This window comes from Triticum urartu, chromosome 5 (genome assembly GCF_003073215.2).
Source record: "Triticum urartu cultivar G1812 chromosome 5, Tu2.1, whole genome shotgun sequence".
Classification (NCBI taxonomy): domain Eukaryota; kingdom Viridiplantae; phylum Streptophyta; class Magnoliopsida; order Poales; family Poaceae; genus Triticum; species Triticum urartu.
In genome coordinates, this window is record NC_053026.1 from 33,331,656 (window position 1) to 33,398,688 (window position 67,033).

The window sequence follows — 67,033 nt, forward strand, 5'->3', positions numbered from 1 at the left end:
CAGGCGGAGAGGGCAAATGCTGAAGTGTTAAGAGGCCTGAGAACGAAGACTTTTGACAGGCTGCACAAGAGCGGAAGGCGCTGGATTGATGAGTTGCCGGCGGTTCTTTGGTCGATCAAGACGACGCCAAATCGAGCCACCGGCCAGACCCCCTTTGCCCTAGTATATGGGGCAGAAGCAATTCTCCCCATGGAACTCATATACGGGTCACCTCGAGTGCTCGCTTATGACGAGCTTGAGCAAGAGCAGTTGCAGCAAGATGACACAACGCTCCTTGAGGAAGATAGTCTTCGGGCAGCTCTGAGAGCAGCGCGCTACCAGCAAGCCTTGCGCCGCTACCATAGCCGCAAGGTTCATGCCCGAAGCTTTGAGGAAGGCGACCTTGTTCTTCAGCGTGTTCAATCGGCTAAGAATTGCAACAAGTTGATGCCGAAGTGGGAAGGCGCTTATCGGATAATACGAGTCACCAGGCCCGGCGCAGTCCTCCTGGAGACCGAAGATGATCTCCCAATGAGCAACTCCTGGAACATCGAGCATCTTCGCAAGTTTTACCCATAAGGCGCGGCTTGCCGGGCTCCCCGGCAAGCTACCTTTTGTACAAGCTTTGTTGGCAAGGCATGTAACCCTTTGTACAAAGCATGGTGCAGATCCTGAGCATAAATAAACGAAGCGCTGGCGCCTTAAGTTATAGCATGCATGCTAGGTTAAGTCTCTCCCTCGGTTAGGGTTGATTGTGCTTAGCGGTGACTAACCCCTAGCCTAGAGGTCGAGTGTGCGTCTTTCTGTTCTCTTTGGTTCGCAGGGCTCGCGGACACTTCTGCTGAGCCGCTTGGGAAAAAGAGAACTTGAAGATACAAGGATCCAACCACGGCAAGCCAAGGTTGCCGGGGGCTGCGGATTCAGATAAGTCTTTCATCCCCCTGTTATGCGCTTCCATATAGAACTGGGATATGTGAAACCTCATTTGTGTTCTTAAAACCACCATGCTCCCCCTTTCCTGTACCCAAGAGCTACCTCCTAGGTCAGAATCTGGTAGTAGTCGTTGTGGCGAGGAGATGAACGAGGGGCCTAACTCTACTTTGCCCTGCCTCCGCCAAGAGCGCAAGAATGGTCGACTGAAGTGGGGGAACGGCAAGGCCTGTTGCCGGGCGACCATGTTTATCTTAGAAATAACACGGATTCATCCTTGGCATGGGCCTCGCTCACGCACAAAGAACCCGGCAAGCACCCTTTTCATTAAAAATATCCCATACAGGTACAGTTCATACGGAATTAAGAACATGAGCAAGGGGATTATAGGTCTTAAAATTAACAAGTGCCCGTAGGCTTACAAACTGAAAAGAAATAAGGTGCCGTAATCCTTTTCTTCTCCCTCTCCACAAAAGGTGGAACAAGGCAGCAGGAGGGCCAAAAGAGCGCCTAGGCAAGGTACGAGGAGCAGAAGGCACCAAGAGAACATCTTGGTGCCACGAAAGGAGCTGGAAGACGAGGCAGCGGGCCGGCAATACGCGATGAAGGCATCGGTGCCCGCGTACTCCGATTTGACGGACGCCACCCGCCTTCTTTGCCTTCCCCGGCCCTCCTACGCCAGCCGCCCAAGGAGATGACGGGGAGCACCCCGATGGAGAGCTTGGCAAGGATGGCCCTCAGCAGCGCGCGTGGCCGAGGGAGGGGCGGCGCGGTCAGTCAAAGTCGGAGTCGGCATCCTGCCGCTCGACTCCCTCTTCGCCGCTGTCGCTGTCCTCCTCGCCACTCCCACTTGAGGAGGAATCTTCATCATCGGAGGAGCTCTCCACGCAGCACTTCAGGCGAGTGCCAAGATCTCCAAAGACCTTGACGGCGAGCAGGCCGCCCTCCATTAACTTGACGTAGAGGACGAGCCCCACCGTCAGGCTATGGATGCGAGCAAATGTCTTCCATCCGCGACGGATATACATAACATGAGGAGCAGGGAAGTCGACGTCGACCCGCGTGCCGCTGGTCCCACAGCCCCTCATGTGCAATCTGAGGGTCTGGGGCGGATCGAGCTCCATCTCCTAAGCGAAGGGGGTGGGGAGACGGAGATGACGACGCGGTGGCCGGCGCAGCCTGATGAAGAACTCGCGGGGCTAGTCCCCGACGTGACCCTTCGTCGCGGGAGGCACCGCTGGCGGAGGCACGGCCATCGCGCCGCCTCGTCCCCCTCTCCCCCGACCGCTGCGGCGACCTCGGCCACGCCCCCTCCCCTTCCTCTTGTGGCCGGCTCCGCCGCCGCGGGCTCATGGGAAGGGGGGACGCGCTGATGAGCGGCAACCCTCGCCACCACCGATGAAGGCCCAGCACCTCTTCTCCCATGGCAGGTGGAAGAAAGGAGCGAAGATGAAGGAGGATGGATACTGAAGGAATGTGGGACGACGCCCCCCCCCCCCCCCCCCCCCCCCCCGTCCCCCTCCTTATAAAGCGGCGGGGTCGAGGCTCGGCTGCCCCACTCTGCCAATCCAGCCATCAGGGGCGCAGGGAATCAGGACTGACCCGCTGCCCCAATCAGCGACGGCCCGGTTTCCCGCCTCCACCGCCTTCCACTTGCATGGAGGGCGCGTGGCGAGCGAACAGGACCAAAGGGACGGGTGAGGCGACCGTTCCCTGCCCCGTGACCACGGGGCGTGGGCGCCTTGAAGACTACGACCAGAGTCCACCCAGTAAATGAGCCGCGCCTCGATGCCTCCCTCTTTTTATGGGAAAGGCGCGAGCCGCCTCTTTACCACGATGTGACGCATGCATGTGGAAACCGCCACACGCATGACCCCCACATCACGCATGACCCTCCACATCACGCGCAGGTCGTGGGGAAGCGTAGCGGACGAAGAGTTACTGCGGTAAAAATCCCGCCCCGACTGCCCGCGCAGCGTTTTGGGCCTGGCCCAACAGCATGTCGCGCTTATGTGTGGCCCAGGACCGGGGGCTCCTGTCGGTGTACAAAAGTAGGGGCGCTCCTTTTTACCCCTTTACTTGTGCACGGACAGTCGGAACCGCGCCCGCAACCACACTAAGCTGGGCAGGGGAGGGAAGCCGGAGAGAAGCCAAAGGCACAAGACGATCAGAGGCAACGCCAAGACCAGAAAACATAAAGAGCAAAGGGGGCAAGGTGGACTCCCCCGGCAAGACCCTTGCCGAGGCGGTCTCCACGGCCCCGGCAAGAGCCTTGCCGGGGCAACTTGCCCAAACACCAACAGAGCGAGCCACCCTCGAGCCCACAGGTTCCAACACAACTGGCTACATTGGGACCAGGGCTCGGGAGGCGCCTCCGTGGTGGCATGCAGATCTTCATCAAGATCATAAATACACAAGATCAGATGAGGATCAGAAGACGACGACCCTCGGCGAGATCGTCGGCAAGGAAACCCACAAGACGCTTGCCGGGGACGACCGCGACGCCACGGCAAGGCCCTTGCCGAGGGCGTCAGCGGGGCCACTGTCAGGCACACACCAACCAAGACTCCGCCACCGTTCACATGCAGCTGCCAGCCCAACCAGCTGGGCAGGCACCTACGTGGCAACATGCAGCTTCCAGGCCAAATCAGCAAGCACCTACGTGGTGGCACCCAGATCTTCGTGAAGACCCTACCATCACGCCACCTCAGCTGCCTGCCCGCCTACATGGCACTGCATGCATCGCTAGCCAGGGCGCGTGTCAAAGCGAGGAGGAGCGGCGATGGACGGGACGGGCCTTGTTCCCGTCCCCGATAAACATAATGGACACCTAACTAGTGCATTTAATGCGCCTTGTCCCATAATACCGAGCGATAAGCTCGCGCACTATACCCCTTTCCACCTCCTGTGTGCCACTGTGGCAACCCGTTTTGGACTATAAAAGGAGGCCCGAGGCCTACTGGAGGGGGATTCAGCTTTTTGGAACTACACAGCCACCATAGCTAGTTGGAGAGCTCAAGAACACTCATTACATCCACCAAAGCAGGACTAGGGTTTTACGTGTCCTCGCGGCCCGAACCTGGGTAAACGATCTGTGTGCTTGCTCCTAAGCCTTCTCTTCTCACAACCCCGCGCCCGCCGACCGTAGAAGGGGTCCCAGTGATCCCATAGGTGTTGTTCGCACTGACACAAGTTGACAGAAATCCTGTGTTCACAAATGCTCTGTTTCCCATGTGCATTCCTATCCTATTCTGGTGTTTTCCTATCCCAAGTTTTTAGAATCATGCAAGCCAAATGAGCCCTTACAGAATTACTTCAGTTACAGGTAGGTGTTGAAGAAAACTTTGTGTGGTTTGTCCTGCTCCTGCCGCGATGTCGTCCACCTCACCTGAGCTGCTCCATCGACAGAAGCATCCACCAAACCAGACATCATGACTCCTGACCGTCTTTCGCTGCCTCAGATCTCCTTCCCTGCCGCCGGCACCCACCGCAATGGCATCACCATCATCGACTCAGCAGATGAACCTGAGGAGTACACGGGTCAACAAGAGAGGTCGCACTCTTTTGTTTTTGCTTATGTTATGCATTGCTTAGTATTACCTGCTACTTTATTGTCCTGTTCACCTCTTAGACTCCAAGTCAGGTCCAAATTGATGTTCAAACTTGAGTTCTAAATTAGTTGTGGGGCACATATCGAGGCAACAATGAATAGTATCTCTGTCTAATATCTGGTTCACCTAGGGTTTGCCTATGTTGTTCATCTTGGGTGGGAAACAAATAGTAAAGAAATCATCATCTATTTTTTTATTAAATTAAAGCAATCATCAGCCTGCTATCATTATTTTCGGATCCATCCACTAGTTTTTACCATCACTCTAGATTTCTGCATGCTCTCCTTACATAATCTCACTATATTTTTTTGTATGTATGTCAGATATTGTACACAGTCATGCTAAACATGTAGAGAAAAAGAGAAGAGTTTTGCGCGGCAAAACAATGTCATGCAGACATTGCTCCATGGTGGGTTCAATGGCAAACCCTCCCCCCTCTCCAGATTGTAATCCAGAGGAAGATATCTGTTCTGAGGCAGATTCAGACGTAGCTGACCACTCCTATTTATCCCCCAAGGTGTTTGCTCTAACTTGGCATGACGATGTTAGTCATATCATGCATATGTTGCCTTGCAGTGCCTACTTTCGACATCATATATGTCATCTGCTTAGTTTAGACATATTCTGTAATGCCACCTGTTTAGTTTCAATATCATATATGAGAATTATGCAGTCTCATGTCTTTTAGCCTCCCATAATATATGTGAAATGTGCAATGCCATCCTGTTTAACCAGGCATCGTATATTTGAATGATATCTTGCCCATCCTTTTCTTCATTACATTTCCATTTTGTCGACAATGTTTGTACATTAAACTACTCTTCCTGTGAATCAGCCATTTGAGCGGGTGATGGAAAAATCTAGAGTGAAAACAAGGCCTTCATAGCAGACAATGCTACATGTCGAAGCAGATCTCTTGTTGGGTCCTGATAGCTCCTCAGAGATGGATTCAGAGACAGATGAGAAGTCCTATTCCCCCACCGAGGTGTATGCTCTTACTTGGCACGGTTATACTACTCATATCATGCATATGGTGTCTTGCATTGCATTGTTTAGACATCATATACACAATATTCAACACCATGTTCTTAGTTCAGACATCATATATGCGAATGCCCTCTACTTAGCATATAAATCACATATGTGAATTAAATCATGCGATCCTGATTACTTAGATAACATGTATGTTAATAATGTCATGCGATCCTGTTTAGTTAGTCATCATATCTTTGAATTATGTTATGCTATGCTATCCAGTTTAGATAGACATCATGTATGTGAAATTATGTCATGCTATCCGTTTAAGTTAAACAATATACATGTCAACTATTTCATGCCCTCTTTTTTCCACACTATCTATTGCATCTGTCTCTCATACAATGTCAGTACATTTTCAACTATGTTTCCTGTTATCAGCCATTTGAATTAGAGTGGGTGATGGCAGTATCTAGCGGAGTAAAAACACGGTCTTCAAATAAAACAGTGCTACCTCTTGGTGGAGATAGCACCCCGGTTGTACATGCACGAGAACCATCCCTACCACACATAACCCAGACTCTCGCAGATTTTACCCCTACTGTGATGGATAGAGAACCGGCTTCACCCAATCTAACCCCAACCCTAGCAGATAGTAACGCAGTTCCTGTTGACACAGCACCATCTCCACCACAGAGCTCCCAAACAAGAGTAGTTAGTGAGGCAGCTCCAGTGCCCAAAGCGCCAGTACTACCACGGTGAACCCCCACCTCCACTAGTTAGTACACCTGTTCCTGTGGAGGAAGCACAACCAGCCATTCATAGTTTAGCATCTATCGCATTTGATGTTGTTAAATCCTATGTGTGTATCTTACCATCATGGAAATATTATAATAAAGATGAAGGAAAATGCCAGTTGCAGGTGTTTGTCCAAGAGTTATGTGTAAGTAATGTTATTCATGGCAATTACTTTGCTTTGTCCCATACATTCTACCTCCATGATGGTTATAATACAGCAAATTTTTCCCATATTTCTCTATAGAGAAGGACCAATTTGGAAACTCAGGATGAGGTAACCTATGCTAATACCTCTGCTATCTTCAAGAATGCTTGGTGGCAGTATCGGAATTACCTAAAGAAAACGTACTTCACTGGCAAAGAAACTCATCAAATTCCCTTACGTTCTCCTCAGACACATTTACTAGACGATGACTAGGAATGCCTTGTTCTTTATTGGTCCCAAACCAAGAATGTGGTAAGTTCTATGAGCTCATTTTATTTTAAGTACTATATGCTTGCGTCTTACTGTACTTTGTTCATGTAGAACAAGTGCTTAAACGTGAAGAACAACTGTTCTCATTTAAGATTCCATTGCTATCGTGCATACTGCTTTACTCTTGTATCACTGTATTTACTCATACAAACTTATTTTTAAATTGAACGATCCAATGGAAAATCCAATGGCACAACAGGTAAGTTTACGCATGTTTCTTTAATAGGTTTGCTCTTATAAATAGCTTTGTTGATTTCAATTCCAATTGTGTACACAGTTGACTTCTCATATCATGCACATTACTAGCATCACAACAGGGCCAATAGTGTTGTTGTACATGTAGACCCATGGTACCCATCTGAAATCTTGTTGTGTCGTGTAGTTTCCCATGCTTTTTATTCTTTCAGTGCTGCTTTCTCTTGAACTGGTATGATTTCAATCATGTCTCTATTTTGATTTGGCAAGACAATGCAGTGACCATAGGACATAGATACATGTTTGTTTGATGCTTTTATAATGTATTACTTGGCAATAGAAGACTTGGTAGTTTAATCTTGTCCACCTTTTACTAATGAACTGGTTCACCGAAATGAGTTTCATATACTAGTACGTGCTAAACATCTTATGTGTCTGCTTGTTTCTTCTTTTAGAATGCTGACAGAATATTGGGGAATGGTGCCTTATTAAGCAACGGTAAAGGAAGTAATGCAGATAAGGTTCAGGATAGTCAGACATCCTTGTTGGTCTCCAAAAAAGCTGATAAAACAGCTAAGGAAAACTATCTTGAAGACAGTGAGACAACCCCAAAGTCCTGTCTTGGTTTAGTGTTCGAGTTACTGGCCACTACCGCTGGCACAAGCTATTCAAACTCACTGTCTGAATCTGTTCGGTTTCTTGAGTCTCAACTACAAGTTGAAAGACATCGATCAGTTGTGTTGCAACAAGAAGCGGAAGGACTGCGGAAGTCCCTGGAGCATTCAGATGCAAACTTTCTGGTGCAACAGCAAGCATTGGAGGATTTTAACGCCAAACAGGACAAAGCTAATAAGCTTGATAAGCTTATTGCCAGCATGGTGGATACCCGGGATAATGTTTCTTGAGATCTTCTGAAGTTGTTTCAGTTATGGACTTGTTTTGTTGTCGCATTTATTTGCACTAGTGGCCAATTTTGGCGGCCAGTGTATGTAATATGCTGCTTTGTTCCCTATATTTGCACTGGTGGCGAACTTTGATGCCCAGTGGATGTAATATGCGTAATAATTGTAATAGGCTAGCATTAGTTGCTTGCTTATTTATTTCCTTATTGTATTGTTTAGTTGTTTGTTTGTAGTCATTGCAGTTCTTTTTTCACGTTTTTCTAGTGGCCACATTAACCTATTTTTGGTAACTAGGTCACAATAATCATGGCAACACACGGACTGTTGTAACCATGGGCCTCCTGCGGGATGTAGAATCCATGGGCCTTCTACGGGCCGTTCGATTCATGGGCCTTCTACGGGCCATATGATCCATGGGCCTTCTACGGGTTGTATGATCTATGGGCCTTCTACGGGCTGTAGGATCCATGGGCCTTCTACGAGCCGTAGGATCCATGGGCCTTCTATGGGCCATAGGATCCACGGGCCTTCTATGAGGCGTATAATCTTTTCGCCAAACATGGGCCTTACTATCCGTGGACCATAACGGGCCATTAATAGGCTGTATTTGATAACGCTATGAAAACAGCCCAACGTGTTAACGGGCCACAAACGGGCCAAATGTAACCACGGGCTGAATTTGGCCCACAAACGGAACATGCGAGTAACGGACCGTAACTAACCGAATTCTAGAAATGAGCCCAAGAATAAATGGGCCCTTAGAAAGCCGAAAGTTAACACGGGCTAGAAACGGCCGACGGAATAATGGGTCGTTAATGGGTATAAAGCGATACACTGTTCATTATGGGCCAGTTTCATCTTGGGCCTTTAATGGGCCCAGAGTTACAAAGGGCCTCATATGGGCCGAAAGACATCATGGGCCATACATGGGCTGGAAGTTACAACGGGCTGGAATCATATTGGACGGCCCAGATGAGGCTACTGGGCTTAATTCTGATAGGCCATAATGGGTCGGGAGTTAGCGGGTCGTAAATGGGCTATATATGAACAGGCCGTTAACAGGCTTTCTGTGGGCCGGCCCGTTACCTTTTGACCAAGTCAAACGGGCCAGCCTTTTTACCAGAATGGGCCTCTGTTGGGTCGTGCCCCGTGTCGACATATCATAGGCGCCTCCTGTCCAATGAGTGGATGACATCTATCCCAACGGTGAGCCAACACGTGTTTCCACTGGCCAATGAGAATTTTACACGTGGAAAATCCCCATTGGTTTGGGCTATTAACAGGTTATCGGATCCAAAACCAGACCCATAGCTTAATGGTGACCCGTTACGGTGGATGCCACATGTTGGTCACCATTGACGAAAACACTTCCATGACGCTCCATTTATCGTCATGGAAGTGGACACTTCCGTGATGATAATTTTGGTAATGTCATGGAACACTTCTACGATAGCACAGGTATGACTATCTTGATTCTGTCATAAAATCGTCATGGATGTACATGCATGACAGAAAACGTGACCTACTGTGACAAACACGTATCATCACGGAAGTGTATTTTTTTGTAGTGACATGACACTTCACCATATTTGGGCCTAAGGGAATGCATTGTGGAGTAGCAATTAGATGGTGGGTTGCGAGAGTGACAGAAGCTTAAATCACAGTTTATGCGCTATTTCATAAGGGAACGATTGGATCCAAAAGTTTAATGTTATGGTTAGAATTTATTCTTAATACTTTTCTCATAGTTGCGGATGCTTGCGGGAGGGTTAATCATAAGTAGGAGGTTTGTTCAAGTAAGAACAGCACCTAAGCACCGGTCCACCCACATATCAAAGTAGCGAACACAAATCAAACCAAGATAATGAAAATGACTAGATGAAATTCCTGTGTACCCTAAAGAATGCTTTGATTATCATAAGAGACCGTTTTGGCATGTCCTTTGCCTCAAAAGGATTGGGCTACCTTACTGCACTTTTCTTACTATTACCGTTACTTGCTCGTTATAAATTATCTTGCTATCAAACTACTCCGCTACTTACAAATTCAGCACTTGCAGACATTACCTTACTGAAAACTACTTGTCATTTCCTTCTGCTCCTCGTTGGGTTCGACACTCTTACTTGTCGAAAAGAGCTACAATTGATCCCCTATACTTGTGGGTCATCACAAGCCCCTAGATCTTGGTACAAATGCATAACGAAGTTTCTTCTTGAGAAAGGCTTTGAAATCGGGAAAATTGATTCAACCTTATTCACTAAGAGAGTTAAGGGTGAACTATTTATATGCCAAATATAAGTTGATGATATCATATTTGGATCTAGTTCCCTCTCTTTAGTGAAAAGTTTGGAAGGTTGATGTCGGAGAAGTATGAGATGTCCATGATGTGTTAACTCAAATTCTTCCTTGGTTTGCAAATCAAGCAAACTAAATATGGTACCTTTGTTTCTCAAGCAAAGTATACCAAGGACTTATTCAAGAAGTTCAACATGCAAGAGAGTAAAGGTATGAAAACTCCCATGCCTACTACCGGACATCTTGACTTGACAAAGGATGGCAAACACGTTGATCAAAAGGTTTATCGATCCATGATTGGTTCATGGTTATATTTATGTGCCTCCCATCCCGGCATTATGATAACTGTGTGCATGTTACCAAGTCTAAGTGCATCAAGTGCCCCCTTAGTAGTTTTGGAGTATTGAAGACAAATAGGTTAAGGGACTAATGTGTTTCTGAGTGTTCATAGGTGTTATAGTCCCTGAAGATTTGGTTTAACACATGGAAGATGGCCCCTAAAAATGTATTTCTTCAACTAAAGAAATTGATGATGAAATTGGTACGACCTTCGACGAAATTGATGTGAAGACTTTTCAACCTTGATGACTTTTGTTTTCACAGTTTCATTCTTCTTATTTGGATCATAGGAAAAACCATACTATTAAAGGGGTTCTAGGTGAAACATATTTCACATTTCCAAAGTGATGCTCAAACATGCTCAAAACCTATAGACACACACCGCTTCGAGTGAAGCCTTTAGAAATCTCCGAGTCAGCTGACGCATTTGTCGAGTTGCAATGATGAAGTTCATCTGGTCATTCGTGTATTCATAGGGATCAATATGAATGTCCACAGTTCCGCTATTGGTCATTGAATGAAAGGGAGTTTCATTCATGTCTATGTTTTACCGAACCTACATGGTCACGGGGTTAAGGGAATCACAATCTGTTGAGTGTTAGTGAAGTAAGAGTTATGAGAAAATATTCAAGAAATAGTTTTGAGAGAAACCGAAGGCATTTCGGGGTTATGAAGAGTTTCGGAGAATACCGAGAAATGATATATAGCTTGTCATTGTTCTCCAAAATCTCTCAACTAAAACAACAACTAACTTTTATATTTTTATTCCGGCAAAGTACTTCTAGTTTTATTCTCGCAAAGTAGTTTTACTCTTGTTCTCACTAGTGCAGAACCTGGCATTATCACTGGTTCGTAAGGCCCTCTAGTGTCAGTTCTGTAACTGGCACTAAAGGGTGGGGAATAAAGGTCCCCCTCTTTAGTACCGGTTCAACATGAACCGCCACTAAAGGGCCACCACGTGGCACGAGCCAGCACCGGGGGCGGGGAGACCTTTAGTACCGGCTTGTAACACCAACCGGTACTAAAAGGTTTGGGGGTTTTGGTTTTATTATTTATTTTTTCTTTCATTTTGTGTTTTCCATTTAATTTAGAGATTGTTTTTACATTATAATGAGTTATTAAATCACTAGGTGAAAGAACCGCGGATTAGTTTTAAGTGGATGGATCCTAAGTGATCAAGTAATATGGGACTAATCCGCGGTTCTTTCATAAATGATATAATAACTCATCATCATATTAATATAAAAACTCTTGCACCATATCATCACCAACAACACTAGCTAATAATCATCATAGTCATTACCACTATTTAATCATCATAGTCGTTACCGCTATCTAATCACCACCAACACTAGATTAAAGAAGAAACATTCACTTGTACCAGAAGCAAAGATATCATCGAGTTCAACATGGTCATGAGATTATAAGCATTCATAAGACCCCAAAAGCAAATCACTTTGAGATTAAGTTCAAGACGAAGAACACGGACATGAGAGGAGAAGTACTAAGAGCAGGAACTAGCTAATCACTCCTGCTGCTCTCCCTTAGGTAAAATAGCATAGAACATTTGTACCTCTCCTGATTCATCATATTGGAGCATGCAGATGAACCTGTCTCCTAATCGTGGGATGCGCTTCTGATTGCTTCCTGCTAGTACTTCTCTGCAATCCTTTACAATTTTGCTCCAGTCTTTCACTATTAAGCATTCCTCGGTTTTAGAAATCCTGAATGCACTCATGTGCGATGTAGGATGTCTTGGCTGTAAGCTAACCATTGACATGCGACATTTAGTCTTGATCCACTGAGGCACAACTATCATCGGGAGTCCCTGTTGAAGAACATCGTATAGTAACATACTTAGCAATGAAGTTTAGCTTTAGAATAATGTATGCAAAAGATGCACTGAGGATGAATAGTAAAAATCTTATCATCCTTCCTAAATATATGTGACCGTAGTTCAATACGAACACTATTGGTCGCACGTTTTGAGTGCTAAGATTTGAAATTCTAGGAAAATAATTTCTCTTAATAGCATCAATATCCTCAAGCCATGAAACATAATGTCTTATCTCCTCGTAGTTTAGTTCAGCCCCGGGACAATGGACAGTCCTGTCTACCAAGCGCCGGACATGTTTGCTTGAATGGAAATAAGCTGTCAATAGAAATTAGTTGTCAACTATTTTTGAATAAACAATATCGAAGACATAAATATGGTTGAGAAACTCACATAGTGGTAGAACTGGAGGTGTCTACACATCGACCCAGATGTCGATATTACCTTCAATATCATCTTCTGGACGAATATCAAAGGTGATAACCATATCAGGCTCAAATGCATAAGCCTTGCATAGTGCTTGCCAAGTTTTGCATCCAAAATATGTGTAGGTGTCTGCATTGTATAATTTTGCGTCGAAAGTATAACCATGCTCGGTCTTCAAGTAAACCCTCTTTAGCTCCATAGTTTTCATAGGACTGAAACATATCTTATCCAAGACAAAAATTCTTGCATGGCAGGGGATATGCTAGTAGAATAGTAAAATTTTAAAATTATAAGTTGAAGCAAATGAAGCATAAGTCATGCTTAATTATGAAAAAGACTTGTCATTGTGACTTACTGTATCCACTTCGAAGGTCTCATCGAGCTTGATGCTGAAGCGCCTACCATCAACTAGGAAATTTCTGTCGCACAGGCCGCACTCGTCTTTGCAGTATTCGCACATACCGAAATCCTTTTCATCGTCAGACATTTCCTATGTTCATAGTTGAAACATTAATTGATAAACACTTGCTAGTTCTATTAATTCAACTAATTCAACTATGCACTTACTAAAAATAAACTAGTTCTAATAATTTTCTTACTAAAAATAAACTAGCTAGTTCTATATAGTAAAATTTTAATTAGATCATCAAATCTCATATACCTAAATTTTCTTACTAAAAATAAACTAGTTCTGTTGATTCAACTAGTTCAACTAAGCACTTACTATAAATAAAAATAATTAATTTTCTTACTAATTCAACTAAGCACTTACTAATTCAATTAAGCACTTATTAATTTTGTTACTAATTCAACTAAGCACTTACTAATTCATCTAACATTAATATATCTAATTCATCTATAAATAAAAGTATAAAAAACTAACTCATCTAATTAACATTAATTAATATCTACCTAATTCATCTAATTCATCTAACATTTGACATTTATATCTAACTTTTCTATCTAATTCATCTAACATTTGACATTAATCTAACATTCTTATCTAGGTAATTCATCTAATTCGATCATCTAATTAACAATTTGACATGCATTAATCTAATTCATTTAGCTAGCTAAAACTTTGACATTAATCTAAAAAACAGAAAACGAAAAATAAGTAAAAAAATGTGTGTGTGTGTGTGGATGCACGCGTGTACGTGTGCGTGTGTGTGTGTACGAGCGGGGGCTCGATCGGGGCGCGACCATGGCGTGCGTAGGGGGCTTACACCGCGGGGCGACCGCGGCGGCGACGGGGCGGTGGCGTACGGGGCGGCGGCACGAGACGCGGCGACGGGGACGGCGACGACGGGCCGGGGTGTCGACGGGGATGGGGGCGGCGATGACGGGGATGGCAACGGCACATGGCGGGGGCGGCGATGGGCGACGGCGCAGGACGGGGGCAGCGTATGGGGCGGTCGCGATGTCGAAATAGATTGGAGAAGTGGGAGATGAAATGGAATTTTCGTAAGTGCTATATATATAGGAGGGGCCTTTAGTACCGGTTGGTGGCACCAACCAGTACTAAAGGTCAAATTTGACCAGGCCAAATGGTGGGAAGCGACCCCCTTTAGTACTAGGTCGTGGCTGCAACCAGTACTAAAGACCCCCCCCCCCTTAGTACCGGTTGGAACCACAAACCGGTACTAAAGGGGGTGCGGTGCCACCCCTCGGTGCACAAAATTTAGTCCCACCTCGCCGAGCGAAGGGCAGCCGCACTAGTTTATAAACCCAGCCGCGGCTGCTCCTTCGAGCTCCTCTCTAAAGCAGACTTCTAGGCCTACATGTGTTGCGCTGCCCTGTTGGGCCTACTGGGCTTGCGAGCCTGCATCCTGGCCCAACTATAGGTTGGGTTTCTAGTCGTATTCAGGCCGTGCTGGCCCAGTAGGTGGCATTTTTTTCTTTTTTTCTATTTATTTTTTTTTTGTTTCTACTTAGAACTAAATACTTATAGTTTTTTAGTGATTTCTTTTTTCTTTTAGGTCACAAAAATTATAAACTTTCTGTTAGTGCCATTAGTTTTAAAATTTGAATAGTTTAAATTTAAATTATTTGAAATTTGTGTGAATCGCTAGTTTGTGAATAACTTAACTTTAAAAATAGATTTTTCTGTGATTCTTTTTTCTTATTTTTAATATTAGTGTGTTTTATCATTATATTCAATTTGGTAATACTTAGGTTATTTAAAAAAATGAAATGCCTTTGTAACAGATGAGTTTTTGTCCGAAACCCTCATACTTCGAAAGAGATCGTCCATTTTGTACATGAAGTGCATCTAGTTTTTGTCGTAACCCTCTCTACTTTTTTGCACATGCTATGTGGGTGAAATGATGATACCATGTCAACTTTCAACCTTTTCAGAGTTCATTTGTAATGCTTTTCAATTTCAGGGCCATTTAGCTCAAAAAAATTAGTAAATGCATGAAAAATAGCAAATGAAGTCAGAAAGGGTTGAAAATTAATGACGTGGCTTTGAATGATGCATACTGAACGCACAAAAAGTCTGGAGTTGTAATAGGTTTAAAAAATGAAATGCCTTTGTTACGGATGAGTTTTCGTTCGAAACCTTGATACTTCGAAAGAGATGGTCCATTTTGTACACGAAGTGCATTCAGTTTTTGCCGTAACCCTCTCAACTATTTCGCACATGCTATGTGGGTGAAATGATGATGCCATGCCAACTTTCAACCTTTTCAGAGTTCATTTGTAGTGCTTTTCAATTTCAGGGTCATTTAGCTCTAAAATATTCACTAAATGAGCTGAAAAATAGCAGATGAAGTCAGAAAGGTACACGTTTGTCCGAAGCACGAAAGTACACGTTACAAATGCCAAAACACATAAGCACCCTAACTATTACAAAGATTCCCTACGGTTTGTTCAAAGTGGGACTTTCTAGATATACAAGTCCGAAAACACACTACAGAAGAAAGTGATGACAGTGAAGCCGATCACATCCCAGAGTGGGATCTTTGTGTGTGAAACTTTTTCTTCATGTGTGTGTCCCTTTGCGCCGTAACCATGGACAATATTCATCATTTAACTGGATGCTCGGGTCAATATTCACTCTGAATGGAGCAATTTCATCAAACTTCTCATAATCTTCTGACATGTCTGTCTTGTCATCCACTCCCACGATGTTTCTTTTCCATGAAAGAACTATGTGGCACTTTGACTCATTGTATGATGTATTTGCATCCTTATCTTTTCTTTTTCTGGTCTTGGTAGACATGTCCTTCACATAGAAAACCTGCGCCACATCATTGGCTAGGACGAATGGTTTGTCTGCGTACGCAAGATTGTTCAGATCCACTTTTGTCATTCCGTACTGCGGGTCTTCCGTTACCCCGCCTCGTGTCATATTGACCCATTTGCATGGAAATAAAGGGACCTTGAAACCACATCCATAGTCAAGTTCTCATATGTCCTCTATGTAACCATAATATGTGTCCTTTCCCCTCTTTGTTGCTGCATCAAAGCGGACACCACTGTTTTGGTTGGTGCTCTTCCTATCTTGGGCGATTGTGTAAAATGTATTCCCATTTATCTCGTACCCTTTGAAAGTCACTATATACGAAGATGGTAACTGAGACAGCAAGTACAGGTCATCTTCAACAGCGGCATCATGCATGGCACATGTTTGCAACCAACTGATGAAAGTCCCCGTTTGTTCACGTGTAATCTAGTTGTCAGACTGCTCTGGGTGTTTGGAGCATAGAAAATTCTTGTGTTCCTCCATATACAGAGCCATCAAGGAAGAATTTTGTAGAACTGTGTAGTGTGGTTGAGTGAGAGAATGCCCGTCCATACATATTATTTGATCCGCTCCTAGCGTGCCTTTTCCACCCAGACTGCCCTTATGCCGCGATTCAGGAACACCAATTGGCTTAAGGTCAGTAATAAAGTCAATACAAAACTCAATGACCTCCTCATTTAAATGGCCCTTGGAGATGCTTCCTTCTGGCCTAGCACGGTTATGAGCATATTTCTTTAAGACTCCCATGAACCTCTCAAAGGGGACATATTGTGTAGAAATACAGGACCCAGAACGTTAATCTCTTCGCATAGGTGAACTAGGACGTGCGTCATGATGTTGAAGAAGGATGGTGAGAACACCAACTCGAAACTGGCAAGACATTGCACCAAATCATTCTCTAACCTTGGTATGATTTCTGGATCGATTACCTTCTGAGAGATTGCATAGAGGAATGCACATAGCTTCACAATGGCTAATCAAACATTTTTTGGTAGAAGCCCCCTCAATGCAACCGGAAGTAGTTGCATCATAATCACGTGGCAGTCATGAGACTTTAGGTTCTGGAACTTTTTCTCTACCATATTTATTATTCCCTTTATATTCGACGAGAAGCCAGACGGTACCTTCATACTGAGCAGGCATTCAAAGAAGATTTCCTTCTCTTCCTTGGTAAGAGCGTAGCTGGCATGACCCTGATGTATGCCGTCTTTTCCGTGAATACGTTGTTGGTCCTCCCGTGCCTCCGGTGTATCTTTTGTATTCTCATACACGCCCAAGAAGGCAAGCAGGGTCACGCAAAGATTCTTCATCATGTGCATCACGTCGATTGCGGAGCGGACCTCTAGGTCTTTCCAATAGGGCAGGTCCCAAAATATAGATTTCTTCTTCCACATGGGTGCGCGTCCGTCAGCGTCATTCAGAACAGGTTGTCCGCCCGGACACTTTCCAAAGATTACCTTCAAATCCTTGACCATATCATGTACATCAGCACCAGTACGGTGGTGAGGCTTCGTCCGGTGATCTGCCTCACCTTTGAAATGCTTGCCTTTCTTTCTTACGGGATGCCTGCTCGGAAGAAATCAACGATGTCCCAGGTACACATTCCTCTTACAATTATTCAAACATATATTGTCGGTATCATCCAAACAGTGCGTGCATGCGTGGTATCCCTTGTTTGTTTGTCCTGAAAGATTACTGAGAGCAGGACAATCATTGATGGTCACAAACAGCAATGCCTGTAGGTCAAATTCTTCCTGATCGAGCTCATCCCATGCAGGTACACCTTTTCCATTCCACAGTTTTAAGAGTCTTCAACTAATGGCCTTAGGTACACATCAATGTCGTTGTCGGGTGGTGTGACGCCCGGATAATTAGGCTACAGTGAACCTCTGCTAATGATGCCACGTCACCTTGATTACTGTTGGTAATCTCGCGTTAGTTCGAAAACGGTTCGAATTCAAATTCAAAATCAAGCAAACAATAAAAGTTTTCAAATATTAAAACTAAAATGTTCGGAGTGAGCTAAATAATCCATATTAAATCTTGGTGAAGAAACCCCGCTTTTATAAAATCTTTAAATACTCTAAAGTGAATAAAAGTGTAGCGAAATAATTATTGAAATGCCTGTTATAATTAATAAAAATGTTAAACTATTCTATTTAGGGTCTAAACTTTATATGGTAGTGGGTTTAGTGGTAGTACTAATTTCGAGGTCATTTTGGTACTTTACAGAAAAAAGAGGAACAAAATATAACAGAAAAGAAATAAGTAAAAAAAACAAAAAAATAGAAAGAACTCCCGCTCGGCCCAACTGGGCCATGGCCCAGCCAGGCCGACCCAACTCCCTCCCCCGGCCCAACCACGCCTACAACCCACCCCACTCCCCCGGTGACCTTGATCGGTCCACCCACTCCCCCCCATCCCCACGTCTCCCTCATCCTCCCACTCCGCCGCCACACACACGCACGCACACACACTTGGTGGAGCGGGCACCCGAGCCGCCGCACCCCTGAGGCCGCCGCCCGCCGGCGCCGGGAACCGCCACCCCCGGCCTCCTCCTCGCGGCTCCCAACCTCCTGCACCGCATCCCCATCCTCCTCCCCACCGGACTGCGCCCGCCTCACCGACGCCGGACGCCATCGTCTGCTAGCTCCTCTTCGACCACGAGCACGAGCTCGGGACCCCGTCGTCGCCGGACTAACGCCGCCCGTCGCCGGATCTCCCTCGTCGGACTTCCCCCGACCTCTGTCGAGCCCACTGCCACAGTCCCAACTCCCCATCGTGAGCTCCCGTCCTTCCCTTCTCTGTCGCCGGCGCCGTTTCCCCCCCACCCCGCAGCGCCCGCGTGCCGGAGCTCACGCTCCGGGCCGCCCTCGCTGCACGCGCACCACCTCGGTGCCCCTGGACGCGCCCACGGCCGTGCCCCTCTTGTCCGCCCCCCGCGCTCGGCTCCAACCCGGCCTTAGTGGCCCGCGCCGACCACGCCCGCACCTGCCCGTCCGCTGCAGCCGCTGGCTACTGCTGCCTTGCTTGCTCTGCGCCGTCGCCTCGCCTCGACCTCGCCACGGCCCCGCGAGGCCTGCGCCCGTAGCCACCGCGCTCACCACCTCCACCTCCGTGCCCGTGCCATGGCGCTGCTTGGCCGCCCCGCCGCCTGCTGTGGTGCTGGTGCCCCAGCCCTGCTCGGGTCGCCGCCCGCGCAGCCCCGTGGCTCTGCTCCGCTCCATCCCCGTTAACCCGCGCCCGATAAGCCCCCCTGGGCCTATGACGAACGGGGCCCACGCCCAAAATGATTAAAAAAATAATAATAATAATAAAAAGAATTAAAAATAAATAAATAATAATTTAATTAATTAAGTTAATTAATCATGTTTAATTAACCTAATTAACTAGTTAGCTTAATTAAACCCTAATTAGTTTAAACAGTCAATGACGAACGGGACCCACCTGTCAGGTTGACCAAGTCAATTGCTGACGTCATGATGACGTCAGCAAACACTATTCTGGATAATGTTGAATTAAATTAATTAATTAAATCTTAAAAATGATTTAATTCTTTTAAGAATTAATATAAAGTAAACCGTAGCCCGGATGGAAAAACTTTATACATGAAAGTTGCTCAGAACGACGAGACGAATTCGGATACGCAGCCCGTTCATCCGCCACGTGTCCCTAGCATAGTGAACCTGCAACATTTCACCTCCGGTTCATCTGTCCGAAAACGCGAAACACCGGGGATATTTTCCCGGATGTTATCCCCCTTCACCGGTATCACCTAATACCGCGTTAGGGCACCCCTAGCACCGTTACTTGTCTTTTCATGCATCGTTATGCATCTGTTTGCATTATATTCATTGTTTCTTCCCCCCTCTTCTTCCGCTAGACACCGAGACCGACGCCGCTGCTACCCAGTCCGACTACGGAGTTGACGACCCCTCTCTCTTGCCAGAGCAACCAGGCAAGCCCCCCCTTTGATCACCAGATATCGCCTACTCTTCTCTATACTGCTTGCATTAGAGTAGGGTAGCATGTTACTGCTTCCCGTTAATCCTATACTGATGCATAGCCTGTCCTTGCTACTACTGTTGTTACCTTTACCTGCAATCCTATTGCTTAGTATAGGATGCTAGTTTATCATCAGTGGCCCTACATCCTTGTCCGTCTGCCATGCTATACTATCGGGCCGTGATCACTCGGGAGTTGATCACGGGTATATACTATATACTTTATACATGATACATGTGGTGACTAAAGATGGGTCGGCTTGAGGAGCACCCGCGAGTGGAGTTTTGAGGCGGAGCGGCAGGGCAGGTTCCGACCACCTAGGAGAGAGGTGGGCCTGGCCCTGGTCGGCGTTCGCGGATACTTAACACGCTTAACGAGATCTGGGTATTTGATCTGAGTCTGGCCATTTGGTCTATACGCACTAACCATCTACGCGGGAGTAGTTATGGGTATCCCGGCGTCGTGGTATCAGCCGAAGCCTTCGTGACGTCAGCGACTGAGTGGCGCGCGCCGGATTGGACTGGAAGGCCACTAGGCTAGGTCTGCTTTTGGCCGCGTTCGCAACGTGCAGGTGTGCTAAGGGCAATGGGCCCAGACCCCTGGGCGCTTAGGTTTAGACCGGCGTGCTGACCTCTCTGTTGGTCTAGGTGGGGCTGCGACGTGTTGATCTTTCGAGGCCGGGCATGACCCAGGAAAGTGTGTCTGACCAAATGGGATCGAGCGTGTTGGGGTATGTGGTGCACCCCTGCAGGGAAGTTAATCTATTCGAGTAGCCGTGATCTTCGGTAACAGGACGATTTGGTGTTGTACCTTGACCTTATGACAACTAGAACCGGATACTTAATAAAACACACCCTTCCAAGTGCCAGATACAACCGGTGATCGCTCTCTCACAGGGCGACGAGGGGAGGATCAGCGGTTAGGGTTATGCTATGCGATGTTACTTGGAGGACTTCAGTCTACTCCCTTCTACATGCTGCAAGACGGAGGCTGCCAGAAGCGTAGTCTTCGAAAGGATTAGTTATCCCCCTCTTATTCTGGCATTCTGCAGTTCAGTCCACATATGATACCCTTATTCCATTTGATACCAATGCATACATATGTAGTATAGCTCCTTGCTTGCGAGTACTTTGGATGAGTACTCACGGTTGCTTTCTCCCTCTTTTCCCCCTATCCCTTCTACCTGGTTGTCGCAACCAGATGTTGGAGCCCAGGATCCAGACGCCACCGTCGACGATGACTCCTGTTGCACCGGAGGTGCCTACTGCTACGTGCTGTCCGCTGACGACGGCCAGGAGTAGTTAGGAGGATCCCAGGCAGGAGGCCTGCGCCTCTTTCGATCTATATCCCAGTTTGTGCTAGCCTTCTTAAGGCATACTTGTTTAACTTATGTCTGTACTCAGATACTGTTGCTTCCGCTGACTCGTCTATGATCGAGCTCTTGTATTCGAGCCCTCGAGGCCCCTGGCTTGTAATATGATGCTTGTATGACTTATTTTATTTGTAGAGTTGTGTTGTGATATCTTCCCGTGAGTCCCTGATCTTGATCGTACACGTTTGCGTGTATGATTAGTGTACGATTAAATCGGGGGCGTCACAAGTCGCTTAGGGCCTTGGATGAGCACTGGCATCATAATGAACTTCCGCTTCATGCACAACCAAGGAGGAAGGTTATACATACATATAGTCACAGGCCAGGTGCTATGGTTGCTGCTCTTCTCCCCAAAAGGATTAATGCCATCTGCACTTAGACCAAACCATATGTTCCTTGCGTCACCTGCAAAGTCCTCCCGGTACTTCCTCTCAATTTTTCTCCACTGCGACCCATCAGCGGGTACTCTCAAGTTCCCTTCTTTCTTACGGTCTTCTCTATGCCATCGCATCAACTTGGCATACGTTTCAACCATGGTATTATAGGAGCATACCACATCACCTTGGCAGGAATCTTCTTCCTGGGGCGCTCGCCCTTGACATCACCAGGGTCATCGCGGCTGATCTTATACCGCAATGCACCGCATACCGGGCACGCGTTCAAATCCTCGTACTCACCGCCGTAAAGGATGTAGTCATTAGGGCATGCATGTATCTTCTACACCTCTAACCCTAGAGGGCGGACAACCTTCGTTGCTTCGTACGTACTCTCGGGCAATTAGTTGTCCTTTGGAAGCATCTTCTTTAATATTATCAGCAACTTTTCAAATCCCTTGTCAGACACACCATTCTCTGCCTTCCATTGCAGCAATTCCAGTGAGGTGCCTAGCTTTTTCTTGTCAGCTTCGCAATTCGGGTACAACAATTTCTTGTGATCCTCTAACATGCGCTGCAACTTATTCTTCTCCTTTTCACTTGCATAGTTTCTCTTTGCATCGGCAATGGCCCGACCTAGATCATCAGCGGGCTCATCTAATGCCTCTTCTTCAGCTTCTTCCCGCATTGCCGGCTCAGCTTCTTCCCCCATTGTTGTACCATCGTATTCAGGAAACCCATGGCAAACATAGTTGTCGTCGTCCTATTCTTCTTCATTGGCTTCCATCATAACCCCTCTTTCTCCGTGCTTGATCCAAACATTATAGTGGGGCCTGATACCGGACTCAACCAGGTGGACGTGAATGGTTCTTGACTTAGAGTAATTATGATCATTCTTGTTTGCCCCAGCCGCAAGTAGAAAAGTTTGCACACCATTAACGAACTGGGGAGAGCATCACTCATCGTACATGCATTGCCGACTCATCTTCATTACACAGCACCGAATAGACCAAATTAATAGACTTTCATACATAAAGTTCATACAACACTTAAAGGCAACATACAAATAACTCTCTAGATAAAGCATTTAAATGCAACAACAAATGCGATCAAGATCGCAACTAAGGTAACAACTGATCCAACAGCATAGTGATACCAAGCCTCACTATCAATGACATATTTTCTAATCTTTCTAATCTCCAAGCGCATTTTCTCCATCTTGATCTTGTGATCATCGACGACATCGGCAACATGCAACTCCAATTCCATCTTCTCCCCCTCAATTCTTTTCAATTTTTCTTTTAAATACTTGTTTTCTCTTTCAACTAAACTTGACCTCTCGACAATAGGGTCGGTTGGAATTTCCGTTCACATACCTCCTAGATAAAAATATCTATGTCAACTTGATGGGCATAATTTGTCATAAACACCAAATGCAACAAATAGTTATAAAAGAGAATATACCACATCCGAATCATAACCCAGACGAGGGCTGACGGGGAAGGATATCAAAACCATGGCATTATGTATAACAGACAACGTACGGGTAAGATAATTATACGAGTAACTATATATCTAAATCACACAAACATGTTTTTATATATAAAAAATATAAGAACAAGAGGCTCACCACAAGGTGGTGCCAGCGACGGGACAGTGCGGGCGATCGACGGTGGTTAGGACGGAGATGGGAAGGCACTAAGTAAACCACACACACATATGCAAACTAAGTGTTATATATTTTGACCTCAAATTACATATAAATCAAATACTACCACATATAATTCCTCCCAAAATAAAACCAACAAATCACTATACTTATAGAGCATTGCAAGAGCTAATCTAGCAATGAGAGATGAAAGGACAAAGTTTCAAACCTTTGTGATCACTTGGATGGATGGGGTGCCTTCAAATCCTCACAAATTTTGGCAAAAATGGAGCGTGTGCTCGAGAGGAAGAGGAAGAAAACAGAGGAGAGGGGAAGAACGGAGCGCTTCGGCTCGGGCTGGACGAAGCACTATATATAGTGTGACCTTTAGTACCAGTTGGTTATATGAACCGGGACTAAAGGTTCGTCTCTAGTCCCGGTTCGTGGCAAGAACCGGTACTAAAGGTTCGGGTCGGGCCCCAGCCTGACACAAGCCTGCCACCACCTCATTAGTACCGGTTCGTGGCACGAACCGGTACTAAAGGTTTGCCACGAACCGGTACTAATGAGCACCGCCTGCCTAGCCGTTGGAACTGGCACTAATGTGACATTAGTGCCGGTTCAGTTACAAACCGGGACTAATGTGCTTCAAATTAGGCCTTTTTTCTACTAGTGTCTAGGTAAAGTGAGTGTTAGCGTGCGTAGAGTTGTACCGATGGTCGATGGAACTTGAGAGAATATTAATTCTACATTTAGCTCCTCGTTGGGTTTGACACTCTTATTTATCGAAAAATCTACAATCGATCCCCTATACTTGTGGGTTATTAGTCTTTACCAAGCAAAGACTTCAGCAACCAAGAGTAATTGTGGTTCGTGAAGCAAGTCTGTCGAAGGTTTGGAGATCGTCGATAAGCGTCTACCTTGAGTGAAATCAACCAAGTCTGATCAGCTTCGTGTTGAAGGAGAAGAGGATGAACAAAGGTTTGCTCATGTGTTCAATCACAAGTCCCTCCAACCAGACGTATCTCTTTTGCAGAACGATGAACTGGTCTACCAAATCATCTATCACCATCGAGCACCACTGGTCGTTTCTTCTCTACTGCAATTTCTTTGGTACTTTATTTTCTATGCTTTGTGTATAGGTATCCACGATAACTTATGTTTCACTGATCTTTATGTGCACCCAGTCTATCTTGTCTAGTATATTTCAATTCGTTGTTCTCAAAGTAGTTTGTATGTATGCTCATCTGCTCACCCTTTGGCGCTACTTTGTTATTCAACCGAGCTATGTCCTGATGAACATCTCTTGATAGGATTGTTATTTGTCAGGTCTATTTTGTTCATACTTTCAACTTATGTTGTTTGTCTTGCTTCCATTATGTTTCAGCATTGTCTTCGTGAAAGTTCTTTGTTACTACTCGAAAGTTTAGCGTTGTTTTCATCAAAAATTTTGCATAGTCCTTCTTGTTTAGTTTTTTTATCTTCGTGTGTTTGTGCTCATTTACTTTTAGTGTTCCTATTCTGGTTCTTCTTTCGCTGCTTTGTGTTGAGAGGTTTAAAGTTTTGAAAGAAATTTTAAATCTCCCATTCCCCCCCCCCCCCCCCATCAGTCGATATACTCTCGGTCCTAATAGAGACACCTCATTGTGGTCCTTCTGGGTCGCGTAGAACAGTTGCAGCCTCAGGTTCTGCATCATAGAGAGGCCAAGGAGCCCTTCATTGTTGGAATATGGATGTGCCAGTGCGACCTTGCCGCTAATCCTTTGCCACGCCTTGTATTGTAGCATTGATGTTCGGATCTCCCATCTGATACCATCGTTTAGATCCAAGATGTCGAAGCCCCTGCGGAGGTCCGGTGCAGCTCATTGTTCCACCATATCCCTCCAGGCTTCCAAGTCATAATTGCATCTCTTTAGTTGGCGGTTGAACTATACTAGCTTGTTGTCTGAAAATGCCTGCTAGAATGATTTGTTTAAAAGAAAATCTAGAATATGAATCCTGACTTTTGAAATAGGATGCATCCATGTGATGTTTTGAAAATAAAAATTAGTTTACTATCTTGTCATGAACTTTCCAGTCAACAAAACAAAATCTTGTGAGTGAACTCTTCTGTTGTGTTAATGCAACGAAATAGAACAATTCTGAAATGAATTGAAATTCACAGTTTGAACTTGTTACATTTGGTGCCATGTCGTGTGGAGATGCATAGATGCTACCTAGAGCAAAGTGTAGAGATGCAGCTAACGGTACAACAGGTTTCGCAAGTATACTAAGACATTTGCAAGTAATATAACAATACTATTTCTCAAGTTATGCCTAGCAAACAAATAAATACAGTCACTATGATGACATACCATCTGCACGTAAGCTATATATGCGGGAAGGTTCAATTTTCAAGAAAATTTATTGCATCAGGTCAAGCAATTATCTTGAATAGAGAAACAATAGGGAAGAGACTAGTTGTTTTTTTCTTACCGGAACCGAAGATGTTAGGTTAGTTTAGCATTGAGAGGTTTTAGACCTTCAGATTTTATCGTTAGATTGTCTAGATGATGATTTGGATTTATTTTCTCGTGTTTTCATAGGGATAGTAGATACTCGTCCGAGAGGATCAATACAATCCTCCAACATATTACACCAATCTCATACTCTCACAGACTTGCACTTGAAACTTTTTGGTGTTAGTGTTGTTGTAGTGTACTCTTCTTCCCCTACTAATGAGATGAAATACACATCTATGTAAAAAGGACTGACAAGTGGGCAAAAATTAATATTCAACTATGGGCTTGGTAAACCCTGAATATATAATAAGATAATTAAAGTGGCTAAGGAAGGCCTCCTCTCATGAGTTCCCAATGTTAGCTAGCACTCTCTCTGACGTGGACACGTGTCCTTGGTTTTTTTTTCTGGTCCACCGTTTTTTCTTCGATCTTTTGGTTATTTTGAACTTTTTTACTGCCGTGTGGACCAACGTCAATGCAGTTGCTGACATTGCTTTTCATTTTGTTCGTTACTCGGTTTTTCCTTTTGTGTTTGTTAATTTTTTCAAACAGTACAATGCAGATGCTCCCGTATATGCATAGATACTCACCCCTATAAACACATGTAAGATAATTAAAGTGGCTAAGGAGGGCCTCCTCTCATGAGTTCCCAAATGTTAGCTAGCACTCTCTCTCCGTGGACACGTGTCCTTGTTTTTTCTTTCTGGTCCACCGGTTTTTCTTCGATCTTTTGTTCTTTTTGAACTTTTTTACTGCCGTGTGGCCCAGCGTCAATGCAGTTGCTGACATTGGTTTTTCATTTTGTTCATTACTTGGTTTTTCCTTTTGTGTTTGTTAATTTTTTCACACAATACAATGCAGATGCTCACGTATATGCATAGATACTCACCCCTATAGATACATGTACGCACATCCTGTAATTACGAGAACCTTCGAGATATTAAGCTGATAAACAACATCTTGAGATCGTCGAGGCCACTGCAGTGCCTTCGTAGTGTACAAGAACGTCTCCTCTCACTGAACGGATATCGCCAGCTACTGAGGAGCATTGATGCCATGCGTTTGAAGTACTTTGGCGTAAGTGCTTTCCTAACTGACACGGTTTTTTTTTTGGATACTACTCGGTTCTTTCTTTTGTGTCTGCTAAACATGGTACAGCATAGATGCTCACACACACTCACCTTTATAAACACATGCATGTACACTATGCCCCTATAACGTTATTTGGAGCGCCTGAAATAAATCCAGAAAAATACGAGCACCAGTGCCAACATAATACAACATAATACGCGCATCCCTATAAATGCACACACGTACACCCTATCCATATAACTTTATGAGTGGTACAAGGTGTAAGCATTCTTTGCTCATTCTACTTTCTATAAAAAATTAAGATAATTATGATGCGATGCCTAACAACTTTTTCTACAGGACACCATAGACTAAGCAAATCAAAGAAAATTATGTACCTTTGAGTATCCATTTAGACTGTGAGAAGTATGCTAGATTTTGATTGACAATGCATCTCTAATTCCGTTACTCATGCGTGCTATTTCTCACGACTAAGGGTTATAGGATGCAACAAATATTACTTAAAATATCATGTATAAAGAAATCGTCGATACACTGTCATGCCAAAGATTCTATCTTTTTACTAGAGTATTTTTCATTCAGTTTTTACTGTTTTGTGAACTAAAATTTGTATGCATTGCAGGAAAGAATCACATAGTTGTTTTTTTCTTCATTGGGCTGCCAATACTGAGCCTAAAAGAGTGGACCTTTGTATAAAGTTTAATCCTTTCTATTTTCTAATCACTTTTTTTGGTGTTTTTCCTTCTTCTGTATCTTGCTTCGTCCACTAATGCAAATTTTCATCTGTTGTAGGATGGGGTATTATATGTAAAATGAGATCTTTAAAATGTATAATAGACAATTTTTCTTTGGTTCGAAGTAAGCTTTATTTCGTAAAACTTTTAGTTTAACCAAATGATTTTCAAACTTTGGCGAGCATGGTAGGAACAACTTTGGCTGAAACATTTAAGATATAAAGATAACTGACTGTAACCATGGGTGAAGTGTTTTTTTTAATACCTTTCGGTATTTATCTAAGTTATAAATTGGTTTGCACATTACCAACTGTCAGCTCGCTTACCCACCGCCTTCTTTTCTTCTATAAGAAAAACAACAAAACCACATACACACGCTTCACGACGGGCGCGGCATGACACCGTGCCTCCGTCTGCTAGTTTAATATTGTTTTTGCACGCAGATGCTGTCCGAATTGAGATTCCGTGTGTAACTATGAATGGAATTAACAAATAAATTGCTCATGTGAGTGATCAAATAAAGAAGATATAGAAGATTCAGACAAGTGAGCCATCTCAGTCATGAAAATTAAACCATGCATATATAGCAACAAGCAAGCTGTCCTGAAAATCATATCCACACTGCTCTGCTCAGCTCAGAAAGAATACCGGTCAGGTCGATCCTCACCACCAAGAGTGGAAAATGAAAAACAGAGAAACACCGACATGCAGTACAGAACAACCAACAGTTGTGGGGTGCTTCAGATGTTTCTCATTTACGCACCTAAACAACAACCTCCTTAGACTAGGAAGTAGGAATCTTTTTAGAGATGTTAATAAGGACTACATATGGATGTATATAGACATATTTTAGAGTCACTCATTTTGCTCCGTATGTAGTTCGCATTGGAGTCTCTAAAAAGACTTATATTTAGCAATGGGGGGAGTAATATATATGGTTCATGCATGCCAACAGCACAGCCAGCTCCAACAACTGGTCGACAGCACACCCTACCAGTCACAATCAGGAATTCAGGATCGGTTAATCATATATAATCTGCAAGCTCAACAACAGCTAGCAAATAGACATATGCCAACGACTAGACGAGTTCAGTTTGGCTGTTCATCCAATTGCCACCAAAATACATCATCATACTACCAACGCCACACACATGTTGCTGTCCTTCCATGCATCTGTGGCAACTTGCCAAAAAAGAAGCAGAACGAGTTCCTCCTCATATATGTTACTACCTCCATAATTCCGAAATCAGTCCTTCTTTCCATGACTCCGCCGTGAAACCAAACTGATCCAACACATCAACTGCAGAATATGTCACCCCTACACCCCTGAAACAAAGAAATCAAAGATGCACAACATAATCATATAAGCAGCAGCAGCAGCAGCAGCAAGAGGAAACTATATACTACTATAAAACATGGAATTGATAGAAAGGGATTCCTTTTGTTTGCAGATTGTGCATTTTGTTTCACAAAGTAAACAGTTCCTGAATTTCAGCTTCTATAATAAACAAGGTATCCACCTAATTTTTATGACAGTCTTTACTCATTACAAGTACTCTACCACAGACGCATTTCTTCTTTCAGTCAACAACCCCCTTCTGTGAAGATCCTTTGCATCTAGACCGAAAATAATAGTCCCGAAAAAGATTCTGATTATTGAGCTACATGAAAGGTAGCAAGTTGACAAGATAAAAGGGATGGATTATTGACTGGATGAGATGACCCCATGTAATGGAGGGGAATACTTGACTAATACCTCATGGGAAGGAAAGACTACCCATATATAGCTTGGAGAGTGAAAGTTCCTCCCAGGCGACAAATTTAACAAGTAGAATCACTACGAGGAAATTATAATGTTGAAACTTGCGACATTCCTTGTTGTAATCCTGAGACAAGAATGCTCCAGAAAACACAACAGCCAAGTTAAATTGCACCTGGCTAGAGGACACATTTCAAAGTGCAGTGTGTGCTTCAAGGTGCTTTAGACGGGCAATAAATTAATGAATATCAACTTCTATATGTGTCTTAACATTACTGTTTCACTATAAAATGAACTGAAACTGCATAGCTTTCTGGTTTCAACTCGTGCATTTTTCTCTATTGATTGATCGGCTTAGTTAGCTATTTTATACTAATAAAAGAAAGTGCTGATATCAGCAAATGACATTTAAAAGCCTGGTCCACCAACCTTTTAAAAGTCTATTTGGGAGAAACAGGAACAGGGTTCCTTTCTTTCCAGATTATTAGTACTCCCTCCGTAAAGAAATATAAGAGCGTTTAGACCACTAAAGTAGTGATCTAAACGCTCTTACATTTCTTCACAGAACAAGTACTAAATTGCCTGGTCTGACAACCTTCTTCATTTTATCTAATAATATCTACTTTGCTCTACACTGTTAAAAGTAATTATATTTCTTTACAAAGGGAGTACTAAATTGCCTGGTCTGCCAACCTTTCTTCATTTTATCTCATACTATCTACTTTGCTCTACACTGTTAGAAGTCTAACTTGTTGTAGAAGGGCAACTATAGAGTCCCTTGCCGAGTAACCACTATGGGAGAGCAATTAGGGGCTATGTCGCCTATTAATTAAAATGATGGTAATGTGCAAATAATCATATGGAGCAGTCACCCATACAAGAATCAAGAGCAGGGCAACTAATTAGAATGGTGGCATGTGCAAATAATCCTATGGAGCAGTCACCCATATAAAAAACAAAAGCAAGGCAACTAATTAGAATGGCGGCATGTGCGAATAATCATATGGAGCAGCCACCCATATAAAAAACAAGAGCAAGCTAGGCAACTAATTAGAATGATGGCATGTGCAAATAATTGTACGGGACAGTCGCCCATATAAGAAACAAGAGCAAGGTAACTAATTAAAATGATGCCATGTTAATCGTATGGAACAGTTGACCAAAAAGAAGGCATTGAACATCATGTGCACCTGCTCTTGTCCTCGGAGACAGCTTCAATGAACTCAACTAGATCCGCTGCTACCTTCAACCCAGATTTTCGGTCTTTTATACCCCTCAATATGCCAGAGTAAGCCTTGCATATTCCCTGTCTAAGCTGGTTACCGTAATCAACCTTATCCTCATCATAATATCTTGGGTTAGCAGCTTCTTTCAGCTCTTTCCTAACAGCCTTCAGGTACTTCTCCTCAAAAATCTTGCCGATAGCAAGAGCAATCTCTCCAAAGCATGCCAAAATCTGAGGTTTAAGCTCGGGTTGTGAGAGACCTTTGTAAAGAACATCCATCATATGATCACAGCATGGCAGGATTTCATCTCCCAAGGCATGAAAGATAGTGCCAATCGCCTCTAAATAGATTGGGGAAAATAGCTTCACACTGTAATACTGCAAAAATATTGGCATGAAATCCAGAAACTTTGGACCAACAGCACGAGCGAGAGCACCAATGGTGAGCGCTGCTTTATCACGTGCAGTAGAGCAGTCGCAGGTCAGGACACGGCAAAACTGAAGCAACATAAACGGAGCAGACTCCCTAACCTTGTCCCCGTGAAGTGAATTGCCCAGTTTTTCGATTATGGCATGCAGTACGTCACACAGCAATGCCTGAAGATCGTGCTTGTTAGTCTTGTCATCTGATGAAATTGCTTTGGCATCAAGCGTGGTGTTTAATCTTCTCATGATACGAGGCATTAAAACTATAATAGCTAGTACAGCATTCAAATCCCATATGTTGCTTACTCTCACAACCTCAATCAATGCGCCATAAGCAGATGCAGATGCTGGAAGCCCGAAAGGGGTCTTCATATCAAGTTCTGAAGCAGAAAGGAGAGCATCAATAACACCACCAAGAAAAGGTGAAAGCTCAGATGAGATTCGCTTTTTTGAATGGTCCACCTCAGATGAGATTGCCACATCATAACCTCGGGCAAGAAAATATATAGCTCCACAGACTTCCTTGGACACTTCTGGAACATCTTTACCACTCTTCGACAACGCAGCCATGATGCGTGGAAAGTCTTCATTTGTGAAAAATCTTTTATCAAGAGCTGGAGAATGCCGAAGCTCAAACACCCGCCCCAGAGTGCATGCAGCGGTGCCTCTTACCTCCATGTGTGGGTCTTCCATCCTGTCCATCAACAAACCGACCACGGGAGCGAGTTTCTCAATAGAGGGCCCTTCAAGCATAACGCCTAGTACAGAAATAGCTGTCTTGCGACTACGCCAATCTGCCACTTTGATGTTACCCTCGACAAACTGCATTGCAAGTGGAACAACTGCATCCCCGATAGTTCTAGCGACGAGGCCTAGGCATGCCACAGCACTCATGAAGATGTTCAGTTCATCAACATCTCTTTCTTGGTGTAACGACAGAGTTTGTAGCAGAAGTGGAACAAGCGAACAGAGGGGCTTCTCAGTAAAGTGACAATCTGCACTCGGGATAGCATCAGCAAAACGCTTTTTTCGTTCTCTGAGTTCAATCACTTCTCCACAAATAGTACTCCAGAACTCGATACATTCAAGTGCAACTGTTTCCACACCTCCTTCCAAGCCCAAAGCTTCAGTTGTACGGCTGAGTGTGGTTTCCATGTAAGGTTCTAACTCCATAATATAATTGGATGCAATTGCAGTAAGGCAGACGAATGCTGCATGCTTGATCTCCGCTGCTTCATCGTGTTTAGCTGCATCACAGATTGCAGTCATTATATGATTTCTGCAATCATCATCATTTGCGAAGTTAGCAAACGTAAGAACATTCCGTAGAGCTTTGACCGCTGCAAGCCGGACTTCAGAACTTTTCTCTGCCTGGTGGTTCATTGCCCGGATGACGGCATCCAGAACACCATTAATTGTGTCCTTGTCGAACCTCAAGTTCTCCTCCTCAAACAAATACTCCAGCGCCTCTAGAGTTGCTTGCTTTAGTGTAGGAGATGCACCCTGCTGTGCCATGTTGCGCAGTAATCTGCCAATGAGATCTTGCCATCTCTCGGAGGGTGTCTCAATATATGCAAGCCTGCCAATAATCTGTGATGAGGCATGCCTCGCCTGAGGAGCTGAAGATCCTAGTGTTATCAGCAATGACTCCTTAATCTGGGATTTGATACATGGATCCAGGTTGTTCCATTGTTTGATGAGGAGGCTGTTATCTTCAGAATACTTTCCTTCCACAGAGTTCTTCAGGATAATGCCAGCAAGGCATCTGCACTCGGGTGGACTTGCCTCACTCGAGAGCTCTGCTGATAAGGACAGGAGGAAGTTGGAACGATTACGCTCTTGGAGCTGCTTGAGTTTGCCTTCTGCTGCTAGCCTTATGTTGTTATCCGGATCCTGAGCATCTTTTAGAATTGGAGTGATATTATCCATAGCTGGCTGTATCAACTGTCCGTCCTGGCAAACATGCAAAAAGCATCCAGAATGGTTCAGTTAGAAATAGAAAAAAGGGAAAGAAAGCAGCCTGGTTACACACAAACTAACAAAGAAAACGGATACAAACCGTCCTAAGAAAGGGCCACTAGACAAATTTGACATATATAGCTTAGTTGGACTTGTGCAATGAGAACCACGCAAGGACAGGACTGTTACAAATTATTAAGCTACAAGAGATGTGTCTTGCAAATTATAAGGATGGATGGATGTAAAGAAAAAATCAGCAGCAGGATCAAGTGGCACCAATAGACCACCATTGCTAAGCTAGTTAATTAATATTCTATATCCGGCAAGTAGGGATTTAGCCATCCCAAATTAATCCTGGCTGAACAGAGCCATGTATATAAGCTCATACATAGCCTGCTGAGTATACGGTAAGGTAAAGAGCCTAAAAATGCAAAGACTAGGAAAACTGCTGACACCAGAACAGAGTAAAGAGAGGAGGGAGTTTCTGGACCAAGCTGCATGGTCCTAATATAAGCTCCGATGTAACCCAAGAACTTACTGAAGCATGGATATACGTTCGGGCCTAATCAAGGTGACTAGGTGAGATTGGGATTAGCTAGCTAACAGCCTTTGTGTGTTTTTACAATGTTATATATACCCAAAAAGTGCTTTAGAACATTAACTGCGAAAAATCCTAGCTAGCGAAATAATACCAGCGTACGAAAACACAATATATATACTTTGAACAGTGCATTCTTTCAACATGTAAAATAAAATAGTATATTAAGCTGAAGCAGCAGATTAAGAAAAAAAACTGTACGTATGTACATATATGCAGATATATACAAAGAAAGAATGGATTCAACCAATGAGGACAAAACCTAATCGAAATTAAAGTGTTTCTTTATATATAGATTGAGAAAGTAAATAAATTCCTTGGTGAAGTAGTACAAGCAAGCAACAGAAAGAGACAACTAAATTTCCTTGTTCCATAATGATGATGATGAAATTGAAACTAAATTAAGTAGCACCGTGGTGTGGTGTGGTGTGCGTAGTCAGGGTACGTATGTACTGTATATAACCAGAAGGCCCTTTGACTAGTAAATTTAGGGATTCTGCTGTGCTGGACTTTGGGTCTAATCTAATGCATGTACTGTTTAATTAATCAATCAATTAATAATTGTATATGCTTCTCCAATGGGGAGAGAAGGAAGGAATGTCTTACATCCCCATGCGTGATGGACAAGGATGCAGCTAGAGAGAGGGAAAAGTTGGGTTTCTTCCGGGAGCTAGCGTCAAGCCAACTTGGGATCTCCGGGACCGAAGGGATTCGAGAACATATGGCGACGGACCTCCAAGGGAAGGAGCTTGAGGAGGCGGGCTAGGGTTAGGGATCGAGCCAGAGCCAGAGCCAGAGCCAAAAGCCGAGAGAGGTGGGCAGATGGAGCAAAACGAACGAAGGAAGGCGCGCGGATCTTACCAGCGGGGCGGGATCTCCGCTTGCTCCCGGTACCGGTGGAGGAGAGGCGGTGGCGGCGAGCGGCCGGCGGAGCGTGGCTTCTCCGCTCGCTCCCGCACCCGGTCCCGGTCCCGGTCCCGGTGGAGGAGAGGCGGTGGCGGCGAGCGGCGTGGTTTCTCGTTTTCTTTTAGGCATTGGGATCGGATCGGGGTCGGGATGGAGAGGGGAACTCCACACCGCAGTAACTATAAATTCAATTCTAATAAAGGTCGGCCGACAACACCTTCGCCACCTCAACTACAACCAAATTACCCGCAACTGCCATTGGTATTCCCTACTCGGCCCATTGCAAGTGGATGCGGGTTGCCCACGTAAAAGCCCTCTTAAGTTATTCTCTGCAACTCCAATCTTTAGTTCCAGAGCTGGAACCTTACTTTTTTTTATGTGGGTAGCCGAACCTTATATATATCTATGTAAACTCACCGTTTGTACTCACTAGTAGAAAACAGGGCTTTGGTCCAGGCCGGGTCAGGCCATTAGTCCCAGTTCAGTCTAGAACCGGGACCAATGGGGGCATTGGACCCGGTTCGTGAGCCCAGGGGGTCGGCCGGGCCACGTGGGCCATTGGTCTCGGTTCGTCTGGACCTTTTGGTCCCGGTTGGTGGGACGAACCGGGACCAATGGGCCTGGCTCCTGGCCCACCACCATTGATCCCGGTTCGTGGCATGAACCGGGACCAAAGACTCCCCTTTAGTCCCCGCTCATGTCACCAACCGAGACTAAAGGGTTTGCCCAGAGTTTAGTCCCACCTCGCCAACCGAATGGGCGCCCACACCTGTTTATAAGCCCGTCCCTCTCTGCGTTGTTGAGCTCCTCTCAAAGTGAAAATAGATGCACCTATAGAGGAAATTGGACCTAAATTCATAAATAGAAATTAATTATGAATTTATGTTTAATTTTCTCTATAAGTGCATCTATGTTCACTAACAGAGAAGTTTTTATTTTTTGTGACCTGAAAGAAAAAAGAAATCACTAAAAAACAATAAGTATTTAGTTCTAAGTAGAAATGAAAAAATAAATAGCAAAAAGGAAAAAAATGCCTATAATATTTGTTATGACTAACTAAAATTACCAAATTGAGTAAAGTTATTCATAAACTAGTGATTCACACAAATTTTAAAAAATTCAAATTTAAACTATTCAAATTTTAAAACTAATGGCACTAACAGAAAGTTTATAATTTTTGTGACCTAAAATAAAAAATAAATCACTACAAAACAAAAAAAAAGTGCCACCTACTATTAAATAGCAGGAAAAAGATTGACTCAAAAATCAATTTTAACTATTCTACAAAGTGTTTTCACACAAATTTAGTAAACTAGTGATTCATAAACTAGTGATTCACACAAATTTTTAAAAATTCAAATTTAAACTATTCAAATTCTAAAGCTAATGGCACTAACAGAAAGTTTATAATTTTTGTGACCTAAAAGAAAAAAGAAATCACTAAAAAACTATAAGTATTTAGTTCTAAGTAGAAACAAAAAAAAAATAAATAGAAAAAAAGAAAAAAATGCCACCTACTGGGCCAGCACGGCCTGAATACGACTAGAAACCCAACCATGGGCCAGGATTCAGGCCCGCAGCAGGCCCAGTAGGCCCACAGGCATTGCAGTGTCCAATTAGGCCCATAAGCCTGCATTTCAGAGGGGTTCGAGAGGGAAGAGGCAGCGGAGCTTATAAACAGGTGCTGGTCACTCTCAACTAGCGAGGTGGGACTAAACTCCCACCACCGCGCCAGCGCAAGGCCATTGGTCCCGGTTTCTGTCAGAACCGGGACCAATGCTTCGTCTATATAAGTAGCACTTGTGAAATTTTTCATTCAGTTCGTTCTTCCCCGCCCGACGACGCCGCCAGGCTGCGCCTCGCTGTCGCCCTGCCTCCGACGCCGTCCCGCGCGGCCGCAGACGCCGTCGCCGCCCCGTGGCCCCCTGCCTCCTCGCCGCCGACGCCGTGCCCCTCACCGTCGCTGTCGCCGCCCCCTGCCTCCTCATCGCCCGTCGCGCCGCGCCCCCTCACCATCGCCGTCTCTGCGCCTCTCACCGTCGCCGTCGCCACGCCCCTCACCGTCGCCCCCGTGTCCTGCCGGCCTTCTCATCGATCGCCGCCCCGGCCCGTTGCGTAATTTCCTAATTTAGATGTGTAGTTAATTTAGATGCGTAATTTAGGATGTAGAGTTAATTGAGTTGTTGTAGTTAATTTAGATGCGTAGTTTAGATGTATAGTTAATTGAATTGTTGTAGTTAATTTAGATGTATAGTTTAGATGCAAAAATTAGAATTTTTTATTGTTCATACATTTTTTTGGTGATATTATTGTTGCATATGCAAAAGTTTGTGTGTTCATATATATGCAAAGAATATGTCAATTTTTTCATAGAATTTTTATGAATTTTTTTGTTGTAATTTTGTTCATAGAATTTTTATTTTGTTCATAGATTTTTTATGATTTTTTTCTGTTGTAATTTTGTTCATAGATTTTTTATGATTTTTTTCTGTTGTAATTTTGTTCATAGAATTTTTATGATTTTTTTGTTCATAGAATTATCTTTGTCAATTTACGTGTATGTTCATATTTAGAAGAAAAAGAAGGAGAGAAAAAAGGAAAATAAGAAGAGGAAGAAGGAGAAGAAGAATAAGAAGAAGAAGAAGAAGAAGGAATAGAGGAGAAAAAGAAGAAGAATTTCTTCTTCTCCTCTATTATTCCTTCTTCTTCTCCTCTTTTTTTTCTTCTTCTTCCTCTTCTTATTTTTGTTATCGGGTATGTCGTTGTCGATATACCCCCCTCCACGATAACTTTTAGTAATTAGTACTACTTAGAACGTGTTTAATAGAATTAGTTAGAACTAGGTAAACTTGTTTATTTTTAGTAAGTACTACATTATTCTATTTATAGTAAGTGCTTAGTAGTTGAACTAGTTGATTTAATAAAACTGGTTTATTTTACTATAGAAGTAGTTTATTTTTAGCAAGAACTAGTCTTTGAATTATGAACGTATAGGAAATGTCATCATCGGACGACGGAAGTCTCCCGGGGGAGTGCGACTGGTGCCACGACGATCGAAGTCAGTGCGACAGGCCTCACCTGGACGATGGTCGGCGCTTCAACATTAAGCTCGAGGAGACCTTCGAAGTTGAAACGGTACGCAACGACGACAAGTGTTTTTTTTCATTATTAAGCATGACTTCAACTATTTCAACGTGTAATTTTCATCTTTTACAATTCGAGTATAGTTTATCCCATGCCATGCAAGACGCTATGTCTTGGAGAGGATGGATTTTGAAGACCATGAAAATTTTGAAACGAAGAAAATTCACCTAAGGACCCATCATGATGTGGATTTTGAAGTAAAGTTATATAATGCTGAGAGCGTAACCCATTTTGGTTGCAAAAATTGGGAAGCATTTTGCAAATTGTATGGTTTTGATGAGGGTATGCTTGTCACCATGGATCTTGGTGATCTTGAAATCGATCAAGACAATATGGACATTTGGGTCCTTGTTGATACGCCTCCAGTTCTATCGCTATGTGAGTTTCTCAAACATAGTTAATTATTAACTAATTTATATTGTTCATTTCAAAATAGTTGACAGCTTATTTTCATTGACAGCTTATTTTGAAGTATCAAAGAATGTGCAGAAGATGGTAGATAGAACTTACTACACCGATGGCTCTGAGTTAACTTACAAGGAGAAAACTCATCTGGTTGGATTTTGTAATGATCTTGAGAATTACAATATCTACAATCGAACTCCTCAACATTATGGTCAATACGTGCCACTAGTGCATGTGTTGAACTACGGTAACTACTATGGAGATACCCTGGTAAGATTTTTTACTATTACGACATCCGTGCATCTTTTTGCATACTTCTAAAACTAGTACATCATTGCTAACTACGAAGTTATTACTATGTTTTTCAACAGAGAATCCCAGAGGATTGTGTGCCTCATTTGATGTATCTGAATGGCGGCAGCCTTCGTGTTTTGAACATATATCCAGGTCATCCTACGAATCTCAACTGTCCATACCGGATTTCTAAAAGAAGTGGAGACATGACAATCAAAGAATGGAAAAAATGTATGGACAGTCGTAAAGAGCTTCTTGGAAGCAAAAGGAAGCGAGGCGCAAGAATTGGAGACAGGATGATCTCCATTCTTCATAATGGAGAGTCAGGGTCTATATTGTTTTATGCTATTTTACCTTAAGTGTGTTTAGGTCCTACCTGATACTGATGATCATGTGCTAAGAACAATTATGTAGGGTTGGGTTTGATGACTATGAGGATGATGATCGTATGACTAATTATTAATAATGAGTAGAAGTTGTATGATGATGCTTGATTAGTAGGACTTGTTATTATATATGATGATGTATGATGCGGGCATGCATGAGTTATTATATATCTGCGGGTGAAATGAACATAGCAGTAGCTAGCGTTGGTAAACCAAGGATGAAGATATAAGAGAGGACACTTCTCTCTATTAGCTAGCTAATAACAACCTAAAAATAACCCCCTAAACCCCTAAAACAGCCACTTTTTTTTAAAAAAGAGAAAAACCTTAGCTCCAGCCAGCTGCTGACGCGTGGAAGCCTTTTGGTCCCGGTTTATGTCATCAACCGGGACCAAAAGCCCCCCTGTGCCTGGGCTACCGGCAGCGGCCACGTGGATGCCCATCTGTCCCGGTTCTGGTTTGAACCGGGACTAAAGGGGGGAGGTATTAGTACCGACCCTTTAGTCCCGGTTCCAGAACCGGGACAAAAGGCCCTTACGAACCGGGACTACAGGCCCTTTTTCTACCAGTGACTGTTGTGCATCACAATAACTGAATTACCTTGATAAAAAAACTGAAGCACCAGTGGTCTAGTTGGGAGAGTAGAATGCAGTTGTTGTTTCAACAATGACGAAACACCTATCGTCGCAAAAGAAATATCTAGCATGGAATGCTAGGCATTGCAATCCATGGCAGGTTTCAGCTTTGAACCATCAGGTTACCCGATCATCCAAATTGCACATAAAAGCAATGCAATTAATTTATTAGCCATCATAACCATTTCCTTAAAAGCATCATACACATTATTGAATAATAGAGAACAAGATTTAGAACAAGCCAGGTCATTGACATAATTTCAATGAATATTTTTTTCCATTCCATTACTGAAGACATGTAAATCTTGGGATTCCTGTGTGGAAAGAAGAGTTTAGGCAGACAAAGCTAAACATATATTGGACCAAAATTTATATGAAACACTAATCTGCATCACTAACAGTTGCTACTTCATCAATGACAGATCAAGAAGGGATAACATAATTTGAGGAGAAATTGTACTCTATTTAACGTCAATGACTGAGCATATATTTTAGTTAAGGGGCCATTTCTATACTTCTAAAAGAGTTCAGGGACAAAATATATACTTTTCCGAGCTAGAATTGCTAATTTGGATGATTTTTGCATGACGAGAGCATATGCTGGAATTGCAAGTTTTGCAATAGTGTTTTTGTTTGCTCGCTGAATGAGTTGGTTCAGTGACGCTGTTTTGTTCTTCAGTTTTGACAACTCGTTTATGCAAAGTCGTAATAAGTCTGAAATAGATTATTTTTTTGAGGGGATAAGTCTGAAAACCACAGTTAATTTCAAAGTTTCATAAGTCTAAAATAGATGAATGTTATACTGTTTATACTTCCTTGACTATTTTTTCTCACAACTTGGTTAGTGAAACCATAGTTCTTCAGTTACCCTTTGTCGAGCAGTGACGATCACTACATGTTGGAGGTGGCGACCTGCCTACATAGTAGCAGTATTCATTTTCTAGATAACGACGAAACTTTCTCCTTGACAAGGTGAGTTAATTCACTCTGCTTATTTTTTTCTCTCAAGAGAGCATTGCTTTAGTTGTTGTTTCATTTGCTATCAATTGGCCGTGTCTGCGATGTTCTCCCGACTTATTTGGGCTGCATGTCCCCAAATGCGGCACAACCCAAGCATGTTTTTTTGTCTAATTTAGATATGTTAGGGTTCTAAAGTGAACGAATGACCTTAAATGTGGGTGTGATTTGGGTTGTAAGGCTAGTTGGATTTAACTTCAATATAGAATGCATATAATGTCCTCTGAGTTTTGTGTAAGTCACAAGGTTTTAGCTATAATTGGAGCAATTATCAAACAGTATCAAGTACAGTATCCAATGCATGTGATGCATTTTTTAATTAAACTTGGTGTCATTTCTGCAAACATTGGGGATAGATTCGCAAGAACCCTTGTCACTAGTTATGTTTATTTGACTTGTATGATATTTATTGTAAATGTCAGGTTTGATCTATAGTAAATGTGCATTACTGAAAGTGCGTTATATCGACTAGAGGGGGGTGAATAGGCGATTTTTATGAATTCTTCACTGAGGAATTTGCCGGTGAGGAAATTCCTTGGCGAAGAACTACTAGCAACGGAATAAGTACTCAAAAGCAAACATAACAGAACACAAGCATGGTCATCATGATGAAATGAAGACAAGCACAGAGTACAGAAAGCGTAATCACAGGATAACACAGGTTGAAGACAAACAGACTGAAGAAATTGAACTGAGGAAATTGGGAAAGTCTTCAGTCAAAGTCTTCAAGCACAGATATGAACAAGCGCACAACAAAGTTATGAGGAAATGAAAGAGTTGAGGAAATAGAACCAGTTGGCTTGGTGAAGACAATGATTTGGTAGACCAATTCCAACTGCTGTCTCAGTTGTACATCTGGTTGGAGCGGCTAGGTATTTAAACCTGAGGACACATAGTCCCGGACACACAGTCCTCACCGTATTCTCCTTGAACTAAGGTCATACAGACCTCGTCCAATCACTCGTGGTAAGTCTTCAGGTGACTTCTGAACCTTCACAAACTCAGTCACTCGGCGATCCACAATTCCTCTTGGATGCTCTAGACCATGACGCCTAACCGTCTGGAAGAAGCACAGACTTCAAAGGTAACAAGCGTGGATCCACGCAGGATCAATCTCTTCAGTGATGATCAATCACTTTGGGTTTCTAGGTGTTTGGGTTTGGGTTTTCCCTCACTCGATGATTTTCGCTCAAAGTCCTCGGAGGATGGGATGCTCTCAAATGACAAGTGTCAGTTTCTCTCGGAGCAGCCAACCAGCTAGTGGTTGTAGGGGCGGCTATTTATAGCCTAGGGAGCAGCCCGACATGATAAGACATAAATGCCCTTCAAGGATATGATCGTTAGGTGGATAAGATATTTTGGGACAGCTGGCGCGTAGCACAACAACGGTCGGAAATTTGAGTATCAAATTCCTCAGGGCTATCATGTTCCTCACAGTGTAGGTAATCTGCACCGGCGAATTCCTAACTCCCCAATCAGAACAAATTCCTCAGAGACCAGAAGAACTTCGTCTCTGTCACTGAAGAATATGACTGAACTGTATGAGATTTCCAATGGCTTCACTCGAAGGGATTGGTAGGTGTAGGATTTTGAGTTGAGCATCACATGGAAATTTTTCCTTAGTATTTCCTCGACCCCCTTTAAAAACACGGTGTTTCATATGACTCAAGAAAGAGAAAATGAAACTACGAAAACAAAAGTCTTCACGCTTCATGTTCCTCGAATGAATACCAAGTCTTCAAGGTCACACCAATTTCTTCACTTTCAAAGTCTTCAGAAAGTCTTCAGAAATCCTAAGTCTTCAGTTGAAGAACTTCATTTTTAGGGGTCGACTTTCTCTGTAAATATCAAACTCCTCATAGACTTATAGACCTGTGTACACTCATAAACACATTAGTCCCTTAACCTATAAGTCTTCAGTACACCAAAATCACTAAGGGGCACTAGATGCACTTACAATCTCCCCCTTTTTGGTGATTGATGACAATATAGTTTAGGTTTTCAACGGGGATAAACATATGAAGTGTAAATACTGATATTGAGGAATTTGATTGCAAGATAATAGAAGAACTCCCCCTGAAGATGTGCATAGTGAGAAATTTGCTTTTGAAGCAATGCACACTTGAAGAGTTGAATCATGGAGATCTCCCCCTATATCTTGTAATTCATACACACATTTGACATATGATATGAAGAATTTGAAATGCATGATGAAATATGGTGACTGATGTAGTTCAACATGCGTGCGTAAACATTAATGAGGAATAAGCATGCAGAAGAACACAGCAAAAGTATCAGGCCACCATAGAGTTTCAGTTTACAACTCAATCCAGCAAAGTCTTCAAAAGAACGAGAGTTGTAACTTAGTGGGAAAAAAAACACCCATATAAGATAGACCCGCTTGAAGACTACCTCAAATTTCTCCCCCTTTGTCATCGAATGACGAAAAGGATCGAAAATGAGGACTAACGCCCCTGAAGAATATCAAGTAGATGAAGGAGTGCCAACGTTGTTGGGGTCGTTTGTTGTTGTAGGGCCTGCCACACTGTCGTCCAAGTCTCCATGCTCGTTGGTGTCGCGCGATGAAGAATAGGAGCTTGCCACCAAGGAAGGAACCTTGACCTTCTTGTATTTCTTCGGTGGAGGCGCAGACCAGTGAAAATCTTCCTTGAGACCCATTTTCTTCAGGTCTTCTTTGCTGTAGACATGAGACAGAATAGCCCAGGTACGGTTGAAGATTTCATGGAGGTAGTAGTGGTTTTCTTCACTGCATTGTGAGTAGCAGTCATGTTGTGAAGAATTGAACCAAACTGACGCTTGACCCATTTATGATTGCGATCAACTTTCTGATGAAGACTGAGGAGAAGCTCACGATCAGTCATCACCTTGGGTGCTGTGCCTTGAGGATTTTGCTTGGTTGTGTTGGCAGTAGAGTCATGGGTGGCAGAGTCGTCATTGGTTGAGTAGGATGCAGCCTTGCGAAATTGACCATCCAATGGACGAATGCCTTCATCTATAGCAGCAGCGGCCTTGCCCTTGTCATTAGCTGAGGAAAATGTCCGTTTGAGGTCTTCAATTGGGGGCAAGTAGCTGCAATGGTTCAGTGTATCAGCTTTATAGTTGAGTGAAGACCTTGTTCTGATGAATCTCATAATCCAAGGTGCATAAGGCTTCAACTCAAACGGTGACATGGCGACATTGGCCAGAGTCCTCATGAAGAAATCATGGAAGTTTATGGGAACGCCATGAATGATATTGAAAAGTAGATTCTTCATGATGCCAATGACTTCTTCTTCATCCGAGTCGTGTCCCTTGATTGGACTCAATGTCTTCGTCAAAATGCGATAGACAGTCCGAGGCACATATATCAATTCCTTCACGAGGAATTTTGTTCTTGGGGCCTGACCTGGCTTCAATGACTTCATCAGCACTTGCATGTAGTGATCTGTAAGCTCAGGTTCACTTTAGATGCAACGAGTTGCTTCAAGGGGAGGACTGAGTGGTAAAGCACGAAGCAATTCAGTAGTTGGTGCCTTGTAGTGAGTGTTTTCAGACATCCAGTCCAGCACCCATGAATTCACATCTTCAGAGTCTCCGGTGATGTGCAGCATTGCATAAAATTGAAGAATGAGTTCTTCATTCCAATCACATATTTCAGTGCAGAAATTTAGCAGTCCAGTGTCGTGAAGAACACTAAGGACTGGCACGAAGCACGACAGAGATTCCATGTCCACGTGAGGAATGTGCTCATGATCGAAGACTTTGTCTTTGTTGAACATCACTGAGGAATAGAAATTAGCCTAGCTGGCAGTCCAGAAACGCCTCTTCCTTATGCAAGCAGAGTCATAGGGGTTGTAGTCTGTGAAGAATATGTGCTCGCCGAAGAAATCATCAGCCTTGAATTTTTGCTTCCTTGAGAATGGATCCTTTGGCTTGGGCAGAGGAGTGTCAGTGAGTTGCATCATAACCTCAGGAATCGCAATCTCAGGTTCTTCAGGTTGAGGAATTTCTGGTTCCTCTTCAGTGGCAGTTTGTGTCTTCAGATGTTCATCAGCAGCAGTTTCTTCAGCACTAGTGGCTGGAATTTCTTCTTGAACAGATGTAGTGGGTTGAGGTTCTTCAGAGCCCATTTGAACAGTTTGTGCTGGGGACTGATACGTCCATTTTGCGTCATGCTTTTATATCGATATTTATTGCATTATGGGATGTTATTTCACATTATGTCACAATACTTATGACTATTCTCTCTTATTTTACAAGGTTTACATGAAGAGGGAGAATGCCGGTAGCTGGAATTCTGGGCTGGAAAAGGAGCAAATATTAGAGACCTGTTCTGCGCAACTCCAAAAGTCCTGGAACTCCACGGAACATCTTAAAATAAATAAAGAAAAATCCTCGCCAAAGATGAAGGCCAGGGGGCCCACACCCTACTCATGAGGGTGGGGGGCGCGCCCCCTCCCTAGGGCGCGCCCCCTACCTCGTGGGCCCCCTTGTGGGTCTCCGACGTCCATCTTCTGCTATATGAAGTCTTTCGATGAGAAAAAAAATCAAAAGAAACCTTTCGGGACGAGACTCCGCCGCCACGAGGCGGGACCAATCTAGAGCTCTGGCAGAGCTGTTCTGTCGGGGATACTTCCCTCCGGGAGGGGGAAATCATCGCCATCGTCATCACCACCGCTCCTCTCATCGAGAGAGGGCAATCTCCATCAACATCTTCACCAGCACCATCTCATCTCCAAACCCTAGTTTATCTCTTGTATCCAATTCTTGTCTCAAAGTCCGGGATTGGTGCTAGTAGGTTGCTAGTAGTGTTGATTACTCCTTGTAGTTGATGCTAGTTGGTTTATTTGGTGGAAGATCATATGTTCAGATCGAGTGACAGAAGGTTAAACCCTAGTTTATGCGTTGCTTCGTAAGGGGCTGATTTGGATCCATATGTTTCATGCTATGGTTAGGTTTACCTTAATACTTTTGTTGTAGTTGTGGATGCTTGCAATAGAGGTTAATCATAAGTGGGATGCTTGTTTAAGTAAGAACAACACCCAAGCACCGGTCCACCCACATATCAAATTATCAAAGTATCGAACACGAATCATCTGAACGTGATGAAAACTAGCTTGACGATATTCCCATGTGTCCTCGGGAGCGCTTTTCCTATTATAAGAGTTTGTTCCAGCTTGTCCTTTTCTACAAAAAGGATTGGGCCACCTTGCTGCACTTTATTTACTTTTGTTACTTGTTGCTCGTTACAATTTATCTTGTCACAAATCTATCTGTTACCACTTATTTCAGTACTTGCAGAGAATACCTCGCTAAAAACCGCTTATCATTTCCTTCTGCTCCTCGTTGGGTTCCACACTCTTACTTATCGAAAGGACTATGATAGATCCCCTATACTTGTGGGTCATCAAGACTCTTTTCTGGCGCCGTTGCTGGGGAGTGTAGCGCCTTTGGTAGGTGGAATTTGGTAAGGAAAAATTTATATAGTGTGCTGAAATTTACTGTCACTTGCTACTATGGAAAGTAATTCTCTGAGGGGCTTGTTCGGGGTATCTTCACCCCGTCCAGTAGAGCAAAGAGTTGCTCCTCAACCTACTGAACCTATTGAAAATGAAACTCCTTTTGAATTTCCTTCGGGTATGATGGAAAAACTGCTAGCTAACCCTTTTGCAGGAGATGGAACAAAGCATCCTGATGAGCACTTAATATATGTGGATGAAGTTTGTGGATTATTTAAGCTTGCAGGTGTACCCGATGATGTTGCTAAGAAGAAGGTCTTCCCTTTATCTTTGAAGGGAGATGCATTGATATGGTATATGCTACGTGATGATACGAGATCATGGAACTATAAAAGATTGAAGTTGGAATTTCATCAAAAGTATTACCCTATGCATCTTGTTCATCGTGATCGCAATTATATATATAATTTCTGGCCTCGCGAAGGAGAAAGCATCGCTCAAGCTTGGGGGAGGCTTAAATCAATGTCATATTCATGCCCCAATCGTGAGCTCTCGAGAGAAATAATTATGCAAAGTTTTTATGCTCGGCTTTCTCATAATAATCAAACCATGCTCGATACTTCCTGTGCTGGCTCTTTTATGATGAAGACTATTGAATTTAGATGGAATTTATTGGATAGAATTAAACGCAAATCTGAAGATTGGGACCCCGACGAAGGTAAGGAGTCAGGTATGACACCTATGTTTGATTATGTTAAATCTTTTATGGACACCGATATTTTCCGTAAGTTTAGCACTAAATATGGACTTGACTCTGAGATAGTAGCTTCTTTCTGTGAATCTTTTGCTACTTATGTTGATCTCCCTAAGGAGAAGTGGTTTAAATATCATCCTCCCATAGAAGTAGAGGTAGCTGCACCTATTAAAGTTGAAGAAAAGACTGTCACTTATAATGATCCTATTGTTCCTACTTCTTATGTTGAGAAACCACCTTTCCCTTTAGAGTAAAGGATCATGCTAAAGCTTCAACTGTTGTTCATAAAAGCAATATTAGAACTTATACACCTCCTGAGCAAGTTAAAGTAGAACCTAATATTGCTATTGTTAAAGATCTCTTGTCTGATAATATTGATGGGCATGTTATTCAGTTCGATGGTGAAACTGCTAGAATTGCTAAGCCTTGTGCTAAAGATAAACATAGACCTGTGGTAGGCGTGCCTGTTGTTTCTGTTAAAATAGGAGATCATTGTTATCATGGCTTATGTGATATGGGTGCTAGTGCTAGTGTTATACCTTATGACTTGTATAAAGAAATCAAGCATGAAATTGCACCTGCTGAGTTAGAAGATATTGATGTCACAATTAAACTTGCCAATAGAGATACTATTTCAGCGATGGGAATTGTTAGAGATGTTGAAGTCTTGTGTGGGAAAACTAAATATCCTGCTGATTTTTGTTGTTCTTACTTCTCCGCAAGATAGCTTTTGTCCCATTATATTTGGTAGACCCTTCTTGAACACTGCTAATGCTAGGATAGATTGCGAAAAGAATGTTGTTACTATTGGCTTGGATGATATGGTTCATGAGTTTAATTTCTCTAAATTTAGTAAACAACATCATGAGGAAGAATTACCTAGTAAGGATGAAATTATTGGTCTTGCTTCTATTGCCGTACCTCCTAGTGATCCCTTAGAACACTATTTGCTAGACCATGAAAATGATATGTTCATGAATGAAAGAAGGGAAATAGATGAAGTATTCTTTAAACAGGAACCTATTCTGCAACACAATTTTCCCGTTGAAATTTTAGGGGATCCTCCTCCACCCAAGGGTGATCCCGTGTTTGAGCTTAAACCGTTGCCTGATAATCTTAAATATGCTTATCTTGATGAAAAGAAGATATATCCTGTTATTATTAGTGCTAACCTTTCAGAGCATGAAGAAGGAAGATTATTGAAAACTCTGAAGCATCGTGCTGCTATTGGATATACTCTTGATGATCTTAAGGGCATTAGTCCCACTCTATGTCAACATAAAATAAATTTGGAAGCAGATGCCAAACCAGTTCGTGATCCTCAATGACGTCTGAATCCTAAAATGAAAGAAGTGGTAAGAAAAGAAATACTCAAGCTTCTGGAGGCAGGTATAATTTATCCCGTTGCTGATAGTCAGTGGGTAAGTCCTGTCCATTGTGTCCCTAAGAAGGGAGGTATTACTGTTGTTCCTAATGATAAAGATGAATTGATTCCACAAAGAATTATTATCGGTTATAGGATGGTAATTGATTTCCCCAAATTAAATAAAGCTACTAAGAAAGATCATTACCCCTTAACTTTTTTTGATCAAATGCTAGAAAGATTATGCAAACATACACATTACTGCTTTCTAGATGGTTATTCTGGTTTCTCTTAAATACCTGTGTCGGCTAGAGATCAATCAAAAACTACTTTTACATGCCCTTTTGGTACTTTTGCTTATAGACGTATGCCTTTTGGTTTATGTAATGCACCTGCTACCTTTCAAAGATGCATGATGGCTATATTCTCTGACTTTTGTGAAAAGATTTGTGAGGTTTTCATGGACGACTTTTCCGTCTATGGTTCCTCTTTTGATGATTGCTTGAGCAATCTTGATCGAGTTTTGCAAAGATGTGAAGAAACTAATCTTGTCTTGAATTGGGAAAAGTGCCACTTTATGGTTAATGAAGGTATTATCTTGGGGCACAAAGTTTCTAAAAGAGGTATTGAAGTTGATAAAGCCAAGGTCGATGCTATTGAAAAGATGCCATGTCCCAAGGTATAAGAAGTTTCCTTGGTCACGCCGGATTTTATAGGAGGTTCATTAAGGACTTCTCAAAAATTTCTCGGCCTCTGACTAATTTATTTCAAAAAGATATACCATTTTTGTTTGATAATGATTGTGTAGAAGCATTTGAAATACTTAAGAAAGCATTAGTCTCTGCACCTGTTGTTCAGCCATCTGATTGGAATTTACCCTTTGAAATTATGTGTTATGCTAGTGATTATGCTATAGGTGCTGTTCTAGGGCAAAGAGTTGATAAGAAATTAAATGTTATTCATTATGCTAGTAAGACTCTAGACAATGCTCAAAGAAATTATGCTACTACTGAAAAAGAACTTTTAGCAGTTGTATTCGCTTGTGATAATTTCAGACCTTATATAGTTGATTCTAAAGTAACTATTCACACTGATCATGCTGCTATTAAATATCTTATGGAAAAGAAAGATGCTAAACCTAGACTCATTAGATGGGTTCTCCTGCTACAAGAATTTGATTGCATATTGTTGATAGAAAAGGAGCTGAGAACCCCGTTGCAGACAACTTGTCTAGGTTAGAGAATGTTCTTGATGACCCACTACCTATTAATGATAGCTTTCCTAATGAACAATTAAATGTTATAAGTACTTCTCGTAGTACTCCTTGGTATGCTGATTATGCTAATTATATTGTTGCTAAGTTTATACCACCTAGCTTCACATACCAACAAAACAAAAAGTTTTTCTATGATTTGAGGCATTACTTTTGGGATGACCCACATCTTTATAAAGAAGGAGCAGATGGTGTTATTAGACGTTGTGTACCTGAGCATGAATAGGAACAGATCCTACACAAGTGTCACTCCGAAGCTTATGGAGGACACCATGCTGGAGACAGAACTGCACATAAGGTATTGCAATCTGGTTTTTATTGGCCTACTCTCTTCAAGGATGCCCGTAAGTTTGTCTTGTCTTGTGATGAATGTCAAAGAATTGGTAATATCAGTAGACGTCAAGAAATGCCTATGAATTATTCTCTTGTTATTGAACCATTTGATGTTTGGGGCTATGATTATATGGGACCTTTTCCTGCCTCTAATGGATATACACATATTTTAGTGGCTGTTGATTACGTTACTAAGTGGGTAGAAGCTATTCCAACTAGTAGTGATGATTATAACACTTCTATTAAAATGCTTAAGGAAGTTATTTTTCCGAGGTTTGGAGTCCCTAGATATTTAATGACTGATGGTGGTTCACACTTTATTCATGGTTGTCGGTGTCAAAACCGGCGGATCTCGGGTAGGGGGTCCCGAACTGTGCGTCTAGGCGGATGGTAACAGGAGACAAGGGACACGATGTTTTTACCCAGGTTCGGGCCCTCTTGATGGAGGTAAAAACCTACTCCTGCTTGATTAATATTGATGATATGGGTAGTACAAGAGTAGATCTACCACGAGATCCGAGAGGCTAAACCCTAGAAGCAAGCCTATGGTATGATTGTTCTTCGTCCTATGGACTAAAACCCTCCGGTTTATATAGACACTGGAGAGGGCTAGGGTTACACAGAGTTGGTTACAATGGGAGGAGATCTACATATCTGTATCGCCAAGCTTGCCTTCCACGCCAAGGAAAGTCCCATCCGGACACGGGACGAAGTCTTCAATCTTGTATCTTCATAGTCCAAGAGTCCGGCCAAAGGTTATAGTCCGGCTACCCGGACACCCCCTAATCCAGGACTCCCTCAGTAGCCCTTGAACCAGGCTTCAATGACGACGAGTCCGGCGCGCAAATTGTCTTCGGCATTGCAAGGCGGGTTCCTCCTCCGAATACTTCATAGAAGATTTTGAACACAAGATAGTGTCCGGCTCTGCAAAATAAGTTCCACATACTGCCATAGAGAGAATAGTATTTACACAAATCTAATCTGCCGACGTATTCCGTAGTGTGTCATCACACCACAGCCAAGCCCTTTATTCAAATCGTTTTTACTGTCCCACCTCAGCGCGTTTAGCGAGGCGGTTTCCTTGGCATGTCTTGTCGAAGCAGAGATCGTGTCCCCTTATTCCGGGATTCCCATCAATACGGGCATGGGTAACCCAACCGCGCCATTGATTACGGCGCTTGGGAGATAAGCGAGTTTTACCAGGCTGGTGGGGACACGTAGTTTCATCCGCCCATGTAAGGGGATAAGGATCCACCTTTTCACCTACGCCTTCTTCCTCCTTTGCTCATCCATTTTTGCACACTCGAGCTCCAACGCCCAAGTCCCCATTCTCTTCCTCAACCTTCTCCAACCATGTCTGGAGCGGGAGGCAAGTGGATGGTCTCCTCCGTCACGGAGGGAGACGTCAAAAAGCTAAGGAGAGCCGGATACCTGCCCGACGGCATCGCACACCGGCTCCTAGATGAGGGGTAGCTCATCCCCACCCCCAGGCCCCATGAGAGGGTCGTCTTCCTTACCCATTTCCTCCGTGGACTGGGATTCCCCCTCCATTCATTCGTCCGGGGGCTCATGTTCTACTATGGCCTGGATATCCATGATCTGGCCCCGAACTTCATCCTCAACATCTTGGCGTTTATCGTCGTGTGCGAGGCCTTCCTCTACATCCGGCCCCACTTCGGCTTATGGCTGAAGACCTTCAATGTCAAGCCGAAGGTTGTGGGCGGCCGCCAGGCGGAGTGCGGAGGCGCCATGGTGGGCAAGATGCCCAACGTCCTATGGCTCGAGGGCTCCTTTGTGGAGACCATAAAGGGGTGGTAGTCGGGGTGGTTCTACATTACCGAGCCGCGTGACCCGAAATGGGTCGCAGTCCCTGAGTTCCGATCTGGAGCGCCTACGCGGCTCACCTCCTGGAAAGAGAAGGGCCTGGCGTGGGGCAGTTCGGAAGAGGTGACCGGACTCCAAACATGTGTCCGGAACCTAGTGAGCAAGAAGCTCAAACTTGTCAACGTGGTCCACGTTATGCTCATCCGCCGGATCCTCCCGTGTCAACAACGGGCTTTCAATTTGTGGGATTTCGACCCGACCCAGCACCGAACTCTGAGCAGGCTCTTTGACACAACGTACGAAGATGCCTGGAAGGTGCTATTCAAGGGCGCCGAGGCTCCCGCATCCGCTACCGAGGATCGCGGATTCAGCGCGCAGCGTCAAGCTAATGCGGTAAGCTGTTTTTACTTACAGGATATTAGTCTTTCATAGTTTGACTCTATGCGGGATCTAAACTCCCGTACCTTTGACAGGAGTGGCAGGAGACGTTCGGGCAGATCAGCTGTCCGGATCCTTTGCCCGAAGACCCAGCAGACGCCCGCTTGGCGAAGCTGCTGGTTCCGGCACCTTACGTGGTGCTGGAGAAGAAGACCAAGAAGAAGGCCACGGGAACCCGGAAGAGTTCCCGGTGCCCGGTGGAGTCGGATTCATCATCCGATGACTCCGAGGCGGACTCCTCCCACGGAGATGAGGAGGAGGAAAGAGAGCTCTCTTCCCTAGCGGGGGGACGGAAGAAAAGGAAGGACGCCCCAACCGGGGAGGCCGGAGGGTCCAAGAAAGGGAGGACCCTTCCTACAGACTACTCCACCAACGCCGCCGACGACGAAGAGGAATGGCCGCTCAGGGCCAAGCCCCTCGTGAAATTGTAACTATTCAGATACTAGCATGACTCATGGTGTTCCTTTATTGCACAGTATGTTCTGACGCCGAATATAATTGTGCAGTCCACCCAAGGCCCGGCTCGACGTGTCGTCGAGCGGCTCCCTAGATTCGTCGGATGTGAATAGTTTTTCACTTCCGACCGCTACCTCCCCTCGCCCTACGGACGACGCCGAGGTGCTATCCCAAAAAGTTTCCAAGCCAGGAGGAGGTGGTCCTGGAAGCGCCGCAAGGCGGCCTCCCGGATTCCAGGCGCAAAGGGGATAAGACCCCCAAGGGCTCCAAGCCCGGCCCTGGGCCGAACACCGTACCGGAACCTTCAAAGGTTCCAGAGTCCGGCAGGCGGCTCCCTAAGAAGGGAAAGCCTACGATGCCGGTGACCTCCGTCCAACCGGAGGCACCAGATAACTTGTTGGAGGTGCTTAACGGCGCCTCCATCGACAAGGAGCACCGCACTATCATGAGTGCGGTGATCCAAAAGGTTCAGTCCGCCAAGAGCGGGCTGACTGAAGCCTGTGCCAGCCTTCTAACAGGCTTTGAGGTATGTAAAAAATATGTGAAAGTATTACCGCATAGACAGTAGCCCCTGATGCTCTGTTTGGCGTTCGGAAAGAAAAGTCGAATAGAGGATCTAATAACATTCGCAGGAGTCTAATAGAATTAAGTCAATATGCGTATGCAGGCTTCGCTGCTAGCCTCTTCCGCACTGACTGCAGAGGTGGATGCACTGAAGCAGAGCCTCGAGCGGTCCGAGCAAGAGCTCGGCCTTGCCAAGAAGGAGCTCGAGGAAAGAGAAGGTAAGTAATACCTTGTGGAGTATATTTAAAAAGATGCAGTTGCAAAAAATGACATGATCGCTATTGGTGTCCTAGGGGCCACGACTGAGGTGGTGACCCTTAAGCAAGCGCTGTCTGAGGCTGAAAAGAGGGTGGCCACGGAGCGCACCGAGCAGGAGAAGCATGAGGCACGGGTTAGCGAGGTGCAGCAAGAGCTCCAGGCTCTCGTGAAAAAACACGAGAGTTTGGAGCTTGACTCAAAGACGCGAGAGTCCGATCTCGCGACGGACCTTGAAAGCGCCAAATCTGCCAAGGCCGAAGCCCAGAAAGCCCTCCAGGAAGTTGAGGCGATGAAGAAGATAGCGGCGGGTAATGCATTCTGTATGCAAAGCAAGCACGTGAAAGTGAATTACTTGTTACTTACCCGAATCCGGAGCTCTCCAGGAGCATTCGCAGATTTGCCCCGCAGCGTGTCAGATGTCGCTGCCTTCTATCGGGCCGAGGAGGGAAGCTCGACGGAGAAGGTTTTCTGGTCTCAGTACGCTGAGGCCGGACACCCGGTGCCTTTGAGCGACCAGTTGAAGCAACTGATCGAGCTCCACAAGGTGGCCGAACAGGCCATGAAGGGATTTATAGTTTGGCTGTGGCCTGGAGAGGCCCTGCCTGGGAGCTACTTCCGGCTGGTGAGGTGGCTGGTGGATGCCTGTCCGTGGCTTGAAGTCATCAAGCGCTCCGTCTGCATCGAGGGTGCCCGTAGGGCGCTTGCCCGCGCGAAAGTGCACTAGGGCAAGATGGATGCAGAGAAGCTGGTGAAGGACGGGCCACCGCCGGGCAAGGAGCATCGCCACCCCGAGATGTACTATGAGGGTGTCCTGAAGGGTGCCCACCTTGTGGCGGATGAATGTACCAGAGATGTGATATTTGAGTAAACTCGCTCGTGTTATCCTGTACGCTGAAAACTTGTTCATATGCGCTATGCAACGCTTGTTAATTTAAAATATTACCTTCTATGTGGCCATTTATTAAATTTGAGAGATGGCGAGTCGTCGGCTTCTGCCCCCATGCCACGAGTGCTGGGGTGTTCGGGATAAACCTGAGCACTCTTTTTCCCATTCTTGGGTCCTTCGAGGGAGGTGCTCAGCACAACGAACAAGGCAATCGGACTATAATGCGTTATCACTCTCACTTAGCCAGAGAATTCTATAATTTTAAATTTCGGCGAAGCCCCTAGTGTTCGGAAGACCAAATTCGGGGCGCTATACACGCCTAGGCCAGACAAAGCCGACTCCTCGCTTGAAGCGTCATAAGTCTTTAGGGACTCGAAACCTCGCGAATAGCGACCAGCTCTCGCCCTATCATGACAGTCAGTTTTAGCTTTCTCTACTGAGGTGCTTAGTCCAGCTCAACCGGGGCACAATCGCAGTAGTTCTCCCAGCGCTACCTTAGCCGATATAGCGGAACGCAAGGTACCAAAACATGGGAGCCGGGAAAACCCAACTATTGACCAAAGACATGATTCGGAGGTGATGCATATAATGCTATAAGTTCGGAGGGCCGCACTTGTGAAAGTGTTCGGACTTCTCACACCGTATTATGGGGTGCTTGAGCCCCTGGCGTATTGACCGTACCAAAGTGTACGGGTGCTAAATGTCACAACTGAACATATGTATTGAAAAATAAATGAATAGAGAATGCAATGATAAGCTGAAGCTAAGCATTGTTTATTTTAAAATGCTGTTGTAAAAGCAGAACGATACAAATAGTGCGATAAGCAAGAGATGGGACTATTTGACATGCCCCCCTCTAGGGGTGAGCTGCAAGACGGTATGTAAGACAGGTATTTTGCTCGTTATAGAGACCACCCGGGAATTCAACGTAGCTTTCTGCCTCTTTGGTTGTTGCATCGTGTGTTCGGCGATTGTCCTGCCGGACAGGCCTTTCGGATAGTGGAGTCCTGAAAGTAAGAAAAAAATGATGAAATCGGGAGCCCCTAGTGCGGTTGAGCCGCATTTAGGGCATGTCGTGGCCGTGCCCCTCCCCCTGTGCCCATGGGATTTTCAGAGCGTAGTTATATACGCGTGGTACTGATTTTGCAGTTTCGTGAGGGCTGGGGTTGGGGCCATATTGCTACGCTTGCTCGGAACGTGCCAGGCGGTCTTGTTGTAGGTTACTCCGGGCACGCTTGACGGTGTCCGGACGTTTAAAAGCCGGACTGGAGAATTGCCTTGAGAGGCTGCTATGTACTTCCGCTGCCAGTGCCGCCGTATGCTCCTCCGTTCGGAGAGAGCGTTCGGTGTTTCCATTGACCGTGATGACTCCTCGAGGGCCTGGCATCTTGACCTTGAGGTATGCGTAGTGAGGTACCGCATTGAACTTTGCAAATGTGGTTCGTCCGAGCAGTGCGTGATAGTCACTGCGGAACGGGACTATGTCGAAGATTAACTCCTTGCTTCGGAAATTATCCGGGGATCCGAAGACCACTTCAAGTGTAACTGAGCCTGTATAGTTGGCCTCTACACCTGGTATGATGCCTTTAAAGGTCGTTTTTGTGTGTTTAATCCTTGAGGGATATATGCCCATTTTCCGCATTGTATCCTGATAAAGTAGGTTCAGGCTGCTTCCACCATCCATAAGGACTCTCGTGAGGTGAAATCCGTCAATGATTGGGTCTAGAACCAATGCGGCGAATCCGCCATGACGGATACTAGTGGGGTGGTCCCTTCGATCAAAAGTGATTGGGCAGGAGGACCATGGGTTGAACTTTGGGGCGACTGGCTCCAACGCATATACGTCCCTGAGTGCACGCTTCCGCTCCCTTTTGGGGATGTGGGTTGCATATATCATGTTCACCGTCCGCACTTGTGGGGGGAATCCCTTCTATCCACTATTGTTCGGCGGCCGGGGCTCCTCCTCCTCGTCGCTGTGCAGCCCCTTGTCTCTGTTTTCGACATTTAACTTGCCGGCCTGCTTGAACACCCAACAATCTCTCTTGGTGTGATTGGCTGGTTTTTCAGGGGTGCCATGTATCGGGCACGAGCGATCGAGTATACGGTCCAAACTAGACGGGCCCGGAGTATTTCTTTTGAATGGCTTTTTCCGCTGACCGGGTTTAGAGCGTCTGAATCCGGCATTAACTGCCGTATCCTCAACATTGTCGCTGTTAATGCGGTGCTTGTGCTTGTTGCGACGCGACCTGCCATTGTTGTCCTTGGTATTCGAATTACCAGGGCTCTTGGTCATGTTATTGCTATGAGCCAACCAGCTGTCTTCTCCCGCGCAAAAGCGGGTCATGAGTGTCGTGAGGGGGCCATAGTTTTCGGCTTTTCCTGTCCAAGGTGCCGGGCCAGCCACTCGTCACGGATGTTATGCTTGAAGGCTGCTAGGGCCTCTGCGTCTGGACAGTCGACGATTTGATTTTTCTTGGTTAGGAACCGTGTCCAGAATTGTCTGGCGGATTCTTTTAGCTGCTAAATTATGTGGCTCAGGTCATCGGCGTCTGGGGGTCGCACATAGGTGGCCTGGAAATTGTCGAGGAATGCGGCTTCCAGGTCCTCCCAACAACCAATTGATTCTGCTGGCAAGTTGTTAAGCCAATGCCGAGCTGGTCCTTTAAGCTTGAGTGGGAGGTATTTGATGGCCTGTAGATCATCGCCGCGGGCCATGTGGATATGAAGGAGATAGTCCTCGATCCATACTGCAGGATCTGTTGTGCCATTGTATGATTCGATGTTGACGGGTTTGAAACCCTCTGGGATTTGATGATCCATTACTTCATCTGTGAAGCATAGTGGGTGTGCGGCGCCTCTGTACTGGGCTATATCACGACGTAGCTCAAATGAGCTTTGTTGCTGTGTTCGGCCCAGCCGGATTTACCGTATCCGGTGTGATGGTTATCGTCTCGTGTCGTGGGGCGCCCGCGTGATCCGTAGATCGATCTAGTTTGCCTTGCCTTGTCCTCCAACATATCTCGCAGGTCTGGCGCGTTTCCTTGTGCCTTGGTATTTTTTGAGCGACGCCGAGGTGCGGCTTGAGTGGAGGGCCGAGAGGCCTCTTTGTCGCGGCCGCGAGGTGGCCGGTCAGCCGCATCATGCGCTGGTGATGTAGGGTTAAGTGCTTCCTCCTCTAATCGGGGTAGCAACCTGCGCTTTGGGTAGCTCTTGGAGGGGCGTTCGAGTTCGTATTCCTCGGCCACAATAACTTCAGTCCATCCGCCAGCTAGAAAATCTTGATCAGCTCTAAGCTGTTGCTGTTTTTTCTTAAGGCTACTTGCCGTGGCCATAAGCCTGCGCTTAAGGCGCTCTTGTTCGACGGGATCCTCAGGCACGACAAATTCGTCGTCACCGAGGCTTGCCTCGTCTTCGGAGGGAGGCATGTAATTATGTAACACCCTCGATGCGACTATATCTCCCACGTGTCGAGGCACGACTTAGAGGCATAATCGCATTGAAGGCATATGTCGCAAGTTAGGCAATCTGCACAACATCCCATGTAAAATAATTAATAAACGGGGAGATAACATAGTTGGCTTACACTCGCCACATCAATCAAGTACATAAATAGCATTACATCATTCAAACACTCATGGCCCGACTACGGCGCCAAAATAAAAGACAACCCAACATGCGACACGGTCCCTATCACCCCAACTAGGCACCACTACTGATCATCAGGAAAAGAAACATAGTAACGTTGAGAGTCCTCGTCGAACTCCCACTTGAGCTCAAGCGCGCCATCTGGAGCTGTATCATCTGGCCCTGCATTTGGTGTAATAGTAATCTGTGAGCCACAGGGACTCAGCAATCTCGCACCCTAGCGATCAAGACTATTTAAGCTTAATAGGTAAGGCAAGGTAAATGTAAGTGGAGCTGCAGCAAGCGACTAGCATATAGGGTGGCTAACCTATTCGCAAAAGAGAGCGAGAAGAGAAGGCAAAGCGCGAACGCATAACTAAAGAGGGCAATCCTGCGGCAAACATTACTCCAACACCGTGTCCACTTCCCGGACTCTGCCGAGAAGAGGCCATCAGGGTAACTCACACAGTTGATGTATTTTAATTAAGTTAATGTTTAAGTTATCTACAACCGGATATTAACAAATTCCCATCTGCCCATAACCGCGGGCACGACTCTCGGAAGTTCAAATCCCTGCAGGGGAGTCCCAACTTAGCCCATGAGAAGCTCTCACGGTCAACGAAGGAATATACCTCCTCCCGAGACGTTCCGATCAGACTCGGTACCTCGGTTCTTCAAGACACTTCGACAGGTCAAAACAAATCCAGCAACACCACCCGAATGTGCTGACAAATCCCGATAGGAGCTGCACATATCTCGTTCTCAGGGCACACTCAGATGAACACTACGTACAACTAAAACCAACCCTCGAGTTGCCCCGAGGTGGCGCTGCAAGTGGCTCTGCTTGGACCAACACTCAGAGGAGCACTGGCTCGGGGGGGGGGGGTTTAAAATAAGATGACCCTCGGGCTCCGGAAACCCAAGGGAAAAGAGGCTAGGTGGCAAATGGTAAAACCAAGGTTGGGCATTGCTGGAAAAGCTTTAATCAAGGCGAACTATCAAGGGGTTCCCATTATAACCCAACCGCGTAAGGAACGCAAAATCCGGGAACATAACACCGATATGACAGAAACTATGGCGGCAAGAGTGGAACAAAACACTAGGCGAGAGGCCGAGCCTTCCAACCTTTACCAAGTATATAGATGCATTAAGATAACATGGCAATATAATGATATCCCAACAAGTAAATAATGTTCCAACAAGGAACGGTCTCCAATCTTCACCTGCAACTAGCAACGCTATAAGAGGGGCTGAGCAAAGCGGTAACATAGCCAATCAACGGTTTGCTAGGACAAAGGTGGGTTAGAGGCTGAACATGGCAATTTGGGAGGCTTGAAAGCAAGTGGTAGGCATCGTAGCATTGGCATAGCAAAAGAGCGAGCATCTAGCAAAGCAAAGATAGTAGTGATTTCGAGGGTATGATCATCTTGCCTGCAAAGTTGTCAGAGTTGACTGGATCCTCGAAAGCAAACTCAACGGGCTCCTCATTTGCGAACTCGTCTCCCGGCTCTACCCAAACAAGACAAACAAGAAACAAGAACACAATCAACCACGTGCAAGGATCAAACAATATGATGCAAAGATGATATGCTATGCGGGATGCGATGCGGGATGCATATGCAAGATGTGGCAGGAAAAGCAAGAACCTGGCCTTAACTTCGAAAACTAAGTGTGCCACTGGAAATATGAGATGAAATCGCTTGAAAACGATATAAAGATCACCGGAATCGGAGTTACGGTTTGGAAATGGCAAGCGATTCAAATATGACCACGATCTGCGATTTACAGCAAGTAGCCAACTAAATGCAATGAGATGAACATGCTACAGCACCCAAACATGGCAACAAAATACATGGCAGGTATGCATTCAGGATTCTTAACAAAAGTCTAGCACTGAGCTACGGCCAATTCATCCATTAACAGTTTCAAACAAGCATGGCAAAATGCATATGGTAAACAGATCTCAGACTTAGTGAAATTAACACTTGTCTGGAATTTCGGATCAGGTAGCCCTCTTCGGAGCAACAAAACAACATGCTACAGGACCTGAACATGACAAAGTAAAGCATGGCATGGAGCTACTCAAAGAGCTTAACTAAAGTCCCTTAGTGACCTTGAGCCAAAAGGGATCACAAAATACATTTGCAAGCATGTGAACATGGCAAAAACATAATCAGTTTTCAGACTTGGTGAAAACTGGGACATGCTGAAAACAGATCTCAAGTAGGCATGTTTATGAGCTCGATGCACTCAGTACGGAGCAAGTCATGATAAGCTAAGCATACACCTATCAAGAACACACAAAATGCAAGCCAGACATGGCAAGAACAATAGCATAGCATGCACGGATCAACTACAACATCATCGGCAAAATTGAAAACAAGTTGACAATCTGCCCAGATTCACAAAGTAGCAAAAGTAGAGCTCGATTGACTCAAGCTAGGGTGCTCCATATATGCAAACAAAGACATGGATGGATAGAGCACTACAAGATTAACAAAACATCCTTACTGATCATGCTCAAAAGAGGCACGGATCACTAGGAAACAACATGAACATATGGCATCATGAACTAAACAGGTCAAGGACTTAGTGGAATTACTAAGACCCTGAAAACAGATTACCGAGTTCCTCACTTTGCAATCTTGTCCTAGTCACCACACACATCACAAAAATACATGGGTTGCACCTATGGAAAGATGACAAAACCCATAACAAAACATATGTAGAGCATCAGGGCATATCATGCACACAATAATCATGGCAAAAATGACAAATGCCTAAGATGGAGTAGCAGATCTGACAATTAACTCAAGTAGCCCTCTACTAAGAGCATTTCGGGCATCAAGATGAACTCAAATGAAAATGATGCAATGGAATGGAATGATGTACTCTCTGAGACGAACATTTTGATATGATATATGCATGAATCGGAGCTACGGATGCAAAGTTACGAGGCCATGAACAGGAACACTTGGATTGAGAATTTCGGGACTTGGAGGAAAATCAACCTCGCGAAATTAGGGTTTACTGTAGACGTTCGGATCTGGATCGGATCAGAGCATGTGGATCGAGGCAAACTCCGGCGAGGCACTGTTCACCGGCGGGGGAAAGCTCGCCGGAGCCGACGTGACGGCGGAGAGGCGGCGGGGCGAGGCCGGAGACGAGGCGGCGGGGTCGCGGCCGGGCGCGGACGGGACGGCGCCGGCTCGGGCAACGAAGACGAGGCTTCCCGCGGGCGGCGCTGGCGAGGAAAGCGGCGATGGCGGTGATGGCGGCCCACGGCGGCGTGGAGAAAGGTTGGCGGCGGCGCGGCGAGCGGCGTCGGGGAGGAGAAGGGCGGCGGGCGGCGCGCCTCCTCTGGGCCGCGGGGGCTCTCCCCGGGCAGGAGCGGGCTGGAGCGGGCGCGGGCGGCGGCACCATGTGGCGCGACGGAAGTGGGCGGCGGCGACGTCCGGCGCGGTGCGGACAATGTCCGGTGCGCGTAGGCGATTTCTAGGGTTTCGGGGGAGGAGGAGATCCGAAGGGGGGGGGGTCTTTATATAGACATAGAGGGAGCTAGGAGAGTCCAAATGAGGTGCGGTTTTCGGCCACACGATCGTGATCGAACGCTCTAGATGATGGAGCAGGTTCAGGTGGGTTTTGGGCCAAATTGGAGGGGTGTTGGGCTGCAACACACACGAGGCCTTTTCGGTCCCTCGGTTAACCGTTGGAGCATCAAACGAAGTCCAAATGGTACGAAACTTGACAGGCGGTCTACTGGTAGTAAACCAAGGCCGCTTGGCAAGTCTCGGTCCAATCCGGAAACGTTTAATCCCCACACACGAAAGAAAGGTAGAAATGATCACCGGAGGAGAACGAAGCACCGGAATGCAAAACGGACAACGGGGAAAATGCTCGAATGCATGAGATGAACACGCATGCAAATGCAATGCACATGATGACATGATATGAGATGCATGACAACAATAACAACACACGGAGACAAAGACCCGAACCCGAGAAAATAAAATAACTTAAGGCCGAAAACGGCAAGAGTTGGAGTACAAATTGGGTAAATCATATCCGGGGTGTTACAACACTCCACCACTACGAAAGGATCTCGTCCCGAGATCTAGGACTGAAAGAACGCCGGGTACTCAGAACAGAGGTGATCCTCGTGTTCCCAGGTAGCTTCACGGTCGGAATGGTGTGACCACTTTACTTTGAGAAATTTGATCGACTTGTTGCGAGTCTTGCGTTCAGTTTCTTCAAGGATAGCAATTGGGTGCTCACGATAGGAGAGATCTTCTTGGAGCTCAATGTCCTCGAAGTTGACAGTGCGGTCAGGAGTCTTGAAGCACTTTCGGAGCTGAGAGACATGGAACACATCATGAACATTTGCAAAGTTTGAAGGAAGCTCGAGTTGATAGGCGAGATCGCCTCTCTTGCTGACAATCTTGAAAGGTCCCATGTATCTAGGGGCAAGCTTCCCTTTGATACCAAAGCGACGAGTCCCTTTCATAGGAGAGACGCGGAGGTAAACATGATCTCCGATATCAAAAGCCAAATCACGGTGCTTACTATCATAGTAGCTCTTCTGACGAGATTGGGCTGCTTTGAGGTTATCTCGAATGACTTTGCACATTTCTTCTGCCTTTGTGATTAAGTCATTTCCCAAAACCTGACGTTCACCGGTTTCAGACCAGTTGAGAGGGGTACGGCAATTCCTGCCATACAGAATTTCAAATGGGGCCTTGCCCGAACTTGCTTGAAAACTGTTGTTGTAGGAGAATTCAGCATAAGGAAGACAATCCTCCCACTTCATGCCGAAGGAGATCACACAAGCCCTGAGCATATCTTCAAGAATCTGGTTAACACGCTCGACTTGACCGCTAGTTTGAGGATGGAAAGCTGTGCTGAAGCCGATGTTGGTGCCCATGGCCTTCTGAAAAGAATCCCAAAACTTGGAGGTAAAGATGCTGCCACGGTCTGAAGAGATCACTTGAGGAATACCGTCCAGCGAGACAATTCGAGATGTATAGAGTTCCGCCAATTGAGCTGCAGTGATTGACTCTTTGATAGGCAGAAAGTGAGCCACTTTAGTGAGTTTGTCAATGACAACGAATATAGCATCATTGCCACGCTTGGACTTTGGAAACCTAGTCACGAAGTCCATCTCAATGTGGTCAAACTTCCATTCTGGAATGGCAAGAGGTTGGAGGAGACCAGCTGGCCTTTGGTGTTCTGCCTTCACTCTTCTGCAGACATCACACTCATTCACGAACTGAGCAATCTCGCGCTTCATTCGAGTCCACCAATAAGCCTGCTTGAGGTCCTGATACATCTTCGTGCTCCCAGGGTGGATGGAGAGGAGAGAATTGTGAGCCTCGTTCATGATCACTTTACGAAGTTCACCTTTGGGCACAACAATACGATCCTCGAAGAAGAGAGTATCCTTGTCATCAAGGCGGTAGCACTTGTACTTGGGTTGACTCTTGGCAATCCCAATCTTCACCTTTTTCACCATAGCATCAAGAAGCTGGGCTTGGCAAATCTGGTCTTCCAAGGTAGGAGAGACTTGAAGGTTGGCGAGGAAACCTTGAGGAACCACTTGCAGATTAAGTTTTCGGAAGGCTTCACAAAGCTCGGGTTGATAAGGCTTGAGAATCAGACTGTTGCAGTAAGCCTTCCTGCTCAATGCGTCAGCAATCACATTGGCCTTGCCTGGAGTATACTCGATACTCGGATTATACTCTTGAATCATTTCGACCCATCGAGTCTGCCTGAGGTTGAGATTAGGCTGAGTGAAGATGTACTTGAGACTCTTGTGATCAGTGAAAATGTCCACTTTTCTTCGAAATAGGAGATGTCTCCAAGTCAAAAGAGCATGCACAACTGCCGCCAACTCGAGATCATGAGTGGGGTAGTTCTTCTCATTGGGCTTCAACTGGCGAGAGGTATAAGCAACAACTTTCTTCTCTTGCATCAATACTGCACCGAGACCTTGGAGAGAGGCATCACAAAAGACCTCGTACAGCTTGGATTCATCAGGCGGAGTCAGAACTGGAGCAGTGATCAATTTCGCTTTCAAAGTGTTGAAAGCAATGTCACACTCCGGAGACCAAACGTACTTGACGTGCTTCTGGAGAAGATTTGAGAGAGGCTTCACGATCTTAGAAAAGTTTTCAACGAATCTTCGACAGTAGCTTGCGAGACCGAGGAAGCTACGGAGTTGCTTCACATTCTGAGGAGGTTCCCAATTCAAAATTGCAGACACCTTCTCAGGATTAACGGCAATGCCCTTGGCAGAGATGATATGACCAAGATAAAGAACCTCATCGAGCCAAAATTCACACTTGGAGAACTTGGCGTAGAACTGGTGTTCCCTCAGCTTGTCGAGTACCAAACGCAAGTGCTTGGCATGATCTTCCTTGTTCTTCGAGAAAACCAGGATGTCGTCGAGATAGACCAACACGAAGTCATTGGTGTAGGCGTTGAATATGAAGTTCATCATGCGAGAGAATGTCGGAGGAGCGTTGACGAGACCAAAAGACATGATAGTGTATTCATATGACCCATAGCTTGTCCGGAAGGCCGTCTTGGGAATATCTTGCTCACGGATTCGAATCTGATGATAGCCCATACGGAGATCAAGCTTGGAGAATACTCGGGCACCTTTGAGTTGTTCGAACAGCTCATTGATGTTGGGAAGTGGGTATTTGTTCTTGATGGTCTTCTTGTTCAATGGACGGTAATCAACACAAAGTCGGTCTGTTCCATCCTTCTTCTTCACAAAAAGAACACCACAACCCCACGGAGAAGAACTAGGCCGGATGAGACCCATTCTTTCTTGAACATCGAGTTGCTTCTTCAGCTCCTTCAACTCTTCAGGTCCGAGCTTGTAAGGACGCTTGCACACAGGTTCCGTACCAGGCTCAAGATCAATAACGAATTCCACTGGCCGGTGCGGAGGCATTCCTGGAAGCTCTTCTGGAAAGACGTCTTGATATTCACAAACGACTGGAATCTGCGAGATAGCATCCAGTTCACCCTTCTCATTGAGAGAAAATAGACGTATAGTATCATCACGAGCGGCAAAGACAATTACATCCTCAGACGAATGAGTCAATTGAATCTGCCTGGCTGCACAATCAAGATGCGCCTTGTGCTTAGAAAGCCAATACATTCCGAGAATAAGATTAATATCTGAGTCACCAAGAACCGATGGAGAAGCCCGAAACTTGTAGTCACCCAAGGTGATAGTAACATCCGGAGCAATGGAGTTAGCCTGCATGCGCCTACCGGGAGAGACAACTGCTAAAGGACTAGGAAAAATTTGCAAAGGCAAGCCATGCTTAGATGAAAACGGTCTCGAGATGAAACAATGCGATGCACCCGTGTCAAAAAGAACTTTAGCAGGAATATCATTAACAGGAAGGTTACCCATGATGACATCTGACGAGTCCTCTGCCTGAGCTGCATTCATCAAGTTGACCTTGGCGTGCTTGGGATTATGCTTGACCACTGCTGTACTTGCCGATCTGACAGGAGGAGGAGGAAGACGCCTCTGGTTGAAACACTTGTTGGCATAGTGACCCTTCTATTGGCACTTGTTGCACGTGACCTCGGAAAGCGGACGGTGGTACGGAGCACTCGATCTTGGAGCTTGAGACGAAGTCTTGTTCTGAAAGCCAGGGTTGGGTGGGTGGGAAGAACCACTGCCACCTTTGCTCTTCTGATACGGCTGACGGAACGGAGGAGGAGGAAGCCAATACTTCTGCTACTTGGCCACTTGAGTAGAGGAAGAAGGAGTAGCATCTCTGACTCGCTTCTTGGAAGCATCACACCTCAGTTGAGCGGCCTCTTGCTTCAGTGCCATGTTGTAGAACTCGTCGTACCTCAAGGGCTCAAAGAGAACAAGAGCTAGCTGGATTTCTTCTCTGAGACCACCCCTGAACTAGTATATCATGCTCTTCTCATCAGGAACGTCCTGCTTGGCAAAGCGGGCGAGCTTCTGGAACAACTTGTTGTAGTCATAGACAGACAAAGAGCCTTGCTTCAGGTTGAGGAATTCCTCACGCTTGCTTTCAGTCACACTCTGAGGGATGTGATGAGCTCGGAAATCTTGACGGAATTCAGCCCAAGTGATCACACGTCCACCTCTGGAATCCATGTACTACTGGAACCACTCTACGGCTTGATCTTTGAGTTGGAAGGAAGCGAACTTGACAAAGTCCTCAGGCCTGACGTTACTGCACTCGAAATGCTTGCACAGATCCACAAGCCAATCGTCAGCATCGGTTGCCTCAACACAATTGCTGAAAGTCTTTGGCCCATTAGCAAGGAACTGGTTGAGTGTAGCAAAGTGACTCTGATTGTTGCCTTGGTTACCTTAGTTGCCTTGATTGCGCTCTTGAAGAATTTGCATGATCAACTGCGTGTTTGCATTGGTTGCGGCCATCACAGCTTGCCATGCCTCCGGAGGAGGTGGAGGTGGTGGCGGATCTTGATTCTGATTCTGATTGGTGCTCTTAGCGGGAGCCATCCTGAAGAGGTTGACCACCGTTAGCACATAGACAGAATAAAATGAAGCTGAATCCAACGGAATGAAAATTGCAACATAAAGTCTTCACATCCGAACAAAATGAACGAATGCATTCCTCTTGAAATGGTCACATATCCATAAATTGAGAAGCCACGTAGAATTAGGTAGAAGAAATAAATCAACAAGGTACGGATCCAGAATGAATAATCAGTAAGAAATCCCAATCTCAAACCAATATTCGTGGAAGAAGAACTAGAGCTACAAGAGTTCCCACCTATGAAACTCCTGAACCTTTCCGGTTATGCAATCAGGTGTTGGGGATACAGGGGAAGCATAATATCTCACCCAAACTAGCAAATCCTACATCCAGCTGTATCCATCCTTCAACACATCTACCTCAACATTCTACCTCAACCTTCGAAAAGCATCCGTTATACAAGTTATGGCGATACTCCCGAACTCCCGCCCCAGTACTGGGTGGCGTCGAGGTTATCTCACCAACGAACTGCATAAAAGAGATTTTCGATGTCGGAATACTAAACTCAGGTATTCTGGAACTGCAACGATAAAATTATGATGACAACACCTCAGAGCTCAACTCCCCGGGACACTTCCACAAAACCCCTGACAGGAGGCACCAAGACAATGTTCTCATCATAAAACCATCGGAACGATTCCAAGATACCCGCGTGATCCTAAAAAAAAATTTAGTGAAATTTGAGAAGAGAAGAGTCAAAACTCTACGTCAGGATGCCTTACCAGAGCGATGAGGAGACTGGGAAGTA

General features: G+C 44.9%; 1 protein-coding gene across 2 annotated transcripts; it reads right to left on the reverse strand.

Moving 5' to 3' along the window:
- Positions 1–28,732: 28,732 nt before the first annotated feature.
- Positions 28,733–34,771, reverse strand: LOC125507724 (importin subunit beta-1-like). 2 transcript variants are annotated; one of them, XM_048672216.1, is made up of 3 exons: positions 34,564–34,771; positions 30,685–33,098; positions 28,733–29,061 (listed from the first exon to the last, which is right to left on the reverse strand). In XM_048672216.1, the coding sequence occupies exons 1-3, from the start codon at positions 34,735–34,737 to the stop codon at positions 28,962–28,964; spliced, it is 2,688 nt and encodes an 895-aa protein (XP_048528173.1). In that variant the 5' UTR covers positions 34,738–34,771; the 3' UTR covers positions 28,733–28,961. The 2 variants fall into 2 exon arrangements, with proteins under 2 accessions (XP_048528173.1, XP_048528172.1); XM_048672215.1 differs by lacking the exon at positions 28,733–29,061 and adding an exon at positions 29,145–29,396.
- Between the last annotated feature and the right edge of the window lie 32,262 nt (positions 34,772–67,033).

Excerpts from the sequence above, each read along its gene's own strand:
- LOC125507724 (XM_048672215.1), bottom strand. The coding sequence starts at position 34,737 with ATGCCTAAAAGAAAACGAGAAACCACGCCGCTCGCCGCCACCGCCTCT. Across the intron at positions 33,099-34,563 it reads GCGGAGATCCCGCCCCGCTG|GACGGACAGTTGATACAGCC; the intron begins GTAAGATCCGCG and ends CATGTTTGCCAG. Across the intron at positions 29,397-30,684 it reads GTCTCCGAGGACAAGAGCAG|CTCAATAATCAGAATCTTTT; the intron begins GTGCACATGATG and ends CCTTTCATGTAG.